General features: G+C 44.4%; 1 gene segment (V, D, J or C); it reads left to right on the top strand.

Annotated features, from left to right (window-relative positions):
• The first annotated feature begins 14,631 nt into the window (after positions 1 to 14,631).
• LOC132818897 (Ig kappa chain V region Mem5-like) lies at positions 14,632 to 42,105 on the top strand. The segment is given in 5 exon segments: positions 14,632 to 14,699; positions 14,886 to 15,180; positions 15,686 to 15,720; positions 25,963 to 26,099; positions 41,896 to 42,105. Coding segments are annotated over 5 exon segments (726 nt in total).
• Positions 42,106 to 72,089: the final 29,984 nt, after the last annotated feature.

The raw sequence follows: 72,089 nt of genomic DNA on the forward strand, positions 1-72,089 counted from the left end.
AATAGAAACTTACAAGATAATGCATGGCTTAGAACTGGTGGATGCTGGGAAATTGTTTCCATTAGGTGGGGGTACTAGGACCCGTGGGCACAGCCTTAGAGTTAGAGGGGGTCAGTTTAAAACAGAACTGAGGAGACATTTCTTCAGCTAGAGAGTGATGGGCCTTTGGAATTCATTGCCACAGAACGCGGTGGCGGCTGAAATATTAAATGTCTTCAAGGCAGAGATTGATAAATTCTTAATCTTGCAATGAATTAAGGGCTACAGGGAGAGTGTGGGTAACTGTCGTTAAATGCCCATCACCCATGATTGAATGGCGGAGTGGACTCGATGGACCAAATGGCCTTACTTCCACTCCTTTGTCTTATGGTCTTATGTAGAGCTGAGTCCATGAAAAGATCAGCCATGATCTTATTGAATGGCAGAGCAGGGTTGAAGGGACAGATGGCCTACTCCTGCTCCTAGTTCTTATGTTCTTATGTTCCTTGGGAGTACTGAGGAACAAAGGGACCTTTGTGTACAAGTCCATCAATCCCGGAAGGTATCAGCACAGCTAGACAGGGTGGTGAAGAAGGCATATGGGATGCTTGCCATCATTAGAAAAAATAATACAGGCATGGACAATTTTCTAAACGGTGAGAAAATTCATAAAGTCAAAGTACAAAGTGATCAAGGAATGCTAGTTCCCGGATTCTCTAAAGGTTAACTTGCAGGTTGAATCCATGTTTAAGAAAGCAAATGTAGTGTTGTCATTTATCTCAAGAGTTGAAAAAGAGCCATTCCTGAAGAAGGGTTTATGCCCGAAATGTCGAATTTCCTGTTCCTTGGATGCTGCCTGACCTGCTGCGCTTTTCCAGCAACACATTTTCAACTGCTTGCCATCATTAGCCAGGGTGTAGAATATAGGAAGTAGAAATTCTTGTCGTTACCTGACAGAGCACTGGTTAGGTCATGTCTGGAATATTGTGCACAGTTCTGGTCGTGACACTGTTGGAAGAACGTGATTGAACTGGAGAGGATGCAGAGGAGATTAACCAGAATATTCCCTGGGATGGAAAGTATTCGTTATGAGGATAGACTGTGTTTCTCTCAGATAGACTGTACATGTTTTCTCTGGGGGAAATCTGATTGAGGTATACAAAAATATGAAAGGCATAGACAAAGTCAATTGTGAGAATCTTTTCCCCATGTCAGACATGTCTATGACCAGAGCGAATAAGCTTACCATGTGAAAAAATGGTTTAGAGGGGTTTTGAGGACTTTTTTCCCCAGAGGGTGGTAGAAATATGGAGTGTGCAGCTTGAGAAGGTAGTGGAGGCAGCTCCTCTCACAACATTTAAGAAACATCCAGACGAGCACATAAAATGCCAGGGCTTGGAAGGCAATGGACCAAGTGCAGGTCAATGGAGTTTGGTAATAACTGGTTGGCATCGACATGTCGACAAACAGAAGGGCCTGTTTGTTTGCTGTATGACTCTATGACAATGAAGAGAAGGATGTGGAAGCATTTTTCATGTTGTTAGTGAAGATAGCAACACAAGCGAGATGGGAAAAACAAATTGGACCTTGTCCATGCAAAAATGAACTTGGGAAGCACAAGAGGTTTCTACATCCCTGTCAGAGGAATGTTCTCGGGATCATGAGGAGTTGAAAACGGCTATTCTAAGCACATATGAGTTGGCCCCAGAAACATACAGACAGATGTTTCAGAACTTACACAAACAGCCTGGACAAACCTGTACTGAGTTTAAGAGAGTTGAACAAAATAACGCTGACAGGTGGATAAGAACATTAACAGCTGAGAATACTCACAATGCTCTCAGAGAAGTTATCCTTTGAGAAGAATTTAAAACTTCCTTCACTTCTAGAATCAGAATTCATGTAGAAGACCAAAGGGGAACGACAGTAAGACGAGAAGCAAGAATGGCTAATAATTATAGATCTTGTTAAAACCAAAACCCTGCAGATGCTGGAATCCAACGTAGACAAACAGGAGGCGGGAAGAGCACAACAAGCCAAGCAGCATCAGGAGGTGGAGAAGTCACCTGATGGGAGACTGATCCAGAAACCTTTTTCCCATCAGGCCCAGAAATGGGAGAAAAATAAAAATTGGGAGAGTCTAAGGAAGGTAGATAGCCAAGGGAGAGAATGGGCAGGAGGGAACAGCCCGAGAACTCCTCCTCAGATTAAGAAGGAAATTGCTGAGAGTGGAAGTGATGATCAGAAGCTGAAATGTTTCTCTTGGAATAAGGTGGGCTATGCATGTTTGGAATGTTGGAAGTTGAGGCAAACCCATGGGATTTATGTGAGTTAGTAAAATGAGTCAGAGAAGGGAACACAGACAGATAATCCCACGGAGCAGGTTGTAGCTGTAACAATAACAAAAAGGCCGGAGGTGAATTCTGTCATTAGTAAAGGAAGTTGTCAGGTAGATGAGAGGTGGACAGGACTTTTATTAAAAGGAATGGTGACTCCTTTTTCTTCAGCTAAACCCAGAACCAAACTGAGAGATACAGGAGCAACACAGTCACTTTTACTGGAGAAATAATTGATTTTCCCTCCAGAGAGCTCGATGGGAGCTAAGGTATTAATCAGTGGGATTAGTGGAGAATATGTTCCACTTCCATTGTATACAGTACAACTGGAATGTGATTTGTTATCAGGAGAAGTAATTGTCGGAATGGGAAAACATTCCCTGTTGAGGGAGTCGATTTCCTTCTGGGGAATGGTTTGTCAGGACTAAAGGCAGTAGCTTCCCCGATAATTACAGAATGTCCAAAGGAGGGCCAAGAAACAGAACAATGACAGGAACAGGTTCCTGGTCTCTCTCCTTTGTGTGAGGTAACCAGGGCAATGGTTAAACAAAATCCATCAATAAGGGTTGATGTGACACCACAGCAAGTGAAAGGATCGCTGAAACTTTCCGAAAGGGTGAAGATAATCCAGGTGGAGTGGTTGGTATGATGTCACTAATTACAGCAGATCCAAAAAGCAGATCCTGAATGAAATAAATGAGCACAGTCAGCTCATACTGAGGTCGAGGCTGGAGGGGTTTCAGAGTGTTAATTATGTTCAGAATGGAGCGCTGATGAGGAAGTGGAGACACCCTCATAGACCCCCAGAAGAATGGTCGGTTAGACATTGGCTAGTGGTCCCACCCAGCTATCATAGGGAGATAGTACAAGGGGCACATGAGACTCCCATGGCAGGTCACATGGGGATTTAGAAAACACAGGCATCCAGAAACAGGTATTTTACTGAGCCACTATTGGATAAAGATGTGGTGCAGTTTTATAAAACATGTCTTCCTTGTCAAGTTATAGGTAAACCTCAATGCAAAACCAGCATCCTTAATTCTTCTCCCAGTTTTTGAGGAACCATCCTGTCATGTACAGGTTTGTCAAGTAGTGAGTATAATAGAGGAGGGGATCAGAAAAAGCTTGAAATCAAAAAAGACCTGGACACTTCCCAAAGGAATCTTCCTGTTATTAGATGAACAAATGCAGAGATATTTGAGACTTCAGACACTGTATTTTTGTATCTGGAGAAAGATCAACAGGTAGATTTAGTGAGGCTGCTCAGACAATACAAAGATGTTTGTATGAGGAGTCGTTGAGGACTTTGGTTCTGTGCTTGATGGACTTTAGAAAGATGAGAGGGAATGTAATTGAAACTTACAGAATACAGGGTGGCCTGGATAGAGTGGACATGGAGGAGATGTTTCTAATGATCGGAGATTTGGAGATCCGAGGGCACAGCCTCAGAGTGAAGAGACGATCTTTCGAACTGAGTTGAGAAGGAATTTCTTCAGCCAGAGTGTCATTAATCTGTGGAACTGCAGAGGGCCTAGGAGGCCAATTCATTGAGTGTATTTAAGAAAGAGATGGTTTGGCTCTTGATTAGTCAAGGGATCAAGATTTACAGGGAAAAGGGAAGAGATTGGGGCTGAGAAACATTATCAACTGTAAATGACCAGACATGATTGGCCAAATGGCCCAATTCTGCTCCTTTATCTTGTGGACTTGTATAGATACACTTAGATCTATCACATGAAACAAATATAACATGAATTTGGTAATCAGATAAAATAAAGCAAAAACCAACCGAAACCGCCAATGGAACAGAGGGCTTCCATGTTGGAGAATCAGCTGATTGAACCATATCAGAGTAATTGGAGTTCTCCTGTAGTATTGGCTCCTGAACCAAACTGTTCAATTTAATTCTGTGTAGACTCGAGGAATGTGAGTCTCGTCACAAAACCAGATTCATTCCCTATTCCCAGCTGAGAAGGTTGTATAGAGAGGGTTTGTAGTATATCATTCTTGTATAAAATTGATTTGTTAAAAGGATGTTGACAAGAACTCACTGATAACTCGAACTAAGCGAGTTTCTGTATTTATCACACCTAATGGATTATACCCAATGGCAAGTTTTGCTGTGTGGACTTAACAACTCTCCAGTCACATTTGAATGATTATTGTGAATGTGAACAAGGTCACACTCCCCCACATTACACTCCATCTGCCCAATATTTCTTCAAAGCCCAGCTGTATCTAATATTCAGCAGGATGGACCTTCACTGAGAAATAACCATTTGTAACTAGAATAATGATATCTCTGAGAATCACATTAATAATTATTTTTATTGAAGCTTTCATTAGTTCTGTGTTGATTGACACAATGCTCTGGTTTGGGCTTGGCTGTCTGTACAAACCATCTGTAATGTCTTTGCTGCAATGGTTCACAGTTACATCATCAAACTCACACTCCAAATATCCCGTCATTATTCTCCATGGGATTCACTGGAATTGGCTCAGATAGAACTCCCAGCAGCTGAAATGGAGGTAGGGATACGGCTTAGAGAGCAAGAGATGGAGCACAGGGGGAGAGATAGAGAGAGAGAGAGAGAGAGAGAGAGAGAGAGAGAGAGAGAGAGAAAGAGAGAGCACTAAATGAGAGGGGGATAGAGCTTGGACAGAGAAAGAGGGATGGAACTCAGTGAGATCTAGGCAGCTGAGTGAGAGAGGGGTGGGGAGAGAGAGTGAGAAAGTGAGATGGAGTCAAGGAGTTCTATGTAAAAGATAAATTATATTCAGTTAAATATTGCACTAGATGAATTCTGACTCTCTTACTCTGTGAACTCTACCCACAAAGCTGTCTAACTTTGTGTCATTAGCAAACTAGAGTATCTGACTTTCTATGCCATTATCCAATGTATTAATAAATAATGTAAATAATTGAGGTGTGCACACACATTCCTATTGGACACCACTGGTCACATACTGCCGATTTCAGCACTTATCCATGATCCCTATTTTCTGTCACCTGTCACTCAACCAATTTCGGTATGGCAGTATTTTAGCCTCAATTCTGTGGATTTCTAACTGAGTTGACAGTTTCTTACATGGGATTTTATCAAATGCCTTCTGGAAGTCCCCATAAACAACATCCATTGACATTACTGTGTCCAGTAATTTTGTTTCCTCTTAAAAAATGTTCAATGAGATTTTTCACCATGACCAACTTGTCATGAATTCATGCTCATTCTCCCTGATTAACTGACCATTTTCAAGGTCATCAGTTACCCCCATCCTTGATTATAGACTCCAACAATTTCCACACCACAAACGTTGGCTTAGTGATCCGTAATTCCCTGGCTTTTCTCTAACATCCTTGTTAAATGTGAAATGAAATTTGCAATTTTCCAGTTCAGAGGTATGACTCCTGAATCCAGGTAACTCTGAAAGATTATAGTCAGGGTATCTGCAATGTGGTCTATTATTACTTTATCACCCTCAGGTCCTGAGGATTTGTCACTCTTTAGTTCCATTATTCTCCTTATTACACATGCTATATTGACATTAACTTTATTCAGGTGTCACAGTAGTTAGCACTGCTGCCTCACAGCACCAGAGTCCCAGGTTCAATTCCAGCCTTGGGCAATTGCCTGTGTGGAGTTTGCACATTGTCTGCATGGGTTTCCTCCTACTATCCAAAGATGTGCAGGTCAGGTGAATTGGCCATACTAAATTGCCCATAATGTTAATTGCATTAGTCAGAGGGAAAATGGGTCTGGGTGGGTTACTCTTCGGAGGGTCAGTGTGGACTGGTTGGGCCAAAAGGCATGTTTGCACACTGCAGGGAATTTTATCAGTCCCTGACACAGATCCTCTGTTAATTCCTTTTGGACTTCAGGCAAGTCCTCTTCCTTTTCTACTGCAAATCTTGAGGTAAAGTATTTATTTAACATGTCTGTCATTTCCCCATTGTCACTGACAATATCCCTCACTTTCAGTCTTTCATGACCAATATTGCTCCTGACCTCCCAGCTTCCCTTTTATGGAACTGTAACATTTCTCCTGATTGATTTTGTTATCCCTTACATGTTTCCTGTCAGAATCCCTTTTGGTCGCTCTTAGAAGCTGATATGTGGCCCTTTTGTATTCTTCCCATTCAGCGGAATTTGTCCTTATTTTTTGCTTTTCTGTCAGCCTTTTTCAAACATTTTATCCTTTCCCTTATCTCTTTAATTGACCATTGTTGTTTGTTCGCTTTTCACTCTCAGGTATAAAGTGACTTTGTTTTGTGTTGAATGTTCCTTTAAATATTCCCCACTGTTCTTCAGTTGTTTTACCCATGAGCAGATTTTCCCAGTTTACTGTGGACAGTTTCTGTCACATCTCATTAAAGTCGACCCTTACCTTAATCTCAAACTCTAGCAGCTGATTCATGCTTTTTACTTTCAAATGCGACACTGAACTCGATCATGTTATGATCACTATTTGATAAATATTCATGCACAAATAGTTACGAACTAAATCTGGCTCATTATTCATTACTAATTCCAACATTGCTTGTCCCCTTGTTGTATCCAGGACCTATTGCTGTTGGAAACTATTCTGGACACACAGCAGCAATTCACTACCTTTCTGACAGAGGGCTTGTCTGTCTCCCAATCTAAGTTCAAGTTAAACTTCCCCATTAATAATACACTGGCTTTGCTGCACACTTGTCTAATTCCTCCATTTATATAATCCAGCACCTCAGAGCTGCTGTCAGGGGGGTCTGTATCCAACATCTACCACAGTTTTCGATCCTTTCCTGCTCCTCAGTCCCACTGAATGTTTTCTCCTCATTATGACCTCCCTCACCATTGAAGCCATTTTTTCCCTCATCAATGAAGCTGCTCCACCTCTTCTGCCATTTCCCCATATCCATCCTGTGAACCTTCTAACCCGATAGATATCGTTCCCAATCTGAATGATTCTGCAAATATGGCTCAGTAATTGATCCGGTACCACAATCTTAAATTTGAATTTGTGTCTGCAGATTATTGTATTTATTCCTTACGCTCCGTGCATTCGTATATAGAACTCTTATTTGGTCCATTCACTGGAATCTGTTCCTCAGCACTGATGCTGTACTCACCTCTTTCTTATTTCTCTCTATCTGTTTAATCAATATCCTTCTGATAGCTTTCCAGATATTGTCCAAATAGGACCTTTTGCCCATTTTTGTTGATGTTGTTGGTCCCAACACAGACAACAACAACTGGATCCTCAACCAGCCCCACCCCCATTCCCCACCCCACCCCCCCCACCCCCCAAGTCTGTTATACTTAAAAGCCGGCTCGAGATGCCCTTACCTTGAAACCAGGCAGGCAACACACCATGTGGGGCTCTCAATCCTGCTCACAAAGGATGCTATCAGTTCCCCTCATTATCAAGACCCCTCTTTTCTTTGTGCTCTCCCAGTCTGAGTGGTCTCCTGGACCATGGTGCAGTGGTTTCCTTCATTCATTCATAGGAAATGGACATCTCTGGCCAAGCCAGCAATGACTGCCCTTAGGAGTCATCGAATCATAGAATCCATACAGCGTGAAACAGGCCATTCAGACCAATGAGTCCACACCAACATTCTGAAGAGCATCCCACCCAGACTTGTCTCCCTACCTTATCCCTGTAAATCTGCATCTCCCATGGCTAATGCACCTAAGCTACACATCCCTACATTTTCCCCAGTTTAGACATTATAATTTCTGCTCTATCTTTATCTTTTTATATAATGACTTTGAAACTTACAGAGTTATGGTCACTATCACCAAAATCCTCAAACGACATTTTCCCATTCTCCCGACAATCCTTTTCCTCATTGACACAGGGAGCAAGTACCTCATTCCTGTTGGACAAGGAGCTGAGGCACCTGTAAGGCTAAATCCAGGCTGCATCGGCCTGTTCACTTTTTGTCACACCCTCCTGTCCCTGACCACTGGCCATAATTTGAAGTATTTAACCTACAAGGTGTGACTGTCTCCCCAAACACAATGTCCAGGTAACTCTCCCCCTCCCTGATGTGTCGCAGTGTTTGAAGCTCAGATTCCAGCACATCAACTCGGAGCTGGAGTGCCTTGAGCAACCAACACTTGCTGTAGATGTGGTCACTCTGAGCTACAATGGGCTCCACCAGCTTCCCCATCGTACAATTACTACACATCGCCCGGCCCTGTATGTGGGAATTATTTGAGGAGTTTTTAATTTATATTTTAAAATTTGCTGCTGGTCGTTAGTTTTTAATCTGTAAAATATTTCCCACAAGGAGATAGAGAAGGTGCCAGCACAGGAGGAGGCTGTTCAGCCCCTTGTGTCAGTGCTAGCTGTTTACGAGCCTCAATTATAATGAACATCTCCATTGAATGTCTGTTGTCAGGAAGTGATTGAGTCTATTTTTAGAGACAGAATAACGGACAAATATGAACTGGTCCGAGAGAATCAGCATGGATTGACAAAGGTTCAGACATCTTTAACTAACCGGATTACACTTTGTTCGGAGCTCACTAGTGTGGGATATAAGGGAATGTCGATGGCTATTGTCTATAGGGAATTCCAAAAGACATTTAAGAATGTTCCACATAAGAAACATTGATTCAGATCTTACACTCCACAACCATCTGATGAAGGAGCAGCGCTCCAACTGCTGATGCTTCCAAACAAAGCTGTTGCATTAGAACCTGGTGTTCTGTGATTTTTAATATTTACACGACAGTCCAACACCGGCATCTCCTAATCATGGAATTGGATGGAATTTGAGAAATGCATTTACCTTGGGTCAGGAATGGGTCTGTCTAGGAGACAGAGAGGAAGGATAATGTGCGTGTGTTCTAATGAGCCAGATGTGAGTAGTGGTGTTGCCAGGGATCTGTGCTGGGACCTCAGCTTTTCATGATATTTCTCAATGACTTGGATCAAGAAACAGAGAGCCATATGTCCAAGATTATTGATCACACTGTGTGAGGCAGCTTGGAGGAGGTCACAGAGATAGGGAGGGTGGAAGAACAGGGAGCAGATGGAGAACAAGGATGAGAATTTGAAAATCGAGGTACTGCTGGACCAAGAGTTTATGTCAGTCAGTGAAGATTGTGGTGGTTATGGTGGGGTGGCGAGGCATGGGCAGGAGTGTGGGGTGGACTTGGTGTGAGTTTGAACACAGACAGCAGAGTTTGGGTTGAGGTGATGTTTACAGAAGTCAGTGGCTGTCATATGGGCCTGGATAACATTGGAATGGTCACAAAAACATGGTTGAGATTATCAGTGGCTGATAATTGTGATGTGGAGGATTTGGGCCTCAAATCAGCCCCAAAGATGAGGCCAAAGTTGTAAAGAGTCTGGTTGAGCAGCAGACAGTGCTCAGGGAGAGGGATGGAGTTTGTACCAGGAGCTGAAGAGGACGGCTTTGAACTTCCCAATGTGTTTCCCAGTGAGCCTGGCTCCTCAGTCCTGACTGCTCTTAGCTGCTGTGATTGTCACTGATTGGACACTTATTATTAGAGATTCTGACCACAGCAGAAAGCCCCAGTGTCACAAATAACTGCAAAGACTGTCAGATCGCAAGGTTGAAACTTCACCAAGAGAGGAAGTGAAAGAAGGAGCTCGGAGCAGCTGGATGTTTGTTACTGAGACGGGAGAAAACTGTGAACCATCTGCACTCCCTGGAATCTGACAGCACAGGAGGAGGCCATTCAGCCCATCATGCCTTTGAATGACCCAGTTAGTCCCACTGCTCCCCTCTCTCTCCCCGTAACCCAGCAAATCTTTCCTTTACAGCTCAAATTCCAATTCCCTCTTATAGACCTCATGTTCACAGAGTGAGACTGCCCTGAACCTGGCTTCAAATTGGCATCTCATTCATTCATTGGGAGATAAACTGCCTGGGCTGGGAAATGGAGTTCAGTACCCTGAACATTCCCTCTCCCCTCCTGAGGAACACTTCATTTGGTTTTGCATATTCACTTGTGGAAAGTGGGCTTCACCGGCTGGGTCAACATTTTTTACCCTGTCTTGTTGCCCTGGAGTAGGTGGTGGGAAGCTGCCATCTTGAATTGTTATCGTCCACAAGCTGTAAGTTGACCCACAATGCCAGCATTTTAACCCAGCAAGGCTGAGGGATCAGCGACATATTTCCAAGTCCGGATGCTAAGCTTTTTCGAGGGGAACTTGCAGCTCACAGTGTTCCCATGTATCTGCTGCTCTTGTTCTAAATGGAAGTGAACGTGGGTTTGGAAGGAAACCAAAAGAACTGCAGATGCTGTAAATCTGAGACAAAAATAGAAAGTGCTGGAAAAGCTCAGCAGGTCTGGCAGCATCTGTGAAGAGAAATCAGAGTTAATATTTCATGCTCAACCCGAAATGTTAACTCAGATTTCTCTCCAAGATGCTGCCAGACCTGCTGAGCTTTTCCTGCAATTTCTATTTTTGTCCATGGGTTTGGAAGGTGCTATCTGAAGATCAGTGATGAATTTCTGCAGAGCATCTTATCGATAATACACACTGCAGCTATGGAGCGTCAGTGACGGTGAGTTTGGATGTTTTGAGAATGCGATGCCAATCAAAGAGTTTGCTTTGCTCTGGATGGTATCAAGCTTTTTGAGTGGATAAGAAAGACATAGGATACAATCGACATAGATAGGAAAGGTTTCAAGGGATATGTGTGAAACGCAGGCAAATAAGATGAGTTCACTTCAGAAAACCTGGTCAGCAAGAAGAAGTTTGGCTGAAGGGTTTGTTTCTGTGCTGTATGACTCTGTGACACTATCAATCTATGAATGTTGTTGGAGCTGAACCTGTCCAGGCAAGTGGGGAGTATTTGCTCACACTCCTGACTTGGTTGACAGGCTTTGGGGGGTCAGGAGTTGAGTTACTCGTTGCAGTATTCCTAGCCTCTAACTTGCTCTTGTAACCACTGTGTTTCTTTGGTGAATCCAGTTTTGTTTCTGGTCAATAGTACCTCAAGAATGTTGATAGTGGGGATTCAGTGATGGTAATAACATTGCCCCTTGACAATCAATGCTAAGATTGTCTCTTATTGGTGATGGTGATTGGCTGGTATTTGCATGGCACCAATGGGAAATGTCACTTCTCAGACAAAACCTGGATGTTGTCCAGATATTGTTGCATTTGCACGTGGACTGCTTCAGTATCTGAGGAGTTGACAATAATGCTGAGCATTGTGCAATCTTTGGCAATCATCCCCATTTACGAGTTTGCCTTGAGTTGCAATATCTGTTCGGAGTCTGTCCTATTTAGTACGGTGATAGTACCACACAACACAATGGAGGGGATTCTCAATGTGAAGGTCAGACTTTGTTTCCACAAGGACTGTGTGATGGTCACTCTTACCAATACTGTCAAGGATAGATGCATCTACAGCCACAAGATTGGTGAGGATGGGGTCAAGCATCTTTTTCCATCTTTTTGGTTCCAGCTGCAGAGCCAGTCCCTCAGCTACATCCATGAGGAACCAACCAGCTCGATCAGTAATGCTGCTGCCGAGCCACTCTCAGTGGTGGACATTGAAACCCTCCCCCCACCCCCTCTCCCCCACCCAGAGTACACTCTCTGCTGTCATCACCCTCAGTGCTTCCTCCAAATGTTGTTCAACATCCAGGAGAGACTGATTCATCAGCCGAGGGAGCAAGATATCTTGTAATCACCAGGAGGTTTCCTCGCCCATGTTTAACCTGGTGTCATGAGTCTTTACGGGGTCCAGAGCCAACTTTGAGACTTCCCAGGGTAACTCCCTTCTGGCTGTAGACCACTATGTCATCAGCTCTGCTGGGTCTGCCTTTCTGGTGGGACAGGACACATGCAGGGACAGTGATGGTGGTGTCTGGGACATTGTCTGTAAGGTATGGTTCTGTGAGTATGACTGTATCAGGCTGTTGCTTGAGTCATCTGTAAGACAGCTCTCCTGAATTTGGCACTAGCTCCCAGATGTCAGTAAGGAGGATGGAGCAGGGTAGACAGGGCTGTTTCTGTCATTGTCTTTTCGGTGTCTAGATCGATGCCTGTGGCCGTCCGGTCTCATTTCTTTGTTGAAACATTGTCATAATTGATACAACTAGGAGCCCTGCTCGGCCATTTCAGAGGGCACTAGAGAGTCAACCACATTGCTAGAGGACAGTGCCGTGTACCCCGGCAGTACATTCCGACTTCCCCCACTTCCCCATTCTGTATATGGAAGGCAGAAGCCTGCCAGTAGGATATTCAACCGCAGGAGCTATCACAGCCCGTGCGTAATTCTGTCCCCACATTAAATCCACATAAATCTTGAATTCACATAACACCTTCAATATCCAAACATTCCAAGAATGTTCACAAAGTTGCAGTAAGAGGGATGGGGGAGAGGGTGGAGGAACATAAGAACTCGGAGCAGGAGCAGGCAATTCAGCCCCTCGAGCCCGCTCCACCATTTAATACAATCATGGCTGATCCCGTCTCAGACTCAACTCCACTTTCCTGCTCACTCTCCATCATCCTTTAACCCATTAATCATTAAATATCTGTTTATCTCCTCCTTGGTGTGAGACACGGAAGGACCACTCCATTTCAGAAAAGACTGACCATGGAAGGGGAAGGAGAGGGGAAAGGATTGGAACATGTTGTGAATGGACAGAATGGGTCAATGGGTCAGAGCCTGTCCTGTGCCTCCAACTCACGCTGATGATCTGAGGATCTCCTCTCTCTGCTGGGCCTTCACGGAATGAGGTTTGTGTCCAAATCAGTCCCCAGTGAGAATAGGCCAACAGTACAGAACAGCACAGAACTGCCCTTCATTTGACCAGAATCTGTCCATCTTCCTGAGAGAGGCCAAACCCTGGTCAATGTGGAAATAGGGCCTTACTCCATGAGAAGACAGGGGTCAAGGGTTAACATCCATTAGTGGGACAGAGCAGTGGGAGATTTATCCTGCATTCACTGTCACCACCCAGGACACTGTCAGAAAGAGAGAGCAGTGAGGCAGAGAGAGAGATGGAGGGAAAATTTGTGTGTGTGTGTGTGTGAGAGAGAGAGAGAGAGAGAAAGAAAGAAAGAAAGAATGAGAGAGAGAGATAGAGGGACGGGCATCTGATACGGTGTAAGATATGTGAGCGGACCAAGAGAGAGGTAGAAGGAGGTAAAAATGGCGAGGTTGAGGGATAGACAGAGAAACAAGATGTGAGACAGTGTGACTGAGAGGGATGGAGAGAGACAAAGAGACAAGGAGAGAGAGTGAGAGACAGGATGGGTGTGAGACTAAGCATGAAGAGAGTTGAGAGGGAGGGGAGGGTTGAGTGTGAGAGAGAAAGAGAGATGAGTATGGGTAGATTTATAATGACAGAGAGAGAGGGAGAGAGACTGCAAATTGGGATTGAGAGAGGGAAGGAGAGAGAAAGAGGGAGGAATAGAGAGTGACAGATAACAATTGGAGGCTTTTAATTGAAGTGAGAGAGGGAGCGAGGAACAGAGACAGTAAGAGATGGAGAAACAGATGATAAGATGGAGTGAGAAAGCATCAGTGAGTTGGAGAGAGTGGCTATGAGACAGAGTGTGTGTGTGTGTGTGAGAGAGAGGGGAGAGAGAGAGAGAGAGAGAACATGAAAGAGATTAACAGTGGGAGAGAGAGATAGAGGTAGAGAGAAAGAAATGGCAGATGTGAGTCAGAGAGAGAGAGAGGGACAAGTCCTGGTCACCACACTCTGGGAAGAATGTGATTGTACCTGAGAGGGTACAGGGGAGATTTCCCAGGATGCTGCCTGAATGTGAGCTTTGGGCACACCTCCTCCCTGCCCAGCCCTGTTAGAATTTTATATGTTTCAATCAGATCCCTTCTCATCGTTCTGAACACGAGTGAGTCCATGGCCAGGCGAGTTGGAGAGTTGGAGAGTGAGAGGAGAGTTGAGAAGAAATGTTTTCACCTAAAGGGTGTTGGGAGTCTGGAACTCACTGCCTTAAAGGCTGGTTGAGTCACAAACTCTCGTGACATTGGAGCAGTGTTTAGATATTCCCTTGTGTTGCTGTCGCCTCCAGGGTAATGGGCCAAGAGCTGGAGAATGGGATTAGTGCCATCAGATCTTTGTTTACCAGCACAGACACAATGGACCAAATGGCCTCATTCAGTGCTGTTCACATCAATGACTCTGAGACAGAGAGAGTGACAGAGAGAGAGAGAGAGAGAGAAGAGGAAGTGTGAGGGGCTGACGTGGCTCTCTCTGCCTGATGCCATTTACATACTGAGGAACACCCAGTCAGACTCTCACAGGCTGCAGCTTTATAAAGCAGAGCCCAGTGAAGGGAGAGTTTATCAGGAACCAGGCACAGGGACAGGAGCACACACCATGATTTCACACATCCAGCTGATCTGGCCCCTGGCATTCTGTGTTGCAGGTACAAATCTCTCTCCTTCCACCTTGAATCTTTAGCTGCTCTCCATTTCACTCCAATTCCACTGACTTGTGACTGAAGGGAAAATGCTGAAACCAGAGGAATGCTCAGTGTCTCCAACAATCTCTCATTTGACCGGCTCTTTCTGTGACAGTTCTGACTTCACTGTGTTTCTCTCTGACCCCTCAGGTATCAGTGGGGACATCACCATGACCCAGTCTCCCCCGGTGCTGTCAGTGGGACTGGGCCAGACCGCAACCATCACCTGTACGGCCAGTCAAAGCATTAGCAGCTACCTTGCTTGGTACCAGCAGCGAGAAGGTCAGAAACCCTCTCTCCTGATCTATTATGCAACAACTCGATTCACAGGAGTCTCGGAGCGATTCACTGGCAGTGGATCAGGGACCAGTTTCACCCTGAAAATCAGCAACGTTCAGAATGAGGATGTGGCTGACTATTACTGTCAGCAAGGTGACAGCTGGCCTTCACCATGATACAGAGCTGAACAAAAACCTCAATACATAAAGCACTACCTCCTGTCCTGACACATCCCACAGTTACATAAAATGTATAACAATGGACACACAGTCCCACCGCCTGAGCTGATATATCCACAGTTAGATCTAAACGAAATTGATCAAATTACCCCAAACTGGGATTGCCACTGTCCACGACACACTCCAATCCCTGTGGTGTCTCAAAAGTCACTGAAGGCCTCAAGTTTCCCTCTTACACTCCATGGCCACATGTGAAGAGCAGCTGCAAGATTTAACATCGAAAAATAAATTTCACAAACCTCCCGAGCCCAGCTGGAAACAACCCAGAGAGAAAGAGAGAGAAAGACACATGAATGAGGGAGAGACAGAGAGGGGCAGGGAGAGGGTGAGAGTGGGTGAGAGACAGACAGAGATAGAGAGGTGGACAGTGATAAGAGGGAAGCAGAGAGCAAAGGTTTTTGTACAGCCTCTGCACTGGGAGCTCTCACTGTGGCTTACGTTCGGTAAAGGAACCAAGCTCAGACTGAGTAAGTAAACCTCAATCCTCTGTTATTAACCCTGTCAATACTGAATCACACTTTCTAAAATACAGTTACTGATTTGTTGAAGGTGTTAGTGGGAAGCTGCAGTGAATGAAATGGTTGTTTGAGGAGCACTGTGTCCAGCTGTATTTCTTTACTTTCATGCCCTCTTTAAAAAAAGCAAGATATAAGTCAGTCAGTTTTACTCACCGTGTGGAGGAGCTCTGTCCATTTGCAGCCTGTGGTCCCATTCCTGCAGCATGGAGTGAAATCAGTGAGTAGCCTCCTGCCAGTCTCAGTGTGACGGACACGGGGCAGAGTTTGATGTGAGCTCTGGCTCCCTGTCCCAGTCTCTGATCTCACTGACCTCAGCAGCAGCAGCAGCAGCAGCAGCAGCAGCAGCAGCAGCACAGTGAGACACCGAGCTCCCACCTCCCCCAGCTTTAACTCTGCTCAATCACACAATCACAGAATTGTTACAGTGCACAAGGAGGCCATTCCGTCCATCCTGTCTGGACTAGCTCTCCGAATGAGCAATTCACTGAGTGTCATTCTCCTGCCTTCTCCCTGTCACCCTGCACATTGCTCCTTTTCAGATAACAGTCTCATTCCCTTCGGGATGTTTCAATTGAAGCTGCCTCCACCACACTCTCAGGCAGTGCATTCCACACCTTAACCACCCAATGGCTGAAAATGTTTTCCCTCATCTCACTTTTCTTACTTTTCCAATTACTTTCAATCTGTGGCCTCTCGGTCTCAATCCTTTCACAAGTGGAATCATTTTCTCCCTATTTACTCTGTTCCAGGCCCCTCCTGATTTTGAATTTCTGGAGCAATTCTCCTCGCTGCCTTCTCCAAAGACTTGGAGGTGCCGGTGTTGGACTGGGGTGGACAAAGTTAAAAATCACACAACACCAGGTTATAGTCCAACAGGGGGTTTATTTGGAAGTACCAGCTTTCGGAGCGCCCCTCCTTCATCAAATGGTTGTCAGCGACGCTCCAAAAGCTAGTGCTTCCACATTAACCTGTTGGACTATAACCTGATGTTGTGTGATCTGTAACTTTCTCCAAAGAAGACAGTCCCAAATTCTCCAATCTATCTTCAGAACTGATATTCCTCATGCCTGGAATGATCTTTGTGCATATGTTTGCCAGCTCTACAAAACATTCACCTCATTTCTGCATTATTCACATTATTTATGTCCCTCATGATTTTATAAACCTCTATAAGGTCACTCCTCAGCCTCTGGCACTTCAGGGTAAAAGATCTCAGCTTTTCCAGCCTCTAATGGTCACGGAGTCATACAGCGAGGAAACAGATCTTTCAGTCTAACTTCTCCATGCTAACTAGATATCCAAAACTGACTTCAGCCCATTTGCCAGCATTTAGCCCACATCCCTCTAAACCCTTCCTATTCATGTACCCATCCAAACATCTTTGAAATGCTATAATTGTATCCGTCTCCAGCACTTTCTCTGACAGCTCGATCCGGACACGCACCACCCTCTGTGTGACAAGTTACCCCTCAGGTCCCTTTTGGATCTTTTGCCTCTCATCTTAAACCTATACCCTCTACTTTGGATTCCCTTTCCCAAGGCAAATACCTGGGATATACACCCTGTCCATGCCCATCATGATTTTATAAACATCTATAAGGCCACCCTTCAGTCTCCGATCCTGCAGGAAAAATAACCCGTCTATTGAGTCTCTTCCGACAGCTCAAACCCTCCAGTTCCAGGCAACATGCATGAAAAATTTTCTGCAGAATTTTAAGTTTAACAGCATCCTTCCTATCACAGGATGATCAGAATTGTTCACATTATTCCCAAAGTAGCCTCACCAATTTCCTGTACAGCTGCAAATAATGTCCCAACTCTGATACTTTGTGCAGTGACCAATAAAGGCAAGTGTACCCAACACCTTCTTCATCTCCCTGTCTCCCTGTGACTCCACTGTCAAGGAATAATGCCCATGCACCTGTCCCTGCCCCTGCCCCTGCCACTGCCCCTGCCCCTGCACCGGCCCCTGCCCCTGCCCCTGCCACTGGCCCTGCCCCTGCCCCTGCCCCTGCCCCTGCACCTGCCCCTGCCCCTGCACCCTGAGGTCACTTTGTTGAGCAACACTCCACAGGGCCCCACCATTAACAGTATAAGTCCAGTCCTGGTTTGATTTTCCAAAATGCAACATCTCACATTTATCTAAATTGAACTCCATTTGCCACACGTTTAGATCAGAGTGGTGCTGGAAAAGCACAGCAGGTCAGGCAACATCCGAGGAGCAGGAAAATCGACGTTTCGGGCAAAAGTCCTTCATCAGGATTCCTCTAGCCAAAACATCAATTTTTCTGCTCCTCGGATGCTGCCTGATATGTTGTGCTTTTCCAGCACTACTCTGATCTAAACTCTGGTTTCCAGCATCTGCAGTCTGCACTTTTGTCCATTTGCCACAACTCTGCCCATTTCCCCAAATGATCAAGGTCCCACTGTACTCTCAGATAGCCTTCTTCACTATCCACTGTACCAATTTTGGTGTCATTTAAAAACTCGCCATAATTCCTATATTCACATCCAAATCATTTATTTAAATGATGAAAAGCCATGGACCCAGCACCAATCCTTGTGGCACACAGCTGACATCTGATCTCCAGTCTGAAAAGCAACCCCTTACCACCACTCTCTGTCTCCTATCTTGAAGCCATTTTTTTACCCAAATGGCTAGCTCCCCCTGGATCCCATGTGGCCTAACCTTCCTAATCAATCTATCATGTGGAACCTTGTCAAATGCTGAAGTCCATATAGACAGTGTCTACTGTCCTGCCTACCCCAATCTTCTCTTCAAACAACCTCAATCACGTTAGTGAGACATGATTACCATGCACAAAACTGCATTGATTGTCCAAATGCATGTAAATCCTGTTCCTCAGAATTCACTCCAATAACTTACCCAGCAATGACATCAGTCCCACTGGTTTATAGTTCCCTGGCTTTTCCTTAAATAATGGCTAACATTAGCCAACCTCTCTGGTTCTCCAGAACCTCACTCATGGCTGTCAATCAGAAACATACCTCAGCAAGGGGTCCAGCAATCTCTTTCCTAGCTTTCCACAATGTCCTGGGATACACCTGATCAGGTCCTGGAGATTTATCTACCGTCTTGCACTTTAAGAAATCCTCTTCTGTAATGTCTTTCTCCATGATAAATACTGACCTGGAATATTCATTTAAGACCTAAACCATTTCCTGTGGATCCACCCAGAGGTACATTGTTCATCTTCATGGGGCCCTATTCTCTCTCTAGTTACTCTTTTGCCCTTTTCTTATTTACCATAATTCTACCACTTTTGCCCTTGAGTAAGTTCAGGAATTGTTTGCCCTCCTTCAAATGTATCTCGACTATACCTGGTCCACATCCTCTACTATTCTTTTCAGGACTTTCCTGCCAACCTTTGATCCCACTTTATTCAGATCCGTTACATCCATATCCTATAGAAGCTGGCATTTTCCCCAGTGAAGATGTTTGACCCTGAAAAGGCCTTTGCTCTTTTCTACCGTCACTCTCAACTTTGTGATACAATGATCACTCTTCCTTAAGTGTCCTCTCACTGACACTTGATCCACTTGGGCCTCCTCATTCCCAAGATCCAGATCTAGCAGAACCTCCTTTCTGAACTGGAAACATGCAGCTGGAGAAAATTCACATGGACACACTCTCACGACCCTGGCCCCTCTCTGTCCTTCACACTGCTACTACCCCAGTCTATATTCAGAACTTAAAGACATTCCCCCCCCCCACCCTCATTTATAATGACTATTACATTTGCAGGTCACTGTAAATTCCTTGCAAATGTTTTCCTCTAAATCTTTCCCACTGGCTGGTGACTTATTGACTGCACTGATGATTCTGTAGATCTTGGTGTTCCTCTCTGGTATTACCTCCTGACTCCCACAGCCCTGCCAAGTTAGCTTAAACCCTCTCCAACAGCACGAGTAGATCACCTCAAAGGAGCTCAGTGCCAGCTCTGTTCAGGAGCAACGCTGTCTGGTCTATCCAGGTCCCATCTCCCCCAGACCCACTCCCAATGTCACAAGAATCTAAAACCCTCCCTCCTGGATCCTCTTTCCAGCCCCAAAGTCACTTGTGTTATCCTCCTGCTAATCTTGTCACTTGCCTGGGGCACTGGGAGTAATCTGAAGATTCCTACTTTTGAGTTCCTGATGTTAATTCCCTTCTGAGCTCCCTAAATTCTGACTGCAGGACTACATCCCTTTTCTCCCTCTGTCACTGGGACTGATGTGGACCACGACTGCTGCCTGTTCCCCCTCTCCCCTCAGGGTGCTCTGCAGTCGCTCAGTGACATCCTTCACCCTGGCACCAGGGAGACAACACACCATCCTGGATTCTAATCTGCAGCTGCAGAAATACCTATTGATGACCTCACTCTCGAATCTCCTTTCACGATCAGTCTTCCAGTCTTCCTTATACCCCCCTCCCCCCAATACAGCTGAGCCACCAGTGGTGCCATGGGTTTGGCTCTGGATGCACTCCCCAGATGAACCATCATTCTCATCAGGATTCCAAACTGAATCCTGGTTGGAGAGTGGGATACACTCAGGGGATTCCTGTACTAGCTGCCTGGTCCTTTTGGACTGGCTGCTGCTCCTCCATTCCCTGTCTCCCTGCATACTCTGAAGCTGCAGAGTGACCACATCTAGAAACGTGCTCTCCACGGAGCTCTCAGCCTCACGGACGCTCCGCACTGACACCAGCTGCTGCTCAAGCTCCGAAATCCGGAGCTCCAACTGCTGTCACTGACCACACTTCCTGCACTCATGGTATTCCAGGAACTGGGAAGCATTCTGAAATTCCCACATGGATGCACACTCTCTCCACTCTTTGGTTGTCTCTGGGCAAAGTTCTAATGACAAACAGCTCCAGCAGGGCTCACAGTCCAGTGGGTTCAGTGTTCCAGGGTTTTGGGAAAACTCTCCAGAAGTCTTTAAGAAACAGGAGCAGAAATCAGCCAATCAGCCCATTGAATCTGCTCTGCCATTTGATCTTGGCAGATATGCTTCTCACCCCATTCTCCTGCCTATTCCACAGGAACGTTCAATCCCCTTAGCAATCACAAACCTATCTATCTCTGTCTTAAATACACTCAGTGACCTGGCCTCCAGCGCACTGTAGCAATGAGTTCCACAGATTCCCCACCCTCTGGCTGAAGAAAGTCCTCCTCATCTCAGCTCGAAAGGTTGGCCCTTCATTCTGAGGCTGTGCCTTGGTTACTGAGTCTCTCCTCTTTTTGGAAACATCTTCTCTGCATCCACTCTATCCAGGCCTATCAGTATTCTGTAAATTTCAATAAGGTCCCTCATCCTTCTAAACTCCAGTAAGTACAGACCCAGAGTCCTCAACCACGCCTCATATGACAAGCCTTTCATCCCCAGGATCATTCTTGTAAACCCCTTCAATGCCAGCACGTTGTTTCTTAGAATATGGGTCCCAAATCTGCTCACAATATTCCAAATGTGGTTTGACCAGAGCCTTACACAGCCTCAGCAGTACATCTCTGCTCTTGTATTCTGGCCCTACTGAAATGAATGTGAACATTTTATTTGTTTCCCAAGCACAAACTGGACCTGCCTGTTAACCTGAAGGGAAATCTGAATGAGGTTTGTGCTTTAGATTTCCAAAGACTTTCCTCATTTAGAAAACAGTCTTTGCATCTGTTCTTCATCCCAAAGTGCATACCCTCACACTGTCACACATTGTATTCTATCTGCCACTTCTTTGCCCACTCTCCGAGCCTATCCAGGGGTTTTTACAGCCTTCCCACTTCCTCAACACTACCTGTCCCTCCACCTATCTCATGTCACCTGCAAACTTAGCAACAATGTCTTCACTTCCTTCATCCAGATTGTTCACGTATCATGTGAATAGTTATGGTCCCAACATTGACACCTGCAGAACTCTACTCGTCACCAGCGGCCATTGTTCCTCATGTTCTGCTTTATGCCAACCTGCCAGTCCTCAGTCCATGCCAGTACATTGCCCCTAACACTGTGGGCGTTTATCTTATGTCAAGTGCCTTCTGGAAATCCAAAAAGATTACTTCCTCGGACTCTCTTTTGTCTGATTGGTTCATTGCCTCCTCAAAGAATTCTAACAGATTTGCCAGGCATGACGTCTCCTTGATGAAGCCATTGCACTTCCAAGTCCTCTGCAATTTCATCCTTAAATTGAAGTCTAAAACCTTACCAACAACTGAGTCCTGGCTAACTGGCCGATAATGTCCCATCTTCTACCTCCCTCCATTCTTAAACAGGGGTGGTATGTGAGCCATTTTCCTGTCCCTTGCCCCTACCAAATCTGTCCCCACCCCACCTCCACACCCTGACTCCATTGATTCCTGAAAGATCATCTCCAATACCTCCACAATCTCCTCAGTGATCTCCTTCAGAACACACTGGTGTAGTTCATCCAGTCTGGGTGAGTTATCCACATTCAGACCTTCCAGCTTCCCCAGTACCTCCTCCTTAGTGATGGCCACTACACTTCCCTCCAACCCCTGACAGTCTTGAATTACTGGTACACTGCTGGTGTTTTCCATGGTGCAGACTGATGCAAAGTATCTATTCAATTCCTCTGCTATTCCTAATTTTCCTGTTATTCTTTCTCCAGCCTCACTTTCCAGTGATCCATAGTCTATTTTTGACTCCCTCTTCCTTTTTATACACCTGATAAAACTCCTGCAATCTTCTTTTATATGACTGGCTAGATAACTCCCACATTTCACATTCTCCACCCTTAATGCTTTTTCAGTTATCCCCTGCAGGTTTTTAAAGGCTTCCTAATCCTCTGGCTTCCCACTATTCTCCACCACATTGTGTGCTTTTTCTTTTGCTTTTATGCTGTCCTTGACCTCCCCCATCAGCCATGGTTGCCTTGTCCTCCCCTTGGTATTTTTTTTCTTTTTTGGGATGAATTCCTGCTCTGCTTCCTGGATTACCCCCAGAAACTCTGCTGTTTGCTGTCCCACCATCTTACCTGCTCGGCTCCCCTTCCAACCAACTCTGGCCAGCTCCTTCCTCATGTCTTTCGAGTTACTTTTACTCAATTGAAATACTGTTCCATCTGATTGCAGCTTCTCCCTCTCAAACTACAGGGGGAATTGTATCATATTATGGTCACTTATCCACAGGGATACTTTCATCTTAAACTCACTAATCATGTTTGCTTCAATACACATCACTGAATCCAGACCTGCCTGTTCCATCATGGCTCAAACACAAGCTGCTCCAAAATTCATCTCGTCGACATTCTATGAAACCTTTCCTTGAGATACACTACCCAGTCCACATATCCATTGAAGTCTGCCCTGACATTTTCTGTCTCCAGACTGATTTCCTTCCCCACACCCTGATTACTGTTTGGAGATCTGGACATAACTTTCATCAGATTCTTTATTTATTGCAGTTCCTCAGCTCTACCCACACAGATTCTACACCTTCTAACTCTATATCACTTCTTGCTATTGATTTAATTTCATTTCTCACTAACAAGGCAACTCTTCCCCCTCTGCCCATCTGCCCGTCCTTTTGATGGGACATGTATCCTTGGGTATTTAGTTCCCAGCCTGGATTCCCTTACAGCCATATCTCTGTGATACCCACAACATTGTACCTGCCAGTTTCAATCTGCACTCCAAGCTCATTGTGTATACTATGTGCATTTAAGTACAACACCCTCAGTCCTGCATTGATTGCTCTCCTTCCCATCATTGTCCCCTTATCTGCTGTGCTTTATGTTCGATTCCTGATCCTTTCTGTACTCTCTGTCCTTTTACATCTTCTAGAAACTTGAATAACCTTTCCTGAGCCCTCCTCCACTTTAATTAGTTCAAATTCCTTAGAAACTCAATTTACCTCAATGTGTGGCATCACTTTTACTCCCTTACTCGGAATGCTTTGTGCATTGAGATACAACCTCTTTAAGTTTGTACTATTATTGATTTTCCCTGCACTTTCATGGTTCCTTTGATGTTCAAAACTTCCATCCCTTTCTTTTATTTTTTGGTAACAATCAATCCCATCACTAACCAGCAATCCTACCTTCTCCTTTACCTTCCATTTTCTCATTTTCCATCCAACTGAACCAAATTCCTTTCTCTTTGGGTTGAGTTCAGGACAATATTTATCATTGAGCCAACATCATTATTACTCTTTGATCTCATTGCTTCTAGTGGGATCTTGCTGTGCAGAAACTGGCTGCCACGTTACTGACATTGCAACAGTGACTGCTTGTCAAACAGAAATGCCTGTAAATGTCTTTCAGAGAGTCAAAAATATTAAGGGCTGGATTGAAATATAATTAGTGTCAGGGGTGGACAGCACAGAAACAAATACCTTCAACTCCCTGATAATCCTGCCCACAACTGATTTCAATCTCTCCCCATGGTTATTGCCCTCTGTGCTGGTGGAAATCAGTCCTTCCTACCCACTCTGTCCAGGCCCCTCATCATTTTACACACCACCATCAAATCTCCCCTCTGCCTCCTCTGTTCCAACGAAAACACTCCCAGCCAATCCAAACATTCCTCAAAACTCAAAGTCCCCATTCCAGACAAACTCTTCCTCTGTCCTGGTCTCTCGAGAGATCACATCCTTCCTGTAATGTGGTGACCAGAACCATACACAGTTCTCTCACTGTGCTCTAACTGGGGTTTTACACAGTTCCAGAATAAACAAACACCTTGCTTTCACAGTCAACCAAAAATGAGATAAGGGAGGTGATGGTCTAATGGTGTTATTGCTGAGCTGTTAATCCAGAGATCCAGATAATGTTCTGGGGACCAGGGTTAGAATCCAGCAGATGGTGGCATTCAAATTCAATCCAAACAAAATCTGCAATTAAGAGTCTAATGATGACCATGAAACCATCGTTGATTGTCAGGAAAAGCATCTGATTCCCTTATGTCCTTTAGGGAAGGAAACTGCCATCCTTACCATGTGACCCCTGACCCACAGCAATGTGGGTGACTCTAAACGGCCCTTTGGGTGATTAGGGATGGGCAATAAATGCTGCCGATCCAGCAATGCCCTCATTCCATCAAGGGAAAATGAAAAACAGTTTTTCCCATTTGTCTTCTGAACTATCTCACTGACCTGCATTCATTAGTCACCATGGCCACATCTTCCACCTCCACACACATCTGACTTCCAGCTTCAACATGATGAGAGACGTTCCTTCATTATCTGAGAAACAGAAACATCAAACACAGGAGCAGCAGTAGGCCATTCGGCCCTTCAAGGCCTGCTCCACTATTCAGTATGATCAAGGCTGATCATCCAACACAGTCCCCTGTTCCTACTTTCTCCCCACATTCTTTGATCCCTTTAATCCTAGGAACTATATCTAATTCCTTCTTAAATACACATTGCATCTAATTCCCTTTTACTGGAAAAATGGATGACAATTATTGGGTTGTTATTTTTTGACCAGTATGGACACAATGGGCTGATGGGTCTTTTGGGCCCCTATGACTCTATTGTTATTTATTATGAATAACTGGGTACCAAGGGCTGACCCTGTGGCACCCTAAGTTGTAATTACCTGCCATTCAGAAAAAGACTCATTCTTTCTGTGCTGCCTGCCAACCAGTTCCCAATCCATGTCAGTACGTGAACCCCAATCCTCTTGTTCATTTGGTCTAGATCTGGGGGTCCCACCCTTACTCATTGTGGGAACAGATTCTGAACAGTCTGTCTCATCCTTCGAGGGCTCCCACTGCCCTGACACTGATTTCCCATCATGTCATTGGTTCCGATCCACTTTTACCAAAGCACCGCACAGTTTAGTAAAATGAAAACTTTTACACTTGCTCCATGGTTCTCCATTTCCATCCCTACTCTCAATCTCACTGAGTTCTGATCACTGTCACTAAAATGATCCCCCATCGATAGCCCTTCTCGATGCCCACATTCATTCCATAACCAATGGTCCAAAATTGTCCCTTCTCTCTCTCTGCTGCTTCACCATCACCTTCTCAGGGGCAACTAGGGACGGTAATGAATGCTGGCCCTGCCAGTGACACTCAGATCCCAAGAAGCAATTTGAACAATGTCTGTTCATTTGTCGGGTTTGTTAGGTATTGACTACAAATGTTCAAAAAATTGCATTGCCAGTGAATATTGTGAGGGTTGAATTCCCTTCAAATGGCAGGGATTAAAATTGTTTCTCTTTTCTTTCAGGCCGTGACAACTCTCAGCCCAAGCTGACCCTGCTGCCCCCCTCCCCGGAGCAGGTCAGTGCCAAGGGCACTGCCACCCTGGTGTGCCTTGCCAATCACTTCTATCCCGATGAGCTGGAGGTGCAGTGGAAGAAGGACGGTGCAGTCATTTCGGACGGGGTTCAGACCAGCAACTACCTGCGAGCTTCCGACAGCACCTACAGTGTCAGCAGCATGCTGACACTCTCTGGGTCTGACTGGGAGTCCAACGCTCACTTCTCCTGTGCCCTCACCCACGTGACCCTCCCCTCTCCCCTCAGCAAGAGCATCAGTAAATCAGAATGTGTATAGAGAGCGTGAGACAGTCCACAGAGGAGACACAACTTTAAATAGAACAGCGCTGAGCTGACAGGACAAAGGTCATTGTCAGCACTGAATTTCAACTCTCTTCCTTCTCAGGACTGTTCAGAGAACCTTCTGAGGTTTGGATGTAAAAGCAGGTCATTGCGACAGTGTCGACGGAGCTTTACGCTGTGTCAAACCCCATGCTGTCCCTGTTCTGGGAGTGTTTGATGGGGACAGAGTTGACTTGTGATGCCAAGTAAAATCTCTTGAAGTTGCTGAAGACTGTCAGCTGTACAAAACAATGTGAACCTCAGAATTCTCTGCTTCAGTAAACCAGATTTCCTTCCTGCTTAGCTGTCAGTTCCAATTTAAGGTTTTGTCACTGTTTAAAGGGACAGGATTCTCATGTTATTGAGCAAACCTCCACAAGTGTTTTCCTCAAGCTCCATTGTGGCTGTGAATTTGAGCAGCCTCCTCTGTCTGGGCTGTTAATTGCAGTTTTTTTTCTGTCTATGTGAATGTGGAAAAGGGAATAAAGATGAAGATTCAGTCTCTGTCTCTGTGTGCTTTGGAAATTGATGACTTTCCACGCCTCCCAGTTGATTGACTGCATTTCAGCAGGTCATTGTCAAGATTGGCTGGTTGGCCTGTCAATCAATTACAATCATCAATCATCAATCATTAATCATTTTCAAATGATCCCTTTGGTCAGGAATTTATGCAGGTTACAAGATTCCAAAAAGAACAGAAACTGAAAGTTGTTAGGACTCAATAAGTACAATCTGATGCATTCCCTCTTCACTCTGTTGGTCCAGGCCCGGCTGATGGGATCGCACTGTGCAATCTCTGCTGCATGTTGGGTAGCTGTTGAAACAATCTTCGGCCAATCACTGACATTGTCAGCTGTGTCTCTCTGAGGTAAAAACAAGGACTGCAGATGCTGGAAACCAGATTCTAGATTCGAGTGGTACTGGAAAATCACAGCAGTTCAGGCAGCATCTGAGGAGCAGGAAAATCGACATTTCGGGCAAAAGCCCTTCATCAGGAATTGAGCTTTATTCTTGATGAAAAGCTTTTGCCCGAAACGTCGATTTTCCTGCTCCTCAGATGCTGCCTGAACCGATGTGTTTTTCCAGCACCACTCTAATCTAGAATGTGTGCCTCTCTGAGTGTGAGTGTTTAACTTAATGCTGCTTGGAGGGGTCTCTCTCAGTGTGGATTTGTTACTCAGAGAGACACCTACAGGCAGTGTTCAGTAACGCACCCACTATCTACAGCATGGAGTGTGATCATGTTCCTCAGTGCTGCCTGTCTCACAGAGTGAGTGTGTTACTCTGTGCTGTCTGTAGGTGTCTCTCCGAGGTATGTGTCTCCGAGCGTTGGATTGAGAATGGGCTTTGTGCTGGGGATTAAAGATTAGGCTTTAATCTTCTCAAATCATGAATGGAAAACAGTTCTGCTGATTCAGTCTGAGATGGCAGCTCATTCAGATGGCCGAAGTTAAAAATCCAACAACTCCAGGTGATAGTCAAACAGGTTTATTTGAAAGTAGAAGCGTTCAGAGCACTGCTTCTTCATCAGGTAGCTGGAGGGGCAGGATCATTGGACACAGAATTTATTGTAAATTCAGATGGCAGCTGAGAAAGGTGAATACTGAGAGTGTATTCTCAGTAAGGGAGGGATTTCAGAGGCAGTGGGCACTGTGCTCCCTAATGCAGAAATGTCGATTTTCCTGCTCATCAGATGCTGCCTGACCTGCTGTGCTTTTCCAGCACTACTCTAATCTAGACTATGCTCCCTAACGTGCTGCCCAATTACAGGGGACTTTCTGAATCCAGGGTCAATCGTGGCTGCCTGCCCAGCCAATGCTGGCTCCCCATAGTCATATTTCAGTGGTTAATTAACCCAAAACAAGGTGCAGCAATATTACCTTCCAGGGAGGGGAGCTGTCTGAGGGAGGGAGGTTGAACTCTTGCAGCCCCAAGAGAGGTTGTGGTGGATTAATGACAGGTATGACCACCATGAAGGTGCCACCTTCTCTCCCCCTGCCCCAGCTGTGATGACCCTCAGGTTAAAAGTGTGACTGCTCTGGGATGATGACCACATTCCTGGGTGATGGAGGGAAGGTCAACTGCTCCCAAAGGCAGCACAGGCTGGATCGAAGGTGAAACAAGAGTAAGCATGGGGAGATTGAGGGTGACAGAAGGAGGGGGTTGGTTGGCAGGTTGTTATTCAGAGTCAGGTCCCAGAGTATCAGTCCTTCTGACATGCCCCTTTCTATCTGTCAGCCAGAGCTCCCTGATTGGACAAATTTAACTGGCCCTGTCAGAGAACTCATATTTTATCAAAAAGAATAAAACATTTATTGAACAAGGAGCTCAGGAGCTAAATGACACTAGACAAAATGAATGGTTTGAAAGGTTTCATTATGGACACCGCAAATGAGATTTGGTGAAGAACTTTTTCACTCAATGGGTGGTGGGAATCTGGAATGGACTGTCATAGAATCCCTACTGTGAGGAAACAAGCCATTTGGCCCAACATGTCCACACTGACCCTTGGAAGAGTAACCTACCCAAGATCCAATCCCCTATCTTATTACTCTGCTTTTCCCCTGACTGATGAGCCTAACCTACACATCCCTGATCACCACGGGCAACTTAGCATGGCCAATTCACCTAACCTGCACATCTTTAGATTGTGGGAGGAAACCAGAGCACCCAGAGGAAACCTACACAGACACTTGGAGAATGTGCAAACTCCACACAGACAGTTGCCTGAGGCTGGAATTGAACCTGAGTCAAAACACCCAATCCAGCCTTGACTTCACTCCAACCTCTGCCTCCACTTCTGGCCCCTCCCACTCTGCAACCAAGACTGAGACTACAATTCCCAGAGTCCCCCTGAGTCCAACTGCCTACCTGCAGCCAGCCAGCATACTCCCTCTCCCTCCTCACCCATCCACCCCCAAAAGTGCACCCTATCCCTCCACTTCTCCCTCTTCACCACATCCCCACCTTCCCACTCCCACACCTCACTCCACAACCCACCTCCGCCCCAATCTCCTTTCTCTCCCACACCCATTCTCTCCCATTCCCATTACCCTTTCCCCCTCCCCTCCTTCAGCCATCTCAGACCCCCCTGAAAACCTCATCCCCCACCCCGAGCCTTGCCCCTTATAATGCTATCCCCCCACGACCTCGAACTCTCTGAGTCCAAAAGGTCCATCCTGAGAAAAGGGCTCACATTCGTTCCCCACCTCAAAAAATCCCGCACCCACCAGGACGTGGAGCTCTTCTTCCGCCGCCTCTACCTCCGTGTCTTCTTCTTTAACAAAAACTCCCAAACTCCCTCTGAGGACCCCTCCTCCCACCTTCAACCTTCCTCCTCCACTTGGTCAACCCCCCACCCCCCCCCCCCCCCACCAGCTGTGTACACCCAATTTCTTCATTGCTGACCATTGATGTGACATCCCCCTCCACCAATACCCTCCTCCATCTGGCCGAACTGGTCCTCACCCTCAACAACTTTTCCTTTAACTCCTCCCAGTTCCTCTAAATCCAGGGGTGGCTATGATTACCTGGATGGGCCCCAGCTCCCCCTGCCCCTTTATTGGCTATGCTGAACAGTCCCTCTTCAGTGCCTACACAGGCACTGTGCCCCAGCTCTGCTACCATTACATCGATGACTGCATTGGTGCAGTGACCTGCACCCAGGCTGAACTGGAGCAGTTCATCGTCTTCACCCACAACTTGCACCCTACCCTCAAATTCACTTGGTCCACCTTCGACACCTCCCTCCTCTTTACTGACCTCTCCATTCCCATCTCCGGTGACAGTGTTCAGATCGACATTTACTGAAAACTCACAGACTCCCATTATTACTCGGACTATACTTTCTCCCACCCAGTATCCTGCAAGAACTCCATCCCATTCTTCCAATTCCTCCGCCTCAGCTCTATCTGCTCGTATGAGGAGACATTCCACTCCCAAGGATTCCAGATGTCCACCTATTTCGAACAACATGCTTTTGCTCCCTCTGTCATCCATCGCACCACCTCCATTTCCCGTTCCACTGCTCTAAACCCACCCCCCTCCAAACAGAATAAAGACAGAGTGCCCATTGTCCTCACCTATCATCCAAACCGATCTCTGTATCCAACACATCATCCTATTCCGCCAAGCCTAACAAGACCCCACCACCAAGAATGTCTTCCTCACCATACCCCTGTCTGCCTTCCACAGGGACTGTTCCCTTTGACAATTCTTGGTTTGCACCACTCTCTCCACCATCTCTCCTGAACCCCTCAGTACCTTCCCCTGCAAACGAAAAGGATGCAAAGCCTGCTGGTACACCAACCCCAGCACCTCCATCCAGGACCCCAAACAGTCCTTCCAGGTGAGACAGAGTTTCACCTACCTCTCCTCCAACCTAGTTTACTGCGTCAGGTGCCCGGAATGTGATCTTCTCTACATCGGGAAGACCAAACATAAACTTAGGCAGTGGTTGGCCGTGCATCTCAGCTGGGCCTGTAGGGGCCGACCAGACCTCCCAGTCACCACCCATTTTAATTCCCCTTCCCACTCCCTTTCCTCCGAGTTCAATTCCCGCCTCGGGCAACTGACTGTGTGGAGTTTACACATTCTCCCCGTGTCTGCGTGGGTTTCCTCTGGGTGTTCCGGTTTCCTCCCACAGTCCAAAAATGTGCAGGTTAGATGAATTGGCCATGCTAAATTGCCCATAGTGTTAGGCGGAGGGGTAAATGTAGGGGAATGGGTCTGGGTGGGTTGTGCTTCGGCGGGTCAGTGTGGACTTGTTGGGCTGAGGGGCCTGTTTCCATTCTGTAAGTAATCTAATCTAATCTAATCAACATGACCATCTTTGGCCTCCTCCATTGCTACAATGAACCAAATCACAAATTGGAGGAACAACACCTCATCTTCCGCCTGGGCAGCCTACAGCCCAGAGGATTCAACACTGAGTTCTCCAATTTCAAATACCCTCCCTTCCCATTCCCTGACTCCCTCCCCAGCCCCTCCCATCTCTTCCACTCCTCTCTGCCACCAAACAGATTCATTCCTTCCATTGACGAACCAGGTCGTGTCCTCTGCCTGTCTTCATCTATCCCCGTTCTCCACCCTGCCCCAGCCACCCCCTTTATCTGCAGCTCCGCCTACACCCACCGCCATTCCTGAAGAAGGGTTACACCCAAAACATCAACTTCTTAACCGCCTGATGCTGCCTGACTTGCTGTGTTCCTCCAACCTCCTGCCTGTCATTGAATGGAACCAGCAGGAAAGGGCTGGACAATCAAGTGTCGGGGCCATCAACAAATGGGAATGGGACACACTACAGATAGATGCATTGAGACAGTCAATCACAAAGAGAAGACCAAACTGGAAATGAAATATTCATACACAGTTTGAATTTAATATCAGAAAGTGTGAGACCATACACTTTGTTCAGAATAATCGAAAGGCTGACTATTATTTAAATAGTGAGAGATTCCAACAAAGCGCAGTACAGAGTGATCTGGGTCGTATTGTGCATGAAACACTGAAGGTTAGTGCATGTACCGTCAGTAATTGAGAAGGTGAATGGAATTTTCACCTTTATTGCTGGGGATTGGAATTTAAAAGTAGAGAAATCTTGTTGAAACTTTATAGGGTGTTGTGAGCCTGCATTTGAAGTATTGTGTGCAATTTTGGTCCCTGTATTCAAGAAAGGATGGACAGTCATTGGAGTCCTACTCCTGCTTCAATTTCTCATGTTCTTGTCTGCTCCAGTGTCCCTCCCTCACAGCACAACTGGTTTGTCCCCTGCCTGCAGTAGCAGCCTCCAGTCTCTGGGTGGTGCTGCCATACGATCTGACTTGCCCAGGCTGTCACAATTTCCACATCACAACAATGCCTGGACTTTGGAAGTATTGAATTGGCTGTAAAACATTTTCCAACATTCAAGCTCAAAAACGGCATCATAGAAATATAATTCTCTCTCCTTTTATATTTTGTCTCCAGGCCTTCCCACCTGTCATCCAACAACATCGCACACTTGTGTAAAATCTTGAATGGATCATGAATCTCTGGGAGAACTTACTTTGTGACAACACTGGGTCTAATGACCACATCCTCAGTGGGCTTTGAGGGTGAAGGTCAATAGCAGTCTCACTGGCACTTGATCTGAATTGTCTCCAGTCAGTCAGTGCTTTTGTCTGGTCCAGACAGTACTGACCAACCTTAGATCCCTGTGATCTGATTGAGATGAAGGGTGAGCTGTGCTGGACTTTCACACATGGCTCACACACATGGTGAAGCAGGGATTCCCCATTTCAGAAGAGTAAATGGAATGAACGAACTGGGTGGATGTGACATCTCCACCTGTCCCCAAGAGAGTGGGGACAGGAACAGTAAGATTCTCACACAGAAAGGATGTAAACATTTTAACCCAGAGAGGGAGAGGGGGTAGGAAAAGCAATGTTCACTAAAGACAGGGGACAGTATCTGTCTGTTCCCCACTTTCTTGTTGTGTTGTGACCTTGGGAAATTGGTTTGGTTTATATTTTCTCAGTTGTATTTAGGTTTCATAAAGCTTTGGGTCATCTTGTTTCGTAATGCCTTATCTGGCCCTTGGTGATTTTATTTTGTCCGATAACACTCCCACAAAGTGTCTGATTTAAACAGGATTGTCCGGAAGTACCCATCAAGTTTAGTCAGCATTTGTGGGGAAAGATACAGATAACATTTCAGGGGCTGACGTTCTTTCAAACTCAATTTACTTTTTCTGAAAAGGGAAATGCTGTTTGAAGCTTTTAATTTTGTTCTGATCAGGACAGAATTGGAAGAATACCAAATCTCAAAGGATTATGTTGATTTTGTGGCAGGTCTTAGTCCTTGCGTTCTGGTTTTCTTTGTTTTGTTTTTGCATGTGCCTTCACGTTTTTGATGTTGGACTGAGTCCCCTGTGAGATAATGCACCTTTCCAGAGGAAAGATTCCTCTGTGGGACAGCCTGGTCCTTTGTGGGTGGACTTGACCTTTGGAAAGACTGAACACCTGTGTGTGTGCTGGGAGGTGAGCATTTGCTGCTTCCTGGATTGGACCCTGGATTGGATGGGTCACTACTTCCTTGGGAAGAGCTCATTCATTCATCAGCGCTGCTGGAGGCGGGGCCAGTGACGTCATTCCACACAGGTCGTATTTGCTCACGTGATCACAGGGTCTTACGCCTCAACGTGGCGCCAATGAATCGCTGTATCTCGCTTGGTCCTTATTCGGTAAAAAAAAGTTGAACAGACTGAAGTAAAACCGCTTATTCAAGTCGTACTTATATTTAAAATAGTAGTTTATCATAATTGGAGTGCGACCGATTCCGTTGCCTTGCACGAATTCCTCCTTTTCCCTCAGTGGGGGAGGGTATTCTCTGTGTCCGTGTATTGTTTGGGAGGTGGACCCGCCGATGGCGGCTCCGGGGTTGACCGGGACAGCGGGGGAATGACGTTTTAGAGAAAGCCGTGAGGTTACCCGCTGCGGTGTCATTGCGCAGGCGCGGTACAATATGACGCGGTGTCAATGCGCAGGCGTGGGATTATCGGCTTGGGTCGTGCGCAGGCGCGCCGCTGCCGGCCAATGTGTCGTTGCGCAGGCGCGGCATGACCGGCTACGGTGCACGAGTCTTTGGATCGCGGGGAATTCAAAATGGAACGGCTCAGTGTCAGAGAGAACAGCCCAGTGAGGCTTGGAGCTCCTCTCAGAGTCAAATCTAACACCAAGACTGTCCAGACTGGCTTCACCTACTGTTGTAATGGAGACTGGATTCAAAGCAATTACGTTAATTTTCAGTTGGAGGAAATCCCCTGCTCATCTGTGATTACGGAAAACAAAAATGTAGTGGATGTGTGTGTCCTGCTGGTGCAGCATTATTGTTCACACCGAGTTACCTTTGAGTAGGTGGCAGTGGGCTGTCTTGAACCACTGCAGTGTGTGAGCTGTAGGTAGATCCGCAGTGCCCTTGGGTGGAGTTCCTGGATTTTGAACCAGTGATAGTGAAGGAGTGTCAGTATATTTCTAAGTTAGGATGGTGAGTGGCTTGAAGAGGAATTTGCAGGTAGTAGTTTTCCCATATATCTGCCTTTGTTCTTTTAGATGGAAGGTTTTATTTTTGAAGGAGCTGTTCAATAACTGTCATAGTTGAGGAGGGAATAAAGGCTAAGTTCATTGGCTTCTTTGGCTACAAACACATCCATTGAATTTGGACTAAATGATAACAGCCCCTGAGCTGCCAGCTGGATACCAGAAGATTGTGTTTTAGGAGGATTGTGTGTTAGACGGAGATGTGTGTAGATTGAGACGGAGAAAAAACAATTTACTTCAGTCGTCGTGTTAGATATGGCTTGGATAAGAGTTATTTCAAAAACGTGGCAAATTACAAAATTGATTGGAAGGGTTTACATGTCGGATTTGGGAAAGATGAGCACAGATTTGAGGCAACAACGTATGTTATATGAAAATTAGCAGGCACTGATGTTAAAGTACAGATTTGAGATGGCCCAAGGAATCCCTTGTGGCCTCAGACCTGTAAGCCTCTCTTGGTTTGTCCCGGCTATTGCACTCTGAGTCTGGAATAGCCTGGAATAAAAACATCTTACGGACAGTTTAGTTTAATTTTAGTCTTCCCCTTTATTTACCAATAACATCTCTGTTACAACATAACACTGGGACTTATTAGCCTGACTAACTAAGATTCTAAAATCTTAGGAGAGTAGCGACCAGCTCTGCCTTGAAGAGCTCTAGCAGGTAACTCTCTCCTGTCACAAACAGGTTTCCTTTATACAAAATTTTACAAAAACATTGCATTTGATTAGATTTAAGCACTTGGCGAGACAAGTCCTTACTATAATAAGGAGGTACCAGTCGAAACTAAGTGGGAGAAGTCGTAAGGTAATCTTGCATGTCAAGTATCGTTTTTTCCAAAATGGCTTCTTAGCAAGGAGGGCAAACTTTGACCATTTAAAAAATGGCTTCCTCATAGATTGTGTCAGAATCTCTTCTATATTGGGTGAGAATAATTTTTAAACTATGAGCAGACTCTTGCTTTTTATCTTAAGCAAACAATCATTCTGAACCTGAGGCTGAATTGTTACTGCAAAGTTGTATTTCAAATGATTCATTTGTCTTGAATTAGACATTTAATTTCTTTTCAGGGTTGTGGTTCAAATTCAAAGAGGACATAGATCTGACTCGTTAGAATTGATAGTGGGGCAGTCATGGTCTGTAAGAACAGCAAGTAAGTTAAAAGCTTCGTCAGCATTACCTTTTATAGAATTTGCATTTCATAATCAGCGATTGTTACTTAAAATAATCATAAAGTCCCAAAATGCAATTAAGTTCAAAACAAGGGTTATGGAGATAACAACGGAACAGGATAATGATTGTACATAATCAGCCATGGCCATAATAAATGATGGTGCTAGCTTGAAGGGCCGAATGGCCTACTCCTGCACCTGTTTTCTATATTGAATCCACAACAAGTAAGCGTGCATTCCAACCAAATCACAGTTAATTTTCTATTGGTTTTGGCAATCTCAGCGTTAAAATGTTGTTCTCTCACTCTAGTGTCTTTTTGAACACCCAGGTTAGGGACTGTAACAGAATAATGTTTTTCCCTTTCTGTCTGCCGAGCCTGCATGGGTAATAAGAATCCAGTATAATTAATACGACCTGACCATTAATTACAAGGCTTTTGACATGCTTGCAGGATGATACCAAGTCAGAGATCAGAATTAAACACTGTCATTAATTTCACAAGTAAACACCCATGAATGTTATCACTCTGTGTCCTGTTTACACAGATTCATTGCTGTTAAGGCAATTGTTCTTAATTGCCTTGGAGCATCCTGTTACCACTTGGTGAGAACAGATGTTTTTATCTTCTGCACATCCTGGGTTCACCCTTTTGTGGCCTGGTGCCTCCCTGGCTGTCCTGTTTATTTTCTACTGTGCAACAAATATGTTCTATAATTCAACATTACATTTAGTCAAAATGTTTTAAGGCTATAAACTTTCTCATTCCCTCCTTTAGTCATTTCATGACAACTACATAAGTTATACAAGTATAATTAGTTCATTCAGTCTATTTGTATTCTCAATAATTTGAGTGCTTCCTCTTGCGAGTCATTGTCCGGAGGATCAGAGCGGAAAGACACTGGATTTCAGCAGAGACATTCAGACGTGGAGCTACAGGGGTAGGCAAGGGTCGATTAACAAGATTCCTCTATGGCTTAGGCGAAAAGCAATGTACAGTCCATTCCATGCATAAGTGGATGACACTGAATATTCCTAGGATGAGACCGGGGCCTATCAGTACGTTCCACACAGCGACCAAAGCCAGCAAGTAATACTCCATCCATATGGATCGGATGATGGTGCGGCAGGTGTCTTCCCTACATCTTGACCAGTTTTGTTGATAACATCTATGTTGTCCAAAATGTCTTTAGAGAAATCATTGATGTAGATGCAACATTGTTGGCCAATAACAGAACAAGCACCTCCTTCTTCAGCAAGGAGGAAACGTAGCATGAGCCAATTCTGAAGTGTTACCATCCAGGTCTCCTGTACCTCTTTGTTCACCAGTTTCAAAGCGTGGGTAGTTGAGTTGGCAAGTGTATCGATGTCATGCACACGGTCAGTTACCTGATCTCGGGCCTTCTCAACATCCCAGCCAGGAGTAAGGCCTCCCAGCAACTTGCATCACCAGGTTTCTTGATGGAAGAAGTTGTCTAAGTCCTGCTTGAATTTCCTCTACGTTTTGTTCCATTATGCTTCACATGTTGGTAGGCGTTCATTCATCACCTACCTCAGATACTTCATGGTGGAGGGTAAAAAGTGGTAAATTTTGTACTAGGGCACAACATTGGTACCAGTCATTGGGTAAATATGGGTGGCCTTTGTTTTCACATCGCCAATGAAGGCTAAAAGGAGTTCCAAAGGCACACTTCTGTGCGTGAATGATGAGTCCACTCAAGGCGAGAGCTGATTCTTGTAAATAGTGGGTGCTCTCAAACGTTTGGATGTCCAAGTGTATTAATGAATGAAGAGCAGGAGTATGAACAGTGTCTTTGATAACATTTTTACACAGTGCTGGCTTCACTTTCCCCATGTCTTGGGTACCGGATGTTCTTTCAACGCACCATTCTAACAGCAAAACAACATCAAAGTTGAATCCTTGACGTTTGTTAGTGCATTTCACATAGAGATGCACCTTCTACCGAATGGGTTTTGCCATCATAAATGAGGGGTTGCATAAGTGGGTGAATCCTATTTCTACACTGTACATCAGAATGATGGAAGAGTGAGCAAATGACACATGGATCGGGGGTTTAGCTTGAGTAAAGAAACTATTGGTAACAGAAGGGAGATTGGGAGTGCATAGTATCTTTCCAGCTCGTCATCTTAATTACAGTAAGTATTGAATACAGGAACTGTATACAGAGGAACCTCGATTATCCAAATGAGACGGGCCGGCACTATTTCATTCAGATAATTGATTGATTATTCGGTTAATTGATTTCCTCTGGGTCTGTGAAGTCTGATCCCCGATCAGGACGCACGCAACATTTTGACAGGTTCTGCCTCTGTCCTGTACAGGGCAATGTTGGAGCGATAATCTAGGGATGGGGTGTTTGGGGTTCACCCCTGTTTAGAACTCTGGGGAGAGAGAGAGGGCAGGAGGTCAGTCATTTGGAGATGGTGTCTGGACTGGTCAGGACTGTCCTCGGCAGCATTTCAGTGAGCCGAGCATGCTTTTAATCATTGTACCTGTAAACAGAAGACGTGATCAGGATTGAAATCCTGATGTAATGTTTCTATCGGGACCTTAAGATCACCTTCGGATAATCCGATATTCGGATAATTGAGGAACCTGTGTAAAGGTATTTCTGTCAGTGGTGGTAGGTCGAATAGGTGAAGGTGCCATCGAGAAGGCATAGGTTGTCTGTCACGGGAGTAGATGCCTGAGGGTTTTGTGATTTCGGTACTATGTGCTCAATACTGCAATCCGTACGGTTTGTTTTGAGAGGGGAACAGACAGACATTTCAAAGTAACAGTTTTCGGTTGACAGAATTGTGCCATCTCATGATGTCTGGCATGGAAGTGTTGCGAGGATGATGACAAGGTCGAGAGTGATGTTTGGATACAAAATGTGAGCAGTTTAACTGAGTTTCAGCTGGGCAGCTGCATTCATAACTTCCAATGGTATTAGTACAGGTTTCATTTGTACAGTTACATTGGAATTGTAGGCAGTCTGAGATATCACAGATTAGTCGGTTACATCTGGACGTATGTACTTGTGTTGGGTTTTCATCGGATACCTGTATCAGTACTAACACAGGACTGTGAGGGAGATACACGCTTGCAATGTCCTTTGTCGATCCAAGTTGAACATTCTTCTACCTTTACTGCAGTTTCAGTTGTCAGAAAATCTTGATAAGGACCTTTCCAGCGAGGGCCCAATCTTTGATGATTAAAGTCCTTCAATCGTATGTAGTCACCAGGATTGATGTTTTTAAACTTTGGAGTTAGCTCCTCTTCCTTCCCTGGTACACAATAGGCTGCTTTGACTTGTTCTTAAAAATGTATTGCTTCAGGAAATGGCCTGAAGAAGGGCTTATGCCCGAAACGTTGATTGTTCTGTTCCTTTGATGCTGCCTGACCTGCTGCGCTTTTCCAGCAACACATTTTTAAGCTCTGATCTCCAGCCCTCACTTTCTCCTGCTTTGACCTGTTGATGATACGACTGCAATGCTTTGGTCAGCTTAATCTGGTACGTGTGCATTTCTTCTGCCGTGACATGCACATCAACCGGGTGTTGGAGAGTTAATGGTGCAGACCAGGGAGTCCTCATGGGCTTTCCATATATCAGTTCAGTCGCCGAGAATCCCGTCTTTTTCTATGTCATGGTTTTCTCATATAAAAGGGCATTTGGGAATACTTGCAGCCAATTACGACCAGTTTCTTCCACCAACTTGCTGAGCTGACCTTTTAAATTACAATTGGCTTTTTCTACAATTCCCACTGCTGGGAGATGTTTGGCACAATGGAATTTTCACTCATATTCAAACTCTTACATAGTGCCTTGTTTAGCTCCGCACAGAAATGGGAGCCATTATCAGAAGAAACCTTTACTGGGATTCCAAATCTGGGCATGATTTCCTTTAACAGAATTTTACAAGTAGTTGTTGCTGTGCAGTCAGTACAGGGATAAACTCCAATCCGTTTGTTAAATACATTGATTATCACTCAGCAATACTTATAACAATGGCATCTCGGTGACACCCTAAACACTCACTGGATAGTGTCAAAAGGTGCACTAGGCAAGGGAAGTGAATGGACTAATTCCCCTTTTAATACAATTTTGTCTCCATGATGATTGAATTTTCATTTTTCCCGAGCTACCTTTTACCGTGCTGATATGGCTTCTTTCTGCTTACTTCCCTTTCTTTTTTCCCAAATTTGTTGCTCAATTTTAATACGCGCCCATATTTATCCAACTTAGTTTAAATCTTCACATAACTATTGATCTACAGGGGCTCCAATCCACAAAACACAGGGGCCTCTAATCCCACAAGATTCTGTTTTTAGTACCTAATTTAAACAATCTCATTTAGGGTTTCGTCCGGGTACCGTGAGAATGAAATGGGGGAAGCAGCACACAAAGAAGCAGACCGAGAGCAATCGAGGTATAATCTTACCTTGTGGACCCATTGGTCTCGAGTCCGACCCTTCGATGAAGCTCCTGTTTTCGAGTTTCATTCAAACTTATCCCTTGTTGGAACCCTGCTCGCAGCGCCAAATTGATAAACTACAGGTTTGAGATGGCCCAGGGAATCCCTTGTGAACTCAACCTGTAAGCCTCTCTTGGCTCATCCCGGAGATAGTATTTTTGGTAGTCTGGAATTAAAATATTCCTGATGAAAGGCACTTCATGAAAGTGCTTGACAAGTTCTCATACTGTCCATTCTTTTCTGAGCATTCAATGTAGGAAATCACTGAAATAGGAGCTTGGATCAGTTTGATTTGACACAGCAACATCCTGACTAAACCGACATATGTTTTTCTGATTTGTCAATATTTGCGTTTACCCATAAAGAGCAGGAATAAAAAAGGGGTGCAGCAGTCGACGAAAGTGACCTGAAGTTGGAAAGTTGAAGCTCAGAACATTCAGCCTGAAATCATTCATTCCCCTAAATACATGACAGTTGGTAGATGAAGAGATTCTCCATACTTCTACATGGAACCAGGAAAGGTTTGAACAGCCTGTATCAATTTCCAAAAATGTGGTTAATTGTAACTCGCCATATTTCTTGCGGTTGAACAGTTTGAAGGATATTCGCTGGTTTCATCATGATGTATCTGACCCTAAACTGTTCAAAAGCTGTATTCTTCTCATCCTCCACACTCCATGATATCAGCGGTGGGATCTCTCCCTTTGTGAGCCGAATGAAATACTGATTACTACTAATGGATAAGTGTGACAAGTTTATTTTTAAAGCTCAGTAAGATGATTTGTGATACTTTGCAACTTCGTAAAGATGATTTTTTCGCCACCTTGATTAGGACAAAAAATTTTAAAAATTAAAACGGAGTATAAAACAAAGGCATTTCGTATGCTTTCCTTCATTGGTCAGAGTATTGAGTCCTGGAGTTGGGAGATCTGTTGTGGCCATACATGGCATTGGTTAGGGCACTGTTGGAATGTTACATGCAATTCTGGTCTCCTTCCTTTCGGAAAGAGATTGTGAAACTTGACAGGATTCGGAAAAGATCGACAAGGATGTTGCCAGGGTTGGAGGTTTTCAGCTATAGGGAGATGTTGAATTGGCCTGGGCTGTTTTTCCTGGAGTGTTGGAGGCTGGGGAGTGACCTTACAGAGGCTTACAAAATCATGAGGGTCATGGATAGGATAAATAGACAATGTTGTTTTCCCTGGGGTGGGGGAGTTCAGAACTAGAAGTTTAGGGTGTGAGGGTTAGGATGTAAAAGAGACCTAAGGGGCAACTTTTTCACGCAGAGGGTGGTGTGTGTATGGAATGAGCTGCCAGAGGAAGTGGTGGAGGCTGGTACAATTGCAACATTTAAAAGGCATCTGGATGGGGCGATAAATAGGAAGGGTTTGGAGGGATATGGGCCGGGTGCTGGCAAGTGGGACTAGATTGGGTTGGGATATCTTATCGGTATGGGTGTGTCAGACTGAAGGGTCTGTTTCCATGCTGTGCATCTCTGACTCTATTTATCCTGATCCATTAAGTGAATTTTGTATTGAGTTTGAGTACTCACTCGAATATAAAATACACTCTTTGATGTTCTGGTTCTCACTCCATGTGGAAACCATGACTTTCATTACATGGCTGAGAATAAATTGGAAATGAATTCCAGCCTGTGTTGAACTCGTCAGACATATACTCTGAGAGATAAAAAGAAGGTTCTCGTTTGTTTCATGCTTTGATCACAGTTTATTAAAGCTATGTATTGGTCATTAATGTTTTGAAATGAATTTCATCGTTTTTGTTCCTGTTCTTCAGATTCTAGATTGACCAACAGCCTGTACTTTGTAACAGGGCAGCCCGGTGTTTGGCACAAGTGGGCAGGAAGATTTGGCCAAATGCCTGGCAGAGTTAAAATTGAGTCACAAGGCACTCGATGACCTGGTAGATGACCAAGATTGGTTTGATGAGGACTTTGGGCTGAGCTGTAGCAAAGTGCAGCAGCCAGTGCAGGAGGCCCAGTCTTCAAAAGGATGTGCCTCTGAAAATCCAAAGGGAACCTGACTTTGCTGTAGCTCCTGATGCTTTAGAGGTTGAGAAGATGGTTCATGCAGCGGCTGGAAGTTGCAGGAACTTGGCCATGATCCAGCAGGTCTACAAATACTCACAGACTGTCTTGAAAATAATAAATGGAAAGATGTAGAGAGTGAGTGTAGAAGTTTATTGTGAGGTGAGATTCAGCTTTTGAGTTTGAACACAATTATTTTTTCTCAGTTAAGCAAGAAAGGTATGGGTTAATAGTGCTCTACAGCAGCTCTGAGAGGCCAGATCTAATATAATCTTTTCTCTGTTACACTTTTACTTCTTCCAGCTTGTATTTAATGTGACAAGAGAAATTTTTGCTGAGATGTCTTCTGAAGACTCCAGTGTAAGCTAAACCCCATGGATGAAGCCAAGCTGAATTAACCCTGCTTTCTTCAAATGAGCGAGGAACTTACCATGAGCATGGGAGTCCTCCATTTCTGTTTTTCAGCGGCAGCAGCAACTCGAAGGGTGAGAGCTTGTACCAGGGGCCTGCTGGGAGCAGTGAGTCACTGATTTGAGCTTTTAAATTTAAAGTCAGAGAGCAGAGGTTTCTGGGAAAAGAGGGACTTCTTATTTTTATTTCCATCCAGCTATATAATTCAATGGTTTCTCAAGCCGAGACCCTCCCTTTGTAGGGCCTCCCACCCAACCACCTCCTCTAACATTAATAACTAGGGAGATATCAAGTAGGCATCACTTCGTTTTTTTACTTTGTGATAAGGGGACTAGCAGTGATGGCAGTGCAGGGAGAGCAATGTTCCTCGTGCATGATGTTTGAGGTGAGGGACGCCATTAGTGTCCCATCCAAGTACATCTGCACGTAGTGCACCCAACTCTCGCTCCGCCAAGACAGTGTTCGGGAACTGGAGCGGGAGATGGATGAACCTTGGATCATTCAGGAGGGAGCTGCTGTAATAGATAAGAGTTAGAGGGAAGTAGTTACTCCTAGGCACGAAGAAAGCTGGGTGACTGTTCAAAGGGGGAAAAACAGTCAGTGGAGCGATCCGCTGTGGTTGTTCACCTGAAAAACATGTATACTGTTTTGGATACTGTTGAGGGGGACGACTTACCAGGGATATGCAGTAAGGCCCAGTTCTCTGGCTCAGAGCCTGTCCCTGGTGCATATGAGGGAAAGGAGGAGAGCGTTAGTCATTGGGGATTCGATAGTTAGAGGCTCAGATAGAAGATTTGTAGGGAACGAACGAGACTTGCGGTTGGTGTGTTGCCTCCCAGGTGCCAGGGTCCGTGAGGTCTCGGATCGTATCTTTGGGGTCCTGAAGGGAGAAGGTGACCAGCCTCAAGTCGTTGTCCGTGTAGGTACCAACGACATAGGTAGAAAGAGGGATAGGGATATAAGGTAGGATTTCAGGGAGCTAGGGTGGAAGCTGAGAGCGAGAACAAACAAAGTTGTTATCTCTGGGTTTGTTGCCCTGGCCACGTGATAGCGAGACAAGGAATAGGGAGAGATATCAGCTGTACACGTGTCTGCAAGGATGGTGCAGGAGGGAGGGTTTCAGGTACTTGGATAATTGGGACTCATTCTGGGGAAGGTGGGACTTGTACAAACAGGACGGTCTTCACTTGAACCAGAGGGGTACTAATATCCTGGGTGGGAAATTTTGCTGGTGCTATTCGGGTGGGTTGAAACTAGCTCAGCAGGGGATGGGAACCGGAGGTGTAGTTGCAGTGCACAGGAAGATGAGAGTAGGAAGGACAGGGACAGGATTTCGGGGGTCGCAAGAATGTGCTGGCAGACAGCGAAGTGATTTGAAGTGTGTCTATTTCAACGCCAGAAGTATCCGAAATAAGGTAGGTGAGCTTGCAGCATGGATAGGTACCTGGAACTTTGATTTTGTGGCCATTTTGGAGACATGGATAGAACAGGGTGAGGAATGGATGTTGCAGGTTCCTGGGTTTAGATCTTTCACTAAGAACAGGCAAGGCGGTAAAAGAGGGGGAAACGTGGCCTTGTTAGTCAAGTATAATATAACGGTGGCTGAGAGAAATTTTGATGAGTACTCGTCTACTGAGGTCGTGTGGGCTGAGGTTAGAAACAGGAGAGGAGAGGTCACACTGCTTGGAGATTTTTATAGGCCTCCGCAGAGTTCCATGGAAGTGGAAGAGAGGACTAGCAAAATTATTCTGGGTAGGAGTGAAAGGAACAGGGTGGTCATTGTGGGGAACTTTAACTTCCCCAACGTTGACTGGAAATGCTATAATTCTAGTACGTCGGATGGATCAGTTTTTGTCTGATGTGTACAGGAGGCTTTCCTGACACAGTATGTTGAAGGGCCGACAAGAGGGGAGGCCAAATTGGATCTGGTGCTTGGTAATGAAACAGGTCAGGTGTTTGATTTAGTGGTAGGTGTGCACTTTGGAGAGAGTGACCATAATTCAGTTATGTTTAGTTTAGCGATGGAAAGGGATAGGTACATGCCACAGGTCAAGAATTAACGACGGGGCAAGGGCAATTATATTGCGATTAGGCAGGAATTAGGATGCATAGAATGGGGTAGCAAAATGCAGGGGATGCAGACAATGGAAACGTGGAGCTGGTTTAAGGAACAGATATTGCATGTCCTTGATAGGTATGTCCCTGTCAGGCAGGGAGGAAGGGATAAAGTAAGGTAAGCGTGGTTTACGACAGAAATTGCATCTCTTGTTACGAAGAAGAAGGAGGCTTATGTGTTGATGAGGCAAGATGGTTCAGATGAGGCGATGGAGAGTTACAGATCAGCAAGGAATGATTCAACGAGAGAGTTAAGAAGAGCAAAGAGAGGACACGAGCAGTCTTTAGCAAATTGAATAAAGGAGAACCCTAAAGCTTTCTATAGGTATGTGAGAAATCAAAGGATGATTAGAGTGGGAATAGGGCCAGTCAAAGACAGAAGGGGGAAGTTGTGTGGATCCTGTGGAGATCGGAGAGGTGCTAAATGAACATCTCTCATCAATTTTCACTCAGGAAAAGGAGAATATTGGAGAGGAGAAGAACGAGGTATGAGATACAGTAGCGCCAGAACATACGAGCGACCCCGTTCACAAACAAATTGGTTTACGAACAGTATTGTACATAAAGTTTTGCTTCTACATACGCACAAAATTCAAGGTAAGAATGATGGTATGAGCAATTCGTCTTTGGAGTATGCACAGTTCGTCTTTGGCGCGTGCGCAGTTCATCTTTGGAGCGTGCACTGTGAACATGGGAAAAATTGATTCGCGAACCGGGTGGCGGAACAGATTAAGTTCGTAAGTCGACGCGCTACTCTGTTAGACTTGAAAGGATCGAGGTTAGTTACGCACAGGTGTTATCAATTCTAGAAGAAGTGAAAATAGACAAGACCCCTAGGCCGGATGGGATTTATCCGAAGATTATCTTGGAAGCTAGGGAAGAGATAGCAGAGCTTTTAGCTTTGATATGTGAGTCATCATTGTCTCCAGGTTTGGTACCAGAGGACTGGAGGACTGCAAATGTTGTGCCCTTGTTCAAGAAGGGCAGTAGAGATGACCCAGGTAATTATAGACCAGTGAGCCTTACTTCTGTTGTAGGAAAGGTTAAGGAAAGGATTATAAGAGATAAGGTTTATAATCATCTAGCAAGCAGCACTTTGATTTCAGATCGTCAACGTGGTTTCGTCAAGGGCAGGTTGTGTCTCACAAACTACAGTGAGGTTTTTGAGAAGGTGACCAAGCATGGAGATGAAGATAGGGCAGTTGACACTGTATACATCGACTTCAGTAAAGCCTTTGATAAAGTTCCACACGGTAGGTTGTTGGAGAAAATGCAGAGGATGGAATTTAGGGTGATTTAGCAGTTTGGATAAGAAACTAGCTTTCTGAAAGAAGGCAGCTAGTGGTTGATGGAAAATATTCAGCCTGGAGTCCGGTTACTAGTGGTGTGCCACAAGGATCTGTTTTAGGACCACTGCTGTTTGTCAGTTTTATAAATGACTTAGACGCAGACTTAGGTGGATAGATTAGTAAATTTGCCGATGACAGTAAATTTGGCGGAGTAGTGGACAGTGTGGAAGAATGTTACAAATTGCACGGGATCTTGAATAAACTGCAAAATTGGGCTGAGAGGTGGCAACTGGAGTTCAATGCAGCTAAATGTGAGGCGATTCACTTTGGGAAGAATAACAGGAAGGCAAAGTACTGGGTCAATGGAAAGATTCTTGGTACTGTGGATCTGCATAGGCATTTTGGAGTCCATGTACATTGATCCTTGAAAGTTGCCATCCAGGTGGATAGTGCTGTTAAGAAGGGATACGATGTTTTCAGTTTCATTCGTAGATGGATTGAGTTTCAGAGACGCAATATCATGCTTCAAATATACAAAATGCTGGTGTGGCCACACTTGGAGACCAGAACTGTTGACAATATTCCATATTTTGCGAAGGATGTGGAAGCATTGGAAAAGGTGCAGAGGAGATTTACCAGGATGTTGCCTGGTCTGGAGCGAAGGTCTTATGTGGAAAGGTTGAGAGACTTGAACCTATTTTCATTGGCAAGAAGAAGGCTAAGAGGGGATTTCATCGAGACATACAAGATGATCAGAGGATGAGATAGGGTAAACAGTGAGAGTCTTTTTCCTAGGATGATGGCATCAGCGTGTACGAGGGGGCATAACTACAAATTGAAGGGTCATAGATTTAAGACAGATGTCAGAGGCAGGTTCTTTACGCAGAGAGTGGTAAGGGCGTGGAATGCCCTACCTGCTAATGTAGTCAACTCAACCACATGTGGGAGGTTTAAACAATTCTTAGATAAGCACATGGATGATTTTGGGATTGTGTAGGGGGACGAGCTGAGAATAGCTCACAGGTCGGCACAACGTCGAGGGCTGAAGGGCCTGTTCTGCGCTGTATCGTTCTATGTTCTATGAACCCACAGAATGAAATGAAGGTAATAACTCCAAGTAATCCTTTTGTCTGACTTGTCAATAATAATGTTGCAAGTGTGATGCTGGTTGGATCTAAAATATGTAGATTGAGTAAGTGAGTGACTCATCTTGTAAACAATGGCCACTATCCTGACTTGGAAATCTGTCACTGCTTCTTGGAAGTTCCTCCCTCATGAGATTGTGGGTCTAGCTCAGCACCATCTTCTCAAGGAAAACTAGGAAGGGGCAATAAATGCTGGCCAGCCAGTAACGCTCCCAATCCATGAATGAACAAGAAAGATATTTTCTCACTGAGCAGCAAGGAACCCAATTTTAATTCTAAGCTCCTCAATGAACATTTTTAAAATGACTCACAGGGTCTGGGCATCGCCAGCTGGCCAGCATTTATTGATCGTTCTTAGTTCCTTTTGAGAACTTGGTGAGCTTTCTTTTGTAACCACTGCAGTCCATGTGCTGTAGGTAGACCCACATTGCCCTTTGGGAAGGAATTCCAGGAATTTGATACAGCAATCCTGAAGAACCAGTGAGTGGTTTGCAGGGGCTTTTACAAGAACAGTCCTGTGTATCTGCTGCTCTTGTCCTTCTAGACCTAAATGGTCGTGTTGGTGAGGATCTGGCTAAAGATCTCAGGATTTCTGCATTGCATCTTGTAGATTGTGCACACTGCTACTGAGTGAAGGGTGCTGGAGGGCTTGGCTGCTTGCGGATGTGGTGCCAATCAAGTGGGCTGCTTTGTCCTGGCTGGTGTCGAGCTTTTTGTGTGTTACTGAAGCAGTACTCGTCCAGGCAAGTGGGACATATTCCATCACACTCCTGACTTAGAACATAGAACATAGCAAAATACAGCGCAGTGCAGACCCTTTGGCTCTCGATGTTGCGCTGATCCAAGCCCACCTAACCTACACTAGCCCACTATCCTCCATATACATATCCAATGCCCGTTTAAATGCCCATAAAGAGGGAGAGTCTACCACTGCTACTGGCAGGTCATTCCATGAACTCACGACTCGCTAAGTAAAGATAAGCACATGGATGTTTTTGGGATAGTGTAGGGGGTCGAGCTGAGAATAGCTCACAGGTCGGCGCAATGTCGAGGGATGAAGGGCCTGTTCTTTGTGCTTGTGCTTGTGCTTGTGCTTTGTACTGGGTGGATTTGCAATGGGGAATCTGGAGGTGAGTTATACATCACAGTATTCCAAGCCTCTGACCTGCCCTTGTAGCCCACGGTGTTTATATGACGAGTCCAGTTGAGTTTCTGGTGCATAGTAATCCCCATGATATTCATAGTGGAGGATTCAGTGAGGGTAACACCATTGGATGTCAATGGCCATTTGTTAAATATCCTCTTGGAGTCATAGAGATGGACAGCTCAAAAAATTACCTTTCAGTCCAACTTGCCCATGCTGACCAGTTATCCGAGATAAAATCTAGTCCCATTCACCAGCATTTAGCCAATTTCCCTTTGAAACATTTCCTATTCATATACGCATCCAGATGCCTTTCAAATATCGTGATTATGCCAGCCTCCTCCACTTCCTCTGGCAGCTCATTCCATAAGCACACTACCCTCTGCATGAAAAAGGTACCTGTTCGGCTCCTTCTAAATGTTTTCCCTCTCACCTTTGCCCTCTCGTTTTAGAGTTGCTTACACCAGGGAAAAGACTTGTCTATTTACCCTATCCATACCCCTCATGAGTTTAGAAATCTTTACACAGTCGCCTCTCAGCCTCCTTTGCTCCAGGGAAAAAAGTTCAAAACCAATTCTTCCTCTTCCTATAGCAGAACCCCCCCCCCCCCCCCCCCCCCCCCACCCCACCAAACCCTGGCAACATCCTTGTAAATCTTTGCATCATCCTTTCAAAATTCACAACATAATCGGAGAACAGGGAGTCCAGAATTGCACACGTGGTATTCTAAAAGAGGTCAAGTCAGTGTCCTGCACAGCTACAACATGACCTCTGAACTCCTATACTCAATGCTCTGTCCAATAAAGGTAAGCATACCAAACGCGACCTTCACTATCCTGTCTACCTGTGACTCCACTTTCAAGGAACTATGGACCTGCCCTCCAAGGTCTTTTTGTTCAGCAACACTTCCCAGGACTTTACTATTGAGTTTACTATTGAAGTCCTGACCTGATTTGCCTTTACAAAATGCAGCACCTCACATTTATGTAAATTAAACTACGTCTGCCACTCGTCAGCCCATCTGATCAAGATCCTTTTGTATTATGAACCTTCTTGACTGTCCACTGCACCTCTAATTTAGTAGTTATTTAGTCTCCATGCAAGTCTACTCCCACTTTGCCTCATCCCATCAGCGCATCCTTCTGTATGTTTCTCCCACAGGTACTTATCCAGTTTCCGCTTAACAGGTTCATACTATTCAACTTAAGCATTGCCGGGACTAACAATTTCTATGCTTTCTTAGGTAAGAATGTTTTATTTTGAATTTCTGATTTGATCCATTAATGTTAACTTCCTGTTCAGGTCAGCCTCACAAGTGATAACATTTCTTCCTCCATGCAGTTCAAGCATCTTCGTTTTTAAAGTTCTCTTTCAAATCTTGTTTTTAAAGTTCTCCTTCCAGTCACTAGTTTATACAGTTAATGGTCGGGCCCTGGGGAGTGTCACTGAAAAATAGAGACCTCGGGATGCAGGCGCATAGTTCCTTGAAAGCGGAGTTGCAGGTAGAAAGGGTGGTGAAGAAGGCATTTGGCATGCTTGCCTTCATTGGTTAGAAGATTGACTGCAGGGATTGAGGCGTAATGTTGCAGCTGTACAGGACATTGGTTCGGCCACTTCTAGAATACTGCATACAGTTCTGATTGCTTTTCTATACGAAGGACGTTAAACTTAAGAGAGTGCAGAAAACATTTACAAGAATGTTGCCAGGACTGAGTGACGAGGAGAAGCTGAATAGACTGAAGCATTATTCCCCTGGAGGATTGGAGGCTGAAGGGTTTTTGTAGAGGTTTATAAAATCATGAGGGGCACGGATAGGGTGAATCACGAAGATTTTTTTCCTAGGGCACGGGAGTTGTAAACTAGAGGGCATGGGTTTAAGCTGAGAGGGGGAGATTTAAAAAGGGCCTGAGGGGTAACTTTCTCAGGCAGAGGGTACTACATACATGGAATGATTTGCCAGAGTGGTGGAAGGGAGTTCAATTACATCTTTCTTTTAACTTTTAAAAGGCACCGGGATGGGTACATGAATAGACAGGGTGGAGAAGGATATGGGCTAAATTCTGGCAAACTGGAACTAGGTCACATTGGGATATCTGGTTGGTGCAGATGAGTTGGGTCTGTTGTATAACTGACTCTATGACCCCATGCGTTTTGACCCCCATGCTCAATCAACCTTTTGAGATAAAATATGTCATGGCCAAAACAATCTAGAGTTTAATGTCTTTTTTTTTAAAACAGTGCATTTCTACTGAAGTTGATCTGTTTATTTTGTATATGAAAAAGAAAGAGAATGGATCACTATGTTTTAAAGAGGAAATGGTGGCTGATGGTTGCATTTGACATAAAACCTGTATACTTTCTGCTGCAGAGTATTATATGCTCATCTATAATATGATCAGTTCAGTTGGGTGAGCTTTTGAGGGGGCCTGTAGAAAACGCCCAACAAAATGACTGCTCCTTTCCTGTTTTTCATTTCGACCCATACCTGACCCTGGCACCCGGGAGGCAACATGCTCTTCAGGAGTCTCACTCACGACCGCAGAATCTCCTGTCTGCTCCTCTAACCATTGACTCTCCGATCAACATCACTCTCCAATTCTCTCCTCTTTCCTTCTGAGTCACAGAGCCAGGCTCTGTGTCAGAGACCTGGCCGCTGTGGCTTTCCCCTGATACGTTGACCCCCAACAATATCCAAAGCAGTAAACTTATTATTGAAGGGAAAGGCCACAGAGGATTCCTACACTATCTGCCTATTCCCTTTCCCTCTCCCTCTCCTGACAGTCACCCAGCCACCTTTATCCTTTAACTTAGGTGTAACGACCTCCCTATAATTCCTCTCTATCACCCCCTCAGCCTGCCAAATGATCCAAAGTTCATCCAACCCCAGCTTCAGTTCCCTCACACCTTCTGTGAGGAACTGGAGTCCAAAACATGTTAAAAGACATTTGAACAGGTACGTGGAGAGGAAAGGTTTAGAGGGATATAGAACAAAAATAGGCAGGTGGTTCTGATTTAGTTGAGAAAACCAGGTTGGCATGGACGAATTTGGCCAAAGGGCAAGTTTTTATTCTGTGTGACTCAATGACTCTATGATTATGTAAACAATGACCTCCTTCCCAATGGATCCTTCAATAGATAGCAGTAAACATCGGCCTCCTTCCCTGTGGACCCTCCAATCGAGACCAGTGCACATGGGCTTCCTTCCCACTGCACCCTCCAGTACCTAAGCTTCAAACCCCACGTCGTCTCCATCATGTAGGTCTCTTATTTCCATCTCCACAACATTGTCCAGCTCTGTGGTACCTCAGCTCCTTAAACACAGACACCCTTATTCCTGCTTGTCCCACCTCCAAACTCCATGCTTCCAGCTTCCTCCAATGACTCTCCATAAATCCCAACTTGTTTGAAATGGAATGGTTCTGTCCATGTTGATTATCAAGATGGAGATAGACACATTTTATATCTGTAATGATTTGAATGGTTATGGAAAGCGAGAGTGGTCAGAATTGGTTAACATGATGATGGCTTCTGCAGTTGAATGCTGGAAATGTGTTGCTGGAAAAGCGCAGCAGGTCAGGCAGCATCCAAGGAACAGGAAATTTGACGTTTCGGGCATAAGCCCTACATCAGGCTTATGCCCGAAACGTCGAATTTCCCGTTCCTTGGATGCTGCCTGACCTGCTGCGCTTTTCCAGCAACACATTTTCAGCTCTGATCTCCAGCATCTGCAGACCTCACTTTCTCCTTGTCCTGCTGACAGCCTGCAGCTTTCTCCACACAGAATGGGGAAGTAGGAATGTATTTTTGGGGTCCATAGAACTATCCCACAGCAGGAAGTGTCTCTCAGGAGGGGAGAGGGTCCTGAGCTCCATTTCCCAGCCCAGGCAGTTTGTCTCCCAGTGAATGAATGTGATGCCAATTTGGAACCCAGGTTAGGGGCAGTCACTGCTGTGGATCCAGGTCCAAAAGAGGCAATTGGAAATTAAGCTGGAAAGGAAAGATTTGCTTATAGGGAGAGAGAGAGGGACAGTGGGACTAATTGGGTCACTCAGAGGCACGACGAACTGAATGGCCACCTCCTGTGCTGTCAGATTCCAGCGAGTGCAGACAGTTCAGTTTTCTCCCGTCTCCGTAACAAACGTCCAGCTCCTTGTTCAGTCTGCTCCTCCCTCACCACTGATCAAGCCATGTTACCTCCTGTCACACTGAGTGACATTGCAATCAATATCACAAGTGTCAGCGCCAGCAAACAACAGCATCACAGTCTGACACACTGGGATGATCATCACTGCCTGACATCAAAGAGTGGAGCTTGAATCCCCTTCCCCCGATGCTCTCAAATCCTACAGCATCAAAAATATTCTGGCACTCAACCCCTTCTGTTAAAGACTGACCTTTCCAATTAAATGGGATTAGATATCTTTAACTAACCTTGTTTCATTTTTGAAAGACATCACTAATGTGGGAGATAAGGGAATCTTGATGGATGTTGCTCATATGAACTTCCAGAAAACATTTGAGAACATTACAATTAGGAATGATAACATTATTTTGGGAACAAATAGATAGCAGAATTAATAAATACAGAGTCATAGAGACAGACCCTTTGGTCCAACCTGTCCATACCGACCAGATATCCCAACCCAATCTAGTCCCACCTGCAAGCACCTGGCCCATATGCTTCCAAACCATTCATCCAGATGCCTTTTAAATGTTGCGATTGTACTAGCCTTTACCACTGCCTCTGGCAGCTCATTCCATACATGTACCACTCTCTGCTTGAAAAGGTTGCCCTTAGGTCCCTTTATATCTTTCTCCTCTCACCCTAAACCCAGGCCTCTAGCTCTGGACTCCTCCACCCCAGGGAAAAAAACTTTGTCGGTTTATCCAATCCATGCTCGTCATGATTTTATAAAACTCTATAAGTTCACCCCTCGACCTCCGCCGCTCCAGAAAAAACAGCTCCAACCTATTCAACCTCCCTGTAGCTCAAATCCTCTATCCTTGTAAATGTTTTCTGAACCATTTAAAGTTGCACAACATCCTTCTGATAGGAAGGAGACCAGAATTGCACACAGCATTCCAAAAATGGCCTAACTAATGTCCTGTGCAGCTGCAACATGATCTCCCAACTCCTGTACTCAATACTCTGACTAATAAAGGAAAGCATACCAAATGCCTCCTTCACTATTCTATCTAGCCTGCGACTCCACTTTCAAGGAGCTAAACCTGCACTCCAAGGTCTCTTTGTTCAGCAACACTCCCTAAGACCTTACTATTAAGTATTCTGGATCTTTGTATAGAAAGGAAGATTCAAATACACTCCAATCATTTTGGGTTCATGAGGTCTAGAATGAGGGAGGAACTTGAGAAAATCAGTTTAATGAGTGAAGTTGTTTTGGGGAAATTATATAAATCCACAGGGAAGAATAATCTACATCCCAGAGTCCTTCAGAAGGTGCCAGAAAATTTTGGTGGTCATCTTCCAAGATTCTATTGGTTTTGGAACACTTAAAACAGAGTGAAGAGTTACTAACGTAACATCACCATTTAAAAAGAGAGGGAAAGAGATAACTGGGAATTTTATATCAGTCAGCCTGACCCTGTTATTGGGCAAAATACTTGAGTCCATGATCAAAGATTCAATAGCTGACTCCATGGAAAACGATGAGATGATTAGACAGTGTCAGCATGGACTGTCAAAAGGGAAATCTTGCATAACAAATCGACTGGAAATGTTTGAGGATGTGATGAATGGATTTGCTAAGGGGGAGCCAGTGGATGTAACTTATTTGGACTTTCAAAAGGCTTTTGATAAATCCCACAGAAAAGATTAGCAAATAAAAGTAAGGAACGTGGGATTGGAGGCAGTGCACTGACATGGATAGGAAACTGGTTGGCAGATAGGAAATAAAGAGTAGGAATAAATGGGCCTTTTTCTGAAAAGGTATCATGAATGAGGTGATTCTGAGGAGACTACAGAAAGAGGGAGGGTGGAGGACAGAGAGCATGCTTAAGAACAAGGATCAGAGTTTGAATATTGAAGTATTGCTGACCGGAGGTCAATGTCAGTCAGTGAGCACAGGGGAAATGGGGGAATGGGACTTGGTGCAACTTCAGATACACTCAGCAGAGTTTGGGATGAGCTGACATTTATGGAGGGGATTGGCTGTGATGTGGGCCAGGTTAACATTGGAATGATCATGTTTCAAGTTCCAAAGACATGACGAGGTTTTCAGTGGCTTATCTTTGTGATGTGGGCCACAGATCAACCTCAAAGATGAGGCCAAAGTTGTAAAGACATGGCTGAGCAGTAGACATTGCTCAGGGAGAGGGATAGAGTTTGTATCATGAGCTGAAGAGGATGGGTGTGACCTTCCGAATATGTTTCCCAGTGAGCCTGGCTCCTCAGTCCTGACTGCTCTTAGCTGCTGTGATTGTCACTGACTGGACACTTATTATTAGAGATTCTGACCACAGCAGAAAGCCCCAGTGTAAAAAATAATTGCAAAGACTGTCAGATCGCAAGGTTGAAACTTCATCAAGAGAGGAAGTGAAAGAAGGAGTTCAAAGCAGCTGGATGTTTGTTACTGAGACGGGAGAAATCTGTGAACTATCTGTACTCCCTGGAATCTTACAGCACAGGAGGAGGCCATTCAGCCCATTGAGTCTGTGAGTGACCCAATTAGTCCCACTGCTGCTCGCTTTCCCCATAACTCAGCAAATCTTTCCTTTTCAGATCGATCTCCAATTGCCTCTTGTAGACTTGGGTCCACAGCAGACACTGCCCCGAACCTGGGCTCCAAACTGGCATCTCATTCATTGTTGGGAGACAACCTGCCCGGGCTGGGAAATGGGGCTCAGGACACTGAACATTCCTTCTCCCCTCCTGAGGGACACTTATACTAGGGGACAGCTCTGTGAGCACAAACAGTACATTCCGACCTCATCAACTTTCCCGTTCAATATGTGGAAGGCTGGACCATGTCAGCAGGGCATTCAATGACAGGAGCCATCATCACTCTGTAACATCTGTCCCAATGTTTTAAAACTTGCTTCATGGCGCAAGTCAGGAGTGTCGTGGAATATTCCCCACTTGCCTGGTTGGTACAACTCTAACAACACTTATGAAGCTTAATCCAGGACAAAGCAGCCTGCTTGATTGGCACCACATGTACAAACATCTACTCCCTTCACCACTGACGCTCAGTCGCAACACTGTTTCATATCTACAAGACACATTGTGCAAATTCATCAACGTTCCGCAGACAGCACCTTACAAACCCATGACCACTTCCATCTAGAAGGTCAAGGGCCACAGATGCATGGGAGCACCACCCCTTGCAAATTCTATCCTGACTTGGATACATGTTGTTCCTTCGCTGTGGCTTGGTCAAAATCCTGGAAATCCCTCCTTAAGGGCATTGTGGACCTCCCCACAGCACATGGATTGCGTCAGTTCAAGGAGGCAGCTCATCACCACTTTCTCAAGGGTAACTAAGGATAAGCAATAAAGACTGGCTCAGACATTGACACCCACATACTGTGAATGAATTTAAATAATTTATTAAAACACAGCAGCTTGATTAGGAAATGGAGTTCAAGGTTTCCCTGCCATCCTGAGATCCATGTTTTCCAGTGTATGTTGGATGTTCATTGAGAAGGAGATCCATGTTTACCAGTATGTATTGGAGGGTCATATGGGAAGGAGATCCAGATTTACTGGTCATTATTGTAGAATTTAGAAAAGCATGGCCTTATCAAGGACAGTATTTGGAAAAGCATGGACTAATTAGGGGGAGTCAGCGTGGCTTTGTGCAGGGCACGTCATGTCTTACTATGTTGGTTGCATTTTTCAAGGAGGTGACAAAGGTGATCGATGAGGGTAGAGCAGTGAATGTTGATGACATGGACTTAGTAAGGCTTTCAACAAGGTACCTCATGGTAAACTCCTCCAGAAAATTAAGATGCGTGGGATCCATGGTGACTTAGCCAAGTGGATTCAGAATTGGCTTGCCCGTAGAAAGCAGAGGGTAGTGGTTGAAGGGTGTTTTTCTGGCTGGAGGTCTATGACTAGTAGTGTCCCACAGGGATATGTAATGGAACCTCTGCTGTTTGTGATACATATACATGATTTAGAAGGAAATGTAGATCAGTGGGTGAGTATGTTTGCAGATGACACACAGATTAATGGAGTTTTGGATAGTGTAGAAAGCTATCAAAGGATACAGTGAGATATCGACCAGTTGCAGATGGTAGATGGAGTTTAATCCAGGTAAGTATGAGATGTCGCACTTTGGGAGATTAAATGTTCAAGAAAATAATCGTTAATGGCAGGACCCTGAACAGCACTGAAGTACAGAGAAATGTTCAAGTCCATAGCTCCCTGAAAGTAGACACGCAGGTATATAAGGTGGTAAAGAAGACATATGGCATTGTTGATTTCATTGGTCAGGAAATTGAGTGCAAGAGTCAGGATGCCATGTTGCAGCTTCATATGACTTTTGTTAGGCCACACTGAAGTATTGGTGTTCAATTCTGGAAGGATGAGGAAGGCTTTGGAGAGGGTGCAGAAGAGGTTTACCAGGATGCTGCCTGGATGAGAGGGTATGAGCTATAAGGAGAGGCTAGAAAAACTCAGGTGTTTTCTCTGGACTGGTGGAGGCTGAGGGGAGATTTGAAAGAAGTCTATAAAATTATGAGATGCATAGACAGGGTTGATGGTCAAAATCTCTTTCTCAGACTGTATATGTCTCATATGAGGGAGCATGCAGTTAAGGTGAGAAGGGGAAAGTTCAAAGAAGGTGTGAGGGGCAAGTATTTTACAGAGAATGATAGGAGTCTGGATTGCACTGTCAGGTTTAGTGGTGGAGGCAGATATTATAGCAGCATTGAAGGGACTTTTAGATAAGCACATGAATATGCAAGGAATGGAAGGATATGGACCAAGGGCAGGGGAGAGGGATTAGTTTAATTTGGTGCCATGTTCTAAAAACATCTATAATCCAAGAGTAGCTCAGTGGTGAGCAAATATTGTTTCGGTCTGTTATCGTAGTCAAATTAAAATTAAAGCATAATATATTTCTGATATTCTTGCATTACTTTGGTATAATATTATAACAACCCTGCAGTGCACATAGAAGCCATTTAGCCCATTGACACTGCAGAAAGGGTCATAACAGAAAAGAATTGTGCATATGAATTGGACAGAGATTGGTGTGCTTAGAAATGCTGACTTTGTGGATGACCTTTTACTAGGTTATGTAATTCCAGTCAATATTTACAAGGTTATATGAAAACCGTCAGCCGATTGTTTCAAAAGCGAGTGAAATATATTCCTACCTACTGTTGCAGTGTTGTAGTTTGTGAATGTGGATTAATTTTGCATCTGTCACTGATTATGTTTGAGACACATTCTGAACCTGTTAATTCTGATTATTGTATGTGAGTGTGAACACATTACCAGTGCAACCAAAGGTGTATTGACTTTTCTGGCAAAGTAAGCATTTTGTCATATTCAGATGTACGTTTCATTTTGTTACACTTTGAAAGATAGGTTACATTTTTGTGTTTGTGGAATGAGAGCATCACTTCCCCAGCACACTCATATTGCCCATATGAGGGGGGGGGGGGGGGGGAGAGGAATCTTTTCGGCATTGGTGTTGGTGTTGTCATTACCCTGCTGTCCTTGTCTTTCCCAATGGCAGATGGGATTGAAAGGTGCTGTTAGAGGAGGTTTGGTGAGTTAAAACAGGGAGCTGGGGGTGGGGACAATGGGGAGCTGGGAATGGGGTTCATGGGGACCGGGGAAAAGGATTCACAAGGAGCTGGGGCTGTGGTTGAATGGAAAATAGGGGTGGGGTTGGCAGGGCGCTGGCGATAGGGTTCACAGGGAGTTGGGGGTGGGGATAGCAGAGAACCAGGGATGGGGGTTCATGGGTAGTTGGGTGTGGGGATTGTGGGGAGCTGGGTGTGGGGATCTGGGAGTGGGGACCATGGACTGGGACTGGGGTTCATGAGTAGCTTGGTGTGGGGATCATGTGGTGGGGGGGATGCTGGGACTGGGGTTCATGGGGGACGATGGATGGGTTACAGCGAGCTGGTGTGGGATTCGTGGGTACTGGGAAAGAGGTTCACAGGGAGCTGGGGCTGTAGTTCACAGGGAGCTGGGGCTGTGGTTCAGAGGAAGCTGTGGCTGGGGATCATAGCGAGCTGGAAATGGGGTTCACATGGAGCTGGGGGTGGGGATAGCAGAGAACTGGTGATGGGGTACATGGGGAGCTGGATGTAGGAATCGTGAGGAGTTGGGTGTGAGGATCGTGGGGAGCTAGCAGTGGGGTTCATGGGTAGCTGGGTTTGGGGATTGTGGGAACCTGGGAGTGGAGGGTAGCTGGGTTTAGGGATCACACAGTTGGGAATGGGGTTCATGGGGAGCTCTGTGTGGGGAGCTGGGAATGGGGATCATGCGGAGTCTGGTGTGAGGATCGTGGGGAGCTGGCAGTGGAGTTCATGGATAGCTCTGTGTGGGGAGCTGGGAGTGGTGTTCATGGGTAGCTGGCAGTGGGGTTCATGAGTAGCTGGGTGTGGGGATCGAAGATGAATTTTTCCAAAGAGCAAATCACAGTCTCATGACCTCTCGGAATTAGTTAAAGAAAATGGTGATGTTGTTTCAGCTGTAAGTTCAGAAGCCTTCAAACCAACTTGGCCACAAGAAGGCAACACAAATAGTGTGATAATGAGCAAGGATTGCTGCTCGATGGATAAATATAAGCCCACGGGTAAAAAGGAGCACTCCTCAACACTCCTTCTATTTTGAACTTGGGAGATATTCCAACACATGAGTTTTAAAAATAAAGAGAAACGTAACAAGAGACAGTTAATCAGAAAGCTTCCCACTGTGATCTGGAGTCAGGCCGGGCTGCTCACTCTCTCCTGCCTTGTTTGTGTGTTGCATAGAGCTTTTTGCTGTGTCCTTCAGGAAGAACGCGAGCCTGAGGGCTGACTATTCCAGGCAGTGTAGGTGGCATGGTGGCTGAGTGGTTAGCACTGCTGCCTCACAGCATCAGGGTCCCAGGTTTGATTCCAGCCTCGTGCGACTGTCTGTGTGGTGTTTGCGCATTCTCCCCGTGTCTGCGTGGATTCCCTGTGGGTGCTCCGGTTTCCTCCCACAGTCCAAAGATGTGCAGGTCAGGTGAATTGGCCATGTTAAATTGCCCATAGTGCTTGGTGTATCTATCAGAGGGAAATGGGTCTGTGTGGGTTATTCTTTGGAGGGTTGGTTGGGCCGATAGGCCTGTTTCCACACTGTAGGGAATCTAATGCTACAGGTCAAAGCCTCTCTGTTATGCATAATGTCACCATGTTCTACTCAGATCTGCCATCAGTCCACAGGCCCATGAACATTGCCAAAGTGAAGCAGAAACAGGGAACACTGCTCCCTCTCCACTGAGGATAAAAACCAAGTCATCAGGTGTGAAGTATTCTCTGTGTTGCACATTTTGCAAGTCTAGCTCATTCCCTGAAACTGCAGTCACCTCATCCATCTTCCATTTCATTTGGAGGTCTAAGATGGACTGTGTCCTCAGGGATACCATGTACATAATTCTGGATAAGATGGGGAAAATATACCCAGTTCTGCCTGCATCCCGAGGGCCACCTTTTGTATGCAGCTGCATCATGCTGCACAAGGACCCTCACTTTGTAAACACCAAGTGTCGCTACGTACTGAGGTTCTACCTCTCAATGGTGTTTCAAAGAATGGGACTGATCACATTGCTGCAAGGTGCTCCAACTAGTTGGACTGTACTGTATCACTCGTCTTTCATGGAGAAATTTGCAAAGAAAGCCACCTTTGACCACAAGTCCATCAGGAAGTGGTCAGCACATAGTGTCTTTGAGACCCTGTGGTAATCGGTAAGAGTGAATCCTGCCATGCGGTTCCCTGAGCCGACTGTCAGTCATTTGGCAGAATGCCTCATCACCAGAGCTTTCCAACAAGGACCAAGACATCACTTGGCTGATGGTGACAAGAATACTACCTGTGAGTTTCTTCCTGTACACCCAGTCCGTCTATGCCATTGCATGTTGACCTTGAAGCAGCTGTGGAGGGATGGGACTGTCACACATCTCGTGCTGGAATGTGCCTTTCCAATGGAAGTGTGAAGAAAGATGCATAGTTTTTTGTCAAGGTTCATCCCAAGCAGCTCCATGATGCAGGACTCTGTGCTCCATGATCTGTTCCTAGGAGCACACTGAGACACACAACGACTGCGCCTGAATGATCAGTGAAAGACATGACATGGAGATGCCGGTGTTGGACTGGGCTGGACAAAGTCAAAAGCAGGGTTTATTTGAAATCAAGTGTTTGGAGCAGTGCTCCTTCATCAGATGAAGTGAAAGAAGCTCTTTGGTATGCCTAAAACTTGTTGGACTTTAAGGACAAGGAATTGCGTCCGACCAAAAGGTGCATGCTAGCAGTTTCTGAGGTCCAGAACTGCTTGCTGAGGCATACACTGAAGCCTGGAACAGCTGCTGCCAAGGCACAGTGGGGAAAGACGTCCTTCTGCTGAAGTTAAGTTGGGGTCCGTTTAGTTATTGCACCTTCCCAGTGCGTCAAATGCATGTTAATATAGTCTTCTCCAATAAAAAATGCCTTTAGTTTGTTTGCAGAGAATTGAATTCCAATGTGTTTTGCTTGATATGCTACTGCATTTGTGAATGTGTGTGCAAACAAGGTTTTTATGAATAAAGTATATTTTTAAAATGTAAAAAGTGATATTTGTTAAAAATGATTTGGCGTGAGATGGCAGCGATTTCCCTTTACATAGTGAGGTGTTGTCAGCTGGAATCTTCAACCTAATGGGACAATAGCAGATACAATCATCACATCGCTTTCAAGTGCAGAAGGAGAGTGGAGAGTGCATAAATAACACAAAGATGTTTGGACAGTGGGGGAGGGAGACAGTGCTAAGGTGGATTTTTTAAATTGTCAGTGCTTTGGAAGAACATGCAACCACTTCATGTTGCTATCGTCCCAGTCCTCAGAGAATGATCATCACTTTTAATAAAGTGGAGGATTCCTTCCAACCTTCCTCAGTTGATTAGTTGCACAAGTTATTTTCCCTGCTGATAATGGAATACAGGTTTATTCCTGATGACAGCTTCTATTGATGTATGCTCATCAACGGCCCATTTAACTAATGTGAACATAACTTAGTGATTGCCGTGTGCAATTAATTATTAACTTGGAAATAATTCCAGACTTTATATAAGAAGCAGCCATACACCTGTGATCTCATTGTACTTCGGAGGACCACATTGAAAGGTGTGGAAGTGACTTATCTCCAATCATAATTGAAAGGAACATTGAACACCACATAACTTGACATTCGCAAGTGTGTTGGGTGCTGGTGATGTAGCAGTAACTTCATTGAGCCAGTCATCCGAAATCTATGTTTTGATTTTAAGAAACTATCTTAATGGCAACATCTTCCCTGTGGTAGATTGAATCAAACTTACTGTTCATAATCTTCTTTGCCAGTAGCATGACTCGCTCTGGAGCAGAACGCATAAACATTATCTCCATCATGTTCACAGGACTGTCGTCTTTTCGGATGGGACACCTTAACCTTTCCTTGACTCCATGTAGAGTGAATGGAATTGGCTAAAGTCTGATATCTCTGATATCCAGGACCACTGGAGAAGACAAGATGCACCATCCACCTGGCTGAAAATGAGTATGAATGTTTAAAATGTGTCCTTTGCACTGGGTGCTGATCTCCTCGCTGTTGAGAAGTGTGGAAAATTATGGAGCAGTGTAATTGCCTACTGCCAGAGTGTGCGCAGAATCATAGGTGTATATAGCATGTAAGCAGACCCTTTGGTCCAACTTGTCCATGCCGACAAGTTAACCGAGATTAGCCTAGTCTCATTTGCCAGTATTTGGCTCATATCCCTCTAAACCCTTCCTATTCATATCCCTATTCAGATGCTGTTTAAATGTAATTGTACCAGCCTCCACCCCTGCCTCTGGCAGCTTATTACATACACGCACCACCCTCTGCAAGAAAATATTGCCCCTTATATCCACTAGAAATCTTTCCCCTCAACCTAAAACATATGCCCTCTAGTTTTGGACTCCCCTAACCTTAGCTATTCACTTTAAGCATGCCCCTCATGATTGGTCACCCCTCAGCCTCCGATGCTCCAAGGAAAATAAAACTCAGCCTATTCAGCCGTTTCTTATAGTTCCAACCTCCAATGCTGGCAATATCCTTTTAACTCTTTTCTGCGCTTTTTTTATGTTGAACAAAGTCTTTCCTATGGCAGAGAGACCAAAATTAAATGCAGTTTTCTAAAAGTGGCTTTACCAAATTTCGATACAACCTCAACATGGCATTTCAACTCCGAAACTGAATCCAATGACAAAAGAAGGCAAGTGTGCCTAATGCCTTCTTTGCTATCCTGTCTACCTGTGATTCCATTTCAAGGAATGATGAACCTGCACTCCGAGGTCTCTTTGTTCAGCAGCACCACCCAGGACCTACCATTAAGTGTATAAGTCCCTGTCTGATTTGTCTTTCCAAAATGCAACACCTCACATTTATCTATATTAAACTCATCTGCCATTCTTTGACCAATCTGATCGAAGTCCCATTGTACTCTGAGATAACCTTCTTCACTGTCCACTGTACTATCAACTCTGGTGTCATCTGCAAACCATTTGAAATCTGTTGAAGAGCTAATCTTCTATCGGTGGGTTTGAGCAGTTCTTGCTGCTATGTAGCTACATATACTGCTGGGCAGGCACTTTGTCCTGTTGGATCATTGTCGGGTAAATCTCACATTTACACGTGAGCCTCCTGCTGTTTCTGCTCTGCCATCCAGCATGCTGCATTGATTCAGCATTGATCTGCTGACTTGGTGCTCATATTAGAATGTGGAATATGTCATGATATGGATTTACAAGTGGTGATTGTGTAGGATTCTGCTTCTACTAATGTCCTACACTGCTCACATAATCTTTACAGAATCTGCCATATTCAGCTCTTTGGTGTGAAATGTTCAGATTCTTCCTTCAACCTTATCAGATTCTTCAGATGCTAAATGGATAGCTCATCAGGCTAAATGTTCAGATTCTTCCTACAACCTTATCTCCTTAAGTCTTCCACACAGCCAACCAGCTTACTGATACACCAACCATCCACCAACCTGCTTGATGAACTCCATCTACTTCCTTGATTCCCAATTCAACTCACCCACCTCACAGATCATCTCCACATTCCCATCATTATCACTTGCACACACAATCACCCAACTGCTTACACATTCACCAAGTAGTCACACACCACACCAGAAAATCCTCAACATTGCGTTTGGATGGATTTTGAGAGGATTTGTAGCTCAGGTTGAGGTCCTGGATATACATTTTCTCACTGAGTTGGAAGGTTCGTTTTCAGACCTCTTGTCACCATACTAGGTAATATCATCAGTGAGTCTCTGGTGAAACACTGGTGGTATGGCCCGCTTTTTATTTGTTTCAGTTTCCTTGGGCTGGTGATGTTATTTCTTGTGGTGATATCATTTCCTATGGTAATGTCATTTCCACTTTCTCAGGGGTTGGTAAATGGAAATCCAAATCAATGTGTTTGTTGGTAGAGTTCCAGTTGGATTGCCATGCTTCCAGGAATTCTCATGCGTGCCTTTGTTTGACTTGTCCTAGGAAGGATGTGTTGTCCCATTCGAAGTCCTTCTTCATCTGTATGTAAAGATACTAGTGAGATGGATATTTTTCTTCTGGGATTAAACAATGCTTCACATCGGTCTCAGTAATCCAATCAAGGAACACAGCATTATTTGGCAGAGGAAACTCTCAGCCCAGCCATAAAGCATGTTTCTGATGGACGTCCAAATAATCGAATCAGCTCACCTTATAATAATATACTCTATTTGGAACTCGGCATGGCCCAGGATATCCAAAATATTTGACCATGATATAGGAGACAACACTTCCAAATTCAACAACTGCCTGGTGCTATGGATGTCAATACACTGCTAATTTTCCAGGATAAGAAATTATTCCTTGTTCTCACATGGCTCAGCAGATCTGAGATCCTCACACTTGATCCACTCATTGAACAGACCCTTGTGGCCCCAGACTTATATCCGAATACCTCACTTCCAGTGGCTATCTGACCAGACCACAGGACCTAATCTTCTCGGCTCCTAACTTCTGAACTAATACAAATTTTGAACTAAGATTCATTCATCAGGCTACAACCTTATCTCCTTAAGTCTTCCGCACAGCAAACCAGCTTACTGATACACCAACCATCCACCAACCTGCTTGATGGACTCCATCCACTTCCTTGATTCCCAATTCAACTCACACACCTCACAGACCCTCTCCACATTCCCATCATTATCACTTGCACACACAATCACCCAACAGCTTACACATTCACCAAGTAGTCTAATCCATGTTGTAACATTGAAACTCCAATGTGAAGACATTGGGCAAATGGCAGCACATGCATCCAATGTGGGCTTGTTCTGCCTTCTAATAATTCTGTTCCACTGTTAGAGTGGCACGATGGAAGGCACGCTGTCCAAGTCTGAAACACCTGGCATGCAGAGTTCTGTGTGAAATTCTGAGCAGTGTTCTGCACAGTGGCTTTTACAGGTATAGCAAGCTGGAAAGCATTGCATAATAACAGGAAATACAATTTAAGGCTGTTAATTCTGTAAACTATAAAATGAATTTGTAAGAGCAAAATTTTGAAACAAATTAGATTGTGATAAGATAGAGTTCCCTCAATGTTATCAAAGCATTAGGATTGTTCAGCTGCATTAAGCAGAATTAATTATAAATGCAGTCTGGGTAATTAGCAGAAGGACGTGAGAAATCTCACAAATTATGAGTACCTTTGGCAATTCCAACTTACAGACTTCGGGAGATAAGGGACTCTGATATTAGAAAAAGTAATTTCATCCAAAGGAAAAATGTATGAAGTCAGTAGTGGAGTAACTTACACAATAGGGCAGGGCAAATTGAGAGATCTGATAAATGTTAGGAGAATAGAGAAAGGACCTCCATAAATGAAGCATCAACACAAATCAGGGATTTGTGTGATTGGATGAATGCAAATATCTCAGAGGTTTGTGAGCTGGGGAAATTTACAAGTCTGGATTAGTATCTGAAAGACTGCTGGAAAGCTAGACGTTGGCCAAATGCAGCAGGACAACACGTGTGAGAAAAGCTAGCAACACCACTTCTGCAGAGTAGCTGCTGTACATCTAGATTTCACTTTGTTTTACAGATACCAATTTTCTAAATAACGTCAGCTTGTTATTTTGTTTCAGTCTGATGTAATGAATAATGTTTACCTCCATATATTTGTTAAACGACTGAAACTAATTATAATGATGATTCATCTTTTTGGACTCCCTGGAGGTTGGATGCCTACATAAATATAGATTTGCTTTCATTGGCTCAGTTGTGCATCCATCAGATTCATCTAACTCGAGCACAAATCACTCATTCTCACAGAAAATGGGGAAGCCAACTATTCTGCTGGTGAAAGAGATTTACTATCCAATTCTCACAGCAATTGCGCTTCCTGGTGAGTCGTTGACAGTGTTTGTTGTTGATCAACGTTGACTGTCTCCTTGTTCATACCATTTTAGATCAGGTAACTTGTTTTTCTGATACCAGCAATCTGCAATGGATATTCTCTGCAACAAGTCCATCAATTTTCAATTTCCATTTTATCAATTTTTCACCTTCTGAAGATTTTTTTTGATAGAATGTACCTTGCTGGTTTCGTACAGTAGATTATTTGACTCTTCATTCTGTACAGAGCGAGCTCTGGAGCTGCTCATTAAATACTTTCCTGTTTTGATAGCCCAACATAATGGTTTTAAATGCGCTCAGCAAATTTATTGAATGCAACCCAATACTCGAATATTATGTACCTCTGTCTGTCTCTCTTTTACAGCAAACTTGATGACCATTGTGATTCTGTCACGAGGAAACTGTGGTCTTTCAAAGTGTATTTCTGTCTACATGATGGCCATGGCAACAACAGACCTTCTTGTTATTATCTTCTATGTAAAAGTGCATTATATCTTCAATTATCACTTTCCATTTTCAATCCTGTCCCAAACATCTTGGTGCACAGGCATTATATATTCCAGTGGTGTCAGTATAGATTTATCTGTCTGGTTCAATGTCTCCTTCGCATTTGACAGATTTGTTGTGATCTGCTGCCAGAAGTTTAAAACAAAGTATTGCACGAAGAGAACTGCAATTATCATTGTAACAACCTTCTCTTTCCTGATGGTGTTGAAGAATATTCCACTTCTATTTGCTTATGAACCTCAATACATTATCAACAAGGTGCAGTGGGGCTGTCGAGCAAGTGTGTCTTTCTTTTCATCTTCTGCAGGTACAGGATACCTCTGGTTCTACAGCGCCTGGCTTGCCTGGCTTCCTTTCACTTTGATTGCCATGTTCAATTCTTTAACTATTCAACGTATTGTAATGGCCAATCGAGCCCGTGCCAGACTCCAGGGTCACAAAAGTGAGGATCATATCAATTCAGAGACAGAGAGCCGACGGAAATCTATCATTCTACTGTTCTCTGTATCAGTTGGTTTTATATTGCTTTGGTTAACCAATTCAGTGACTTTAGCGATTACCAAAATTGCAAATCCCAATCATTATGAAGGTGGCTTCACAAACCCAAATTATATTGCCATGGAAACTGGAGAGTTTCTGAAGCTGCTGAGTTCCTTTCTCAACCCATGTATTTATGCAGCAACTCAGAACAAATTCAAAGAGGAACTGAAGGTTCTTTTGAAATCTCCATGGAAAATAATTAAGAGATTACTTGAAAAATGTCAATATGAAGAATCATTTTGAATTAAAATCTGTTTTCTTGTTAAATTTCAACCCCACCTTCTTCTTATGGAAACCTCAATTTCACGTGTCAGTTTAGGTGGATTGGTTATGCTAAATTGTTCCATAGTGCCTAGGGATGTGCAGGCTTGATGGATTAGTCACAATAAATGCAGGGTTACCAGGATAGTGTGGGGCCTGAGTGGGATGCCCTTAGAAGGTCAGTGCAGAATTCAATTGGCTGATAAGCCTCGCTCAGCTCTGTTGGGATTCCATGATTCTTTGTCAGAAATATGGACAACAAAGGTATCCACTGCTCATGCTGGGATTGGAGGCACCAACCTAACATCATCAATCAAGATTCCCTGGATGCCACAAATGCTTTCTGCTTGCTGATCTCAATGATTCTTCTGAAGGTTTGTCGTGAATATTGCTGGGGAGCAATTTGCAAATTGATACAGATCTTCAATGCAGGATTATTTGAAAAAAATTTTAAGATAAAGTCAACCTAAACAATTAATTGAACAGAATGCAATTTGGTAGATTCCAAAACACACTATAAAATACCATCCCATCTAATTTCAATACCATCAGTTAACGATATTACAATACCAGAGAGAGTTCCAATGTCTATCACATCTTTAGGTTTGAATTAAGTGTTGCTTTAAGTTCTAGACCTTACAATTTGATAGCTTCTTCCTCCATTAGATACAGAACTAACCTCAAACGTTTTTAACTTCAAATAATCAATCTGGTGTCCTAACCAAACACTTCAGGACTGGAATTTCCAATTATTTCCCAATATTCGGAACTATCTCCTTACTTCAGCTTAAATTGTGTTCTTAACATCTAACTTCAATCAGGACTTCCACCAATTGCAGTAAGAACCATTTCAATCCACTGGGTTTTTCACCCTGAGAAGGAAAAAGCTAATTCCTGATTCTCCTCAATTAAAAGCAAGTTACTGCTTTTCAATCTGTACTCTGATCACAAAACTTTCATACATCACTCCAAAACCTTTGCTTTCTCATCTGAAAATTGCAAAATAAATACTTGGTCGGAAAAGGCTGCAAGGTTGATCATGAAATTCCCTCATATACAAAGAACAAAACTCTCATGTCACTCATTCAAAGACCATTGTTTCTGCTTTGTCTGTCACGTTGAATGTATCGTTTTTCATAAAATGCCATTCTGTTTGGTATTACGTTCCAGCGAAGTGTTTTAGATAAGTGGTAACTGTTAGATTTTTTTTAAGAATGAAGTTTCAAGTTTGGACTTTCATGTTTTTGCTAAACTGAATATTCAAATATTATCTAAATGTATTGAAGAATCTTTATTTTCTGATAGGTTTTTACTCATGAAAAGTTTATTTGTGTGAATGGGGTGAATTTGTACTTGCAGAGTTACATTGTACTTTGCTCAAAAACTGCATGAATCCATGTAAGACTCTGTTAACTCAGTTTTTAGATTAAAATCAGTCTAAACATTATGGCACAGACAAGGGACACAGGGGGCTAACACCTTCAACATATTATCTGGCTGACAGAAATTGTTACAGTTAACCTCGGAATGTAACTTTTAAAACATATTTTGTGATTTACGTATGAAGGAAGTGAAACTATCATGGTCATTCTAACAGAAGAAAGACTCAACAAAAAATCAAGGTATTTTTCAATGTATAATTTCAGTTACACCACACTGTAAACTTTTGCTATAAATTCTGTGTCTTACAATTGTGTACTCCACAACCACCTGATGAAGGAGTGGCCCTCTGAAAGCTAATGCTTCCAATTAAACCTGTTGGGCTATAACCTGGTGTTGTGCGATTTTTAATTTGGTGTATAAGAGGAGTGAAGTCTCCATTCAACGTCACAAGTTGCTGATGGGCCCGCATCTGGAGTACTGGGAGCAGTTTTGGTCCCCTTATTTAAGGGCATACATTATTTCATTAGAGGCATTAGGAAAGTCTCTGACCACAGAGCATAGTCTCAGAATAAAGGGTTGCCAATTTAAGACTGAGATAAGGAGGAATTTATTCTCTCAGAGTCTTGTGAGTCTTTGGAAATTCTTACCACATAGAGCTGAGGGGAGAGCCCTTGTGTATATTTCATGCTGAGATAGAGTCTTGTTCAGTAGAAGATTCAAGGGTGACAGGAAAGTGGACATGAGGAATATTGGATTATCCATGATCCTACTAAATGGTGCAGATGGCTTGGCTTGAGGGGCTGAATGGGTTTTACTCTTATTCCTATTTCTTATTGTCTTGTGGTCTTTTACATTGTTTTTAATCTTGTTGCTCTATTAGGGCACAGTTGTTCAAATTATTCTACCTGCCACTATCCACACTCTTTTTGCAATTACTGTCTGCTCTCTTGGTGCATTGTTCAGAATGAAGCCATTCACCTCCATCCATTTTCTTTTAAACTTTTGGTATTGTCTCCAGAATGAAGTGACTCCACTTTCACCTGTCTAATATGATCACAGGTGGAATGCCTCGAATAGTGTTGAGGTCCTTACCTAAGGAAAGATCTTTTCAATTGGATGCAGTTCAGTGGAGTGTCTAGGTTGGTACCAGGGATGGAGGGATTGTCTTATGAGGAGAGGTTGAGTAGGTAGTGCTTGTGTTCATTGGAATACAGAAGGATATTGAACCATGAAAGAGTTTTAGTGGATGTTGGGGTAGATGGGATGAATACTGAGAGTCTTGGATACAGTGGATGTGCAGAAGATGTTTCCACTACTAGGAGAGGCTAGGACATGAGGCCAGAGTCTCAGATTTAATGTAGGAATAGGATGGGAAGGACTAATGCCGTAGCACATAAGTTTGGCACAGGGAATACTGTTTCTGCTCAACATGTAGATAAGCCGACTCGAGGGGATGCCATATTGGATTTGGTCGTTGACAATGGGCCAGGTTAGATGTCAGATCTCCCAATGGGAGAGCATTTTGGTGATAGTGATCACAACTCCCTGAACTTTACTATAGTCATCGGATTGGAACAAACATTATGGGAAAATATTGCAGCATTGCAATTCCTCCTTTCCGAAATAACTGCTATTAGGCAGGAACTGTGGAGCATAAATCGAGAGCAGATATTATCAGGGAAATGCATGACCGAAATGTGGAGGTAGTTTAGGGAGCATTTTCTGTGAGTACTGGGTAAGTTTGTCCCACTGAGGCAAGGAAGGAATGGTCAGGTTAATGAATCTTGGATGATATGATATATAAAATATCTAGTCAAGAGGAAGAAGGAAGCTTACTTAGTTTTGAGGAAACAAGGATCGACTGGGCTCTATAGGGTTACAACATAGCCAGGAAGAAGCTGAAGAATGCACAGAGGAGAGGTAGAAGGGAGCATAAAAAGCCTTGGAGGGTAGAATTAAAGAAAACCCCAAGGTATTCTTCACTTATGTAAGGAAAAAGAGGATGGCCAGAGTGAGGGTAGAGCTGATTAGGAACCTCGAGTCTGAGGAGGTAAGGAAGGTCCTTAATGAATACTTTATCTCAATATCCAGGAGTGAGAGGGACCTTGTTGTTTGTGAGGACAGCGTGAAACAGGCTGATAGGCTCGAACAGATTGATGTTAAGAAGGAAGATGTGCTGAAATCTTGAAAAATGTGAGTATAGGTAAGTTCCCTGGGCCAGATGGGCTATACCCAAAGTTACTGTGGGGAAGCGAGGGAAGAGATTTCTGCAACTTTAACGATGATCTTTGTGTCCTCACCGGTCACTAGATTAGTATCAGATGATTGGAGAGTGCCAAATGTTATTCCCTTGATCAAGAAAGGGAATGGATAACCCTGGGAATTACAGACCCGTCAGTCTTATGTTGGTGGTGGGCAAATTATTGGAGAGGATTCTGAAAGACAGATTTTATGATTATTTGGAAAAGCATAATTTGATTAGAGATCATCAGTATGGCTTTGTGAGGGGCAGGTCAGGCCTCTCAAGCCTGATAAATTCTTTGAGGATATGGCAAAACACATTGCTGAAGATGGAGCAGTGAATGTGGTGTATATGGATTTTAGCAAGGTTTTTGTAAAAGTTCCCCATAGTAGGCTCATTCCGAAATTAAGGAGACAGGATACAGGGAGATTTGACTGTCCGGATACAGAATTAGCTGGCCCATGGAAGACAGAGGATGGCAGTATACTGAAAGTATCCAGCCTGGAGCTCGGTGACCATTGATGATAAACAGGGATCTGTTCTGGGACCTCTGCTCTTTGTAATTTTTAAAAATGACTTGGATGAGGATGAAAAATAACTTGATAGAGGTGTACAAATTGGGAGGCATAGACAGAGTGGATAGCCAGAGACTTTTTCTCTGGGTGGTAATGGCTATCACGAGGGGGCATAATTTTTAAGTAATTGGAGGAAGGTTTAGGGGAGATGCCAGAAATAGATCCTTTACACAGAGAGTGGTGGGTACGTGGAATGTACAGCCAGCAGTGGTAGTAGAGTCAGATACATTCGGGACATTTAAGTGACTCTTGGATAGGCACATGGATGATCGTAAAATGAATGATTATGCAGGTTAGTTTAATCTCAGAGCTGGATAAAATGGCAGCACAACATTAAGGGCCAAAGGACTCGCACTATGCTGTACTGTTCTATGTTCTGATAAAACTATACCCCTATAGACTTAATCCTTTCAAAGCAGTATATTTCAAAAGGAAGTGGAAGCGATGCTCCAAGAAGACAGCATAGGGCCAAGTCAAAGTGAGTGGAGTTTGCCAATCATGTTGGTTCTAAAGCCTGATAGTACTCAATGATTCTGCATGGATTATCAAAAATGCAACACTGTGACCAAATCTGATTCATGCCCTAATCCAAGGCTATAGGATTGCGTGGAAAATGTGGAACAAGCCACTTACATCACAGAGTTGGACTTCATGTTCCTGGCAAGTACCATTGTTATAGAAAGCAAAAGATGTTTCTGTTTCTGTGAACCCAAATGTGCTATATCAATTTAGCATA

This window comes from Hemiscyllium ocellatum, chromosome 9 (assembly GCF_020745735.1).
Source record: "Hemiscyllium ocellatum isolate sHemOce1 chromosome 9, sHemOce1.pat.X.cur, whole genome shotgun sequence".
NCBI classification, from domain to species: domain Eukaryota; kingdom Metazoa; phylum Chordata; class Chondrichthyes; order Orectolobiformes; family Hemiscylliidae; genus Hemiscyllium; species Hemiscyllium ocellatum.